The sequence below is a fragment of the Lepus europaeus genome, chromosome X (assembly GCF_033115175.1).
Source record: "Lepus europaeus isolate LE1 chromosome X, mLepTim1.pri, whole genome shotgun sequence".
NCBI classification, from domain to species: domain Eukaryota; kingdom Metazoa; phylum Chordata; class Mammalia; order Lagomorpha; family Leporidae; genus Lepus; species Lepus europaeus.
The window spans coordinates 13,031,483-13,103,571 of record NC_084850.1 but is presented as its reverse complement, the minus strand read 5'-3'; the positions used below and the strand labels follow the sequence as shown (position 1 = coordinate 13,103,571).

The window sequence follows — 72,089 nt, the reverse complement described above, 5'->3', positions numbered from 1 at the left end:
GATGTGGAGAGAGAGAGAGAGAGAGAGAGAGAGAGAGAGACAGACCTAATTCTATGTGCAGATTCACTCCTCAAATGCCCACAACAGCCAGGGTTAGGCAAGGCTGAAGTCAGGAACCCTGATTCAGTCTGCGTCTCCCACATGAGTGGCAGGGGCCCAAATACTAAACACATCACCTGCTGCTGCCTCACATGGTAGCATTAGCAGGAAGCTGGGATGGGAAGCAGAGCTGGGAACTGGATAGCCAGGCACTCCAATATAGGATGCAGATGTCCTAAGTGCCAATAACCAATAGGCCGAAAGCCCACTCCAGAAATTGACTTTTAAAAATTTAATTGTTGCCTCGGTTTCAATCCAATATTCTCATGAATGATATTTCCTTTGCTGTCATAGAAAATCAGAGACTGAACAACAAAAGTCACTGGTGTTATAAATTTCTGTGTATTAAATAAATTCAAAATGCAATTGCTTAGAACAGTATGGTATTGTGTGCTATAGTCCAAGAATTAGGAATCTGGATGTGTTTGTGCATTCTTGCTTCTGGCATAAAGTCTCTCGTGAGGTTGCAGTCAAGTTGTATACTGGGATGCAATCCCATCCAAAGTTTCATATGGGAGGCAGGATTCCCTTCCATACTCATACTCATGTAGTTTTTGCCAGCCCTTGGTCCCTTCCATGTGGGCCTCCTCAAAGGATTGCCTCATGGCATAGCAGCTGCCATCCACTCTGCCAAGTGATGTAAGCCAAAGTGAAAGAGTACATTCAGGGTGTAAGTTGCAGTCATTTTAGAACCGAATTTCAGGAGTCACATCGCATCATTTCTATAATCCGTCTGTCAGATATTAGTCCATAATTCCAGACCACATCACGCAACAGAAGGAGGAGCTGTTGGTTGTGAATCACACAATGACATGAATATCAAGTTTCAAGGATAACTGGAGACCTTCCTTGTGGTAGCCTAGAAGGCTTTATTTCTCTTCAGGATCACACTTGATATAAATATGCCTATATTGAAGATCATATTTCATTTGAATATGCCTTTTCTTTTCACATATTGTGTTCTTCCTCCATAAACTATAATAGAATTAAATGATATAATACACAAAAGTTGACAATAACAATTCTATGACTTATATGCAATCTCAGTAACAATAGGAAGCATTTTAAATTTAGAGTAAGTGTAACAGAAACATTTCTGATGAAATAAGGACTTGTGGCCGGCACCGCAGCTCACTAGGCTAATCCTCCGCCTGCGGCACCGGCACCCCAGGTTCTAGTCCCAGTTAGGGCGACAGATTCTGTCCTGGTTGCTCCTCTTCCAGTCCAGCTCTCTGCTGTGGCCCGGGAGTACAATGGAGGATGGCCCAAGTGCTTGGGCCCTGCACCCGCATGGGAGACCAGCAGGAAGCACCTGGCTCCTGGCTTCGGATCCGCGTATCTCTGGCTGTAGTGGCCATTTGGGGGGTGAACCAACAGAAGGAAGACCTTTCTCTCTGCCTCTATCTCTCACTGTCTAACTCTGCCTGTCAAAAAAAAAGAAAAAAAGAAACAAAGAAAGAAAGAAATAAGGACTTATGCAAATTGAGTCTTCCTTAAAAGTAGGGAGAACAATGGCAACATATGCCAAAAAAATACCTTTTTTTTTAGATCTCTGAAAATTAACCATAATCTTGCAAATTTCTGAAGAACACTTATTTAAGAGAAACCACTGGATCACGGTAATAACAGGGTGCCTTATGGAACTTTTACTTTTCCGATTCCAATGCTCATTTCCTTTTCTCCGTCCTAAAACCAACAGCCTCATGAGTATGGGAGCTGTGAAAATCAGAAACATACCTTCCATTGAAAAGGAGGAATCAAGCTAGAGTGCCTCTGAAACCAAATCTACAGAACAGTGTCAGAATTGGACCTGACAGCTCCCTGATAACCTTCATTGTTAGAATTTGTCTTTATTTGAGCTGATTCACAGTTGTCTCTGTACAAACAGCCATACTCCTAGGCTGTTGAAAATAATCAATAAGAATTGTTTAAAATTGCAGATGTCTAAAGTTGCTATACTAGCTGGAAAAAGCAAGAGACTCAAACATACATATAAGGAAAAATCGGATTATTAAACTTCATAGGATGGTATAAATCACTTTAACAGATTCCTAGGAATCTGGAAAACCATGAGCAAATTGTAATGATTTATGAATTACAAAGGATGGTTGGCATGTCTGAGAATGACCCAAGAGGGCTCTCACTTCTGTGCCCTGAAAGTTCTGTGTAAGCAGGAAGTAGAAGATAAAATAGAGTTACTTTTGAACTATCTGGATAAATATTGAAGGCATGCCCCCAAATGCAAACAGAACCCCTCAACAAAGGCTGAAGGTATTTTTGATTCCAGACAGGGAAATCCTTGTTCTACTTTTGACTGACCACTAAGCTAACTGAAGGAGACTTCAGTGGGCACACGTGACAAAGAATAAAGACTTTAAAGAATTAGTCCAGAAAAATCATTCAACTAAACAAATAAACAGTAATGATAACAATTAATAAAAGCAATAAACTCTGCAAAGGTGGTTAGAGAGAGGAAGGAAGAAGGAAAATCTGATTTCTAGAGTTGTTATACTATTTAAACTTTCTAGTTTGTCACAAAAAATTCTGACACACAATGAAACAAGAAATCATGAACCATATACAATAAAAGCAATCAATAGATATGAATAGAGGGGCTGGCACTGTGGCAGAGCAGGTTAACATCCTGTCTTGAAGTGCCAGCATCCCATATGGGTGCCGGTTCTAGTCCCAGCTGCTCCACTTCCGATTCGGTTCTCTACTATGTCCTGGGAAAGCAGTAGAAGATGAGCCAAGTCCTTGGGCCCCTGCACCCACATGGGAGACCCAGAGGAAGCTCCTGGCTCCTGCCTTTGGATCAGTGCAGCTCCGGCCGTAGCAGCCAATTGGGGAGTGAACCATTGAATGGAAGACCTCTCTCTCTCTCTCTGCCTCTCCTCTCTCTATATAACTCTGACTTCAAAATAAATGAATCTTTTAAAAAATAGATATGAATAGTGAGGATGCTGAGATATTAGAATTATTAGAAAAGACTTTAAGTCACCTACAATAGCAAAATAACACATTTTCTCTCAAATTAAAAAGCATATATATATATATATATGTGTGTGTGTATGTATATATGTAGAGAGAGAGAGACAGTAATATGCATATAGATAGATAGATAATAGAATATATGTGAATGCTGTACTATTTAGTATATAGATATTATAAATGGTGCCTTTAGTGAATTATATCCCTTACACAAAAATATACATTTATCTTATTATTTTATACTACTGTCATGGATTCCACATTATGTGATATTAATATATCCATCATGTTTTGATAATAGTATGTATGTAAAAAATATATTTACATATGAAGTGAATATGACACAATACTAAAATTGTTAAAATATATGTGCTGACTGAGCTTTTCTTAATATTTTCTGTATTTAAATATTCAAAAATAGAATATCAAAAGTACACCACCTGTGATGGTCAATATTTGGTTCAACAATTTAAGGGACACTTAGAAGATAAAGCTTCAAGAAGTTTATGGAAAATGGAATTAAAAGTAATGTGAATTTCTGTGTTTGACGTTCCCTAGTATAGCTGATAAAATGTTATTTCTGGGAGTGTCCATGGGTTTTATAATGGGTGATTGACATATTACATATTCAAAGGAGCGGGAAAGATCTGCCCTCAGCATGGACAAGCATCATCCAATCAGGCATCATTAAATTCTAGATGGAGCACAAAGGCAGAGGAAAGGCAAGTTCTCCCTCTCTTCTTCCTCCCTGCCCCTCTTTCGTGGAGCTGGCACAGTTCTTGTGGTACATCTCACCTTCCACAGTTCCTCCAACCACTACCTTCTTTTTTTCTTTCTTTTTTTTTTTTTTTTTTTGACAGGCAGAGTGGATAGAGAGAGAGACAGAGAGAAAGGTCTTCCTTTTTGCCGTTGGTTCACCCTCCAATGGCCGCTGCGACTGGCGCATCTCGCTGATCTGAAGCCAGGAGCCAGGTGCTTCTCCTGCTCTCCCATGCGAGTGCAGGGCCCAAGGACCTGGGCCATCCTCCACTGCCTTCCCGGGCCATAGCAGAGAGCTGGCTTGGAAGAGGGGCAACCGGGATAGAATCCGGCGCCCCAACCAGGACTAGAACCCGGTGTGCTGGCGCCTCAAGGTGGAGGATTAGCCTGTTAAGCCAAGGCGCTGGCCAACCACTACCTTCTTATCTATCTATCTATCTATCTACCTACGTAGGTGCCTATTTACTTGCCTGCATATACCCTATTGATTCTGGATTTCTAGAGAAACCTAATATATCATATACTTCAACCATGTTTAAAGAAGTAAAAACCCCACATTTTTCTTCTTTTTATTAACAAACTACTGAAAAAGACTCAATGTTTAACAGCACAGTGGGGTGACTATAGCTCATGATGATGTAAAATATTCCGCATAAAGAACTGAAATAGAGGAGTTAGCAGGCTCCAAACACAAAGAAAAGATAAAGAAACGGAAAGGCTGATTGATTGGTATGCTTAGTTTAAACTATGTATATGTGTGGAAAGTTGCTGTGTAGCCCCTACAAATATGCAGATGCTACACATTAATCCAGAATTAAAGAATTGTTGAAAAAATAATTTTATAAAAAAATAAAAAACAGAGAACATCATAAAAACAAAAGAATTGAAACATTAGAAGTTTCCCCACAAAGGAAAGGTCAGGTACAGATGGCTTCCCTACTGAATTTTCTGAAACATTTAATGAAAACTTAATACCAGTCCTTTTAAAATATTCTGTAAAAACAAAGAAACTTCCAAACTCATTCTATTAGTCAAGCATTACCCTGATTCCAAAAACCAGTATCTCTCATGAATATAGATGCAAAATTCCCAACACAATACTAGCAATAGGATTTCAGTAGCATATAAAAAGTATAGGATATCTACCATGACCAAATGACATTTATCTCAAGATGCAAATGTGGTGCAACATATGAAAATTATTGAATATAATCTGCCATGTTAATAGAAACACGTAATTAAAAATGTATCTTAAGAGCACAGATAACATATTAACACAAACTTAATGACAAAAAAAGGTTAACACACGAAGATGAGAAGTCATTGCCTCAATCTCTGAAGGTCATCTATAAAAAATAGAGAACTAATATCACTGTGGTCAAAGACTGTATGATTTTACCCTAAAAGCATAAACAAGACACCATTATTTGCTCTGCTCTCATTACAGCTATTTAATGTTTTACTTGAAGCTCAGCATATAAGCTGTAACCTTAAAATAGGCAGTGATTTTTTATAACAGCAAAAAAAAAAAAAGAAAGAAAAAGAAAAACAAGGAACCAAAGAAAAATAGATAAATTTCATGCCTTCAAAATTTTAAAATTTATGTTTCAAAATGCCATCAAGAAAATGAAAAGATAGGCACAGGTTTGACTCAGCAGTAAGATGCTGTTTCGGATGTTTATATCCCATATCACAGTGGTGGGTTCAAGGCTCGGCTTCGCTTCCAATTCCATCTTCCTGCTTCCCTGGTAAGCAGTAGTTAATGACTCAAGTACTTCGGTCCATGCCACCCATGTGGAAGATATAGACTGAGTTCCTCCTGGTTCTTGGCTGCAGCTTGGCCCAGGACTGGCTGTTATGAGCATTTGGGGAGTCAACTAGAGATCTCTGTCTCTCTTTCTGCCTTTCAAATAAATAAAATAAATATACAAAAGAAAGTGGAAAAACAACCCACAGAATGTGAGGAAGTATTTGGAATTTGCAGATCTGGTAAGGGTTTTATATCCAAATTATATAAAGATTTCTTATAAATTGAGGACTAAAAGACAATAATCCCAAATAAAAACAAAGGAATTGAATACATATTGCTCCAAAGAAAATATACATATAAGTAACAAACACAGGAAACATTCTTAACACCATCATCAGTCATTAGGTCATCAAAACTACAATAAAATACTACTCCAGACTTATATGAATGGCTAGTATATTATAAAAAGAGAGAGAACAATAACCAGTGTTGTTGAGGATGTGGATAAATTGTTGGTGGGAATGTAAAATGAAGTTCCCATTGTGGAAAACATTTTGTTATTTCTTCAAAAAGTTAACCATAGAGTTATCATTTGACCCAGGAATCCTACTTCTAGGTAAATACCCAAGGTAACTGGGGGGTACATGTCCACAGAAAATATTATATACTCATACAGTAATTATTTATGACAGTGAAAAATGAGAACAATAGAATGTTCATCACTTGATTATTGAATATGTTGAATACTGGTACAATGAGATTGTTTTAAAGGCTTATTTATTTATTTGAAAGTCATAATTACAGAGAGGGAGAGACAGAAATCTTCTATCTGCTGGTTCAATTCCCAAGTGGCCAGAGTGGCCAGAGCTGAGTCAGGTTGAAGCCAGGAGCCAGGAGTTTCATTCAGGTCTCCCACGTGAGTGGCAGGGGCCTAGACACCTGGTCTATCCTCCATTGCTTTCCCTTAGGCCATTAGCAGGGAGCTGGATAGAAAGTAGAGCAGTAGGCATATGAGCAGGAGTGTCCATACAGGATGCCAGTGTTGCAGGTGGTGGCTTTACTGCTATGCTACAATGCTGGTCCCTGCACAGTGAGATATTATACAGCCACACAAATAACTGAAGTATAGATTAATGCTTTATGATTAAATAGAAAACATAATTGAAAGAAATCAGACATAAGTGCAGGTACAAAGGACTGCATATTGTAAAATTTATTGGATATTCAGTATTTAGGCAAATGCATTGAAACAGAAAATGAATTAGTAGCTGTCAGAGAATGGAGAAGGAGAAAACAGGGGTTTCTTTTGGGGTGATGAATATATTCTGGATTTATATAGCAGTGGTTGCAGAACTTCATAAATATAATAAAACTCGCTGAGTTGTATGGCCTAAAAAGGTGGACTTTTAGGGTTTGTGAATTATAACTCGATAGAGTTTTTAAAAATGAAATTGTAAGTCCAAAGGAATTAAGTATTATATTCATAGTCAGGGGACAGAGAAGAATAAAATACATCAAGTTGCTTCATTTTCCCTAAGTGGTAACTGGGGCTTAAAGAAAAGTTCATGTTTCAAGTACAGGATACTGATGAGCAGTATTGAAGAGATACTGTTAAAAGCAGGATTTTTCTGGTTCACTTTGGATAAGCAAGGCACCTTCCTTATGTTTACTGATGGAAATACTTGTAAAGCTGTAGTGGTTTTAAGTTGAATGTGAATTTTTTTTAACTTTTATTTAATGAATATAAATTTCCAAAGTACAGCTTATGGATTACAATGGCTTCCCCCTCCCATAACTTCCCTCCCACCCGCAAACCTCCCATCTCCCACTCTCTCTCCCCTTCCATTTGCATCAAGATTCATTTTCAATTCTCTTTATACATAGAAGATCAATTTAGTATATATTAAGTAAAGACTTCAACAGTTTGCACCCACATAGAAACACAAAGTGAAAAATACTGTTGGAGTACTAGTTATAGCACTAAATCAAAATGTACAGCACATTAAGGACAGAGAGCCCACATGAGGAGCAAGTGCACAGTGACTCCTGTTGTTGACCCAACAAATTGACACTCTAGTTTATGGCACCAGTAACCACCCTAGGCTCTCGTCATGAGTTGCCAAGGCTATGGAAGCCTTCCAAGTTTGCCGACTCTGATCATATTTAGACAAGGTCATAAAAGACAGGGTGAGGATAGTAACCAATGATCCTAAGAGTGGCATTTACCAGGTTTGAACAATTATACCGCATGAAGTGGGGAAGAGGACCATCAGTACACACAGGTTGGGAGTAGAGCCATTGGTGGTAGAGTAGAGGTTATGATTACAAAGGAATGAGGCCCAAGTGTGCTAGACAGGGTCTAGAACAAAGGACAGAGTCATTATTAGAGGAGCTAAGAAAGGTGCTGTCTAAGCTACAATTAAGTTTTCTGATTGAGAAGCAAATAGAACCTGACAGAAGGGGCTTGATAATAATCTGTTGGGCTTTAGGCCTTGTAAGTTGAGAGGCCTAGACCTATCTATCTCTTTACATGGGGTACATCCTATGGGAGGTGTGAACCTCCTAGGGGAAGGCACTCCGTTGACTTTCATTACTTGGCTGGCCTGGGAGGAGAGCTGGCCAGGTAAAGGCAGGGGGCATCTCTAACAAGAAATTTACAGTTCTGCCTTCAATGTTGCTGACCATGGTTGGCCGTGCCCTAGCTGCAGTGGTCACTTTGGAAGTTGGGCTGAGTGAAGGGCTTTTCAGCTTAGAGCCAATAAGATCTGTGGCTCTGACCTGGGCATCCTTCCACTCTAGGGCAGGTCCATTTCCAATGATCTAACTCTCTATTAGAAATCTAAAAAATATTGTAGGGAATCTACAGGATACTATTAAAAAAATCTAACTTTCGGGTTCTAGGAGTTCCTGAAGGCATGGAGACGGAGAAAGGATTAGAAGGCCTTTTTACTGAGATACTAGCAGACAATTTCCCAGGTTTGGAGAAGGACAGAGATATCTTAGTATAGGAAGCTTATAGAACCCCTAAGAAACATGACCAAAAGAGATCCTCACCACGACACGTTGTAATCAAACTCACCACAGTGAAACATAAAGAAAAGATTCTAAAATGTGCAAGAGAGAAACGTCAGATTACTCTCAGAGGATCTCCAATTAGACTCACAGCAGACTTCTCATCAGAAACCCTACAAGCCAGAAGGGAATGGCGAGATATAGCCCAGGTACTAAGAGAGAAAAACTGCGAGCCCAGAATATTATATCCTGCAAAGCTCTCATTTGTGAATGAAGGTGGAAGAAAGACTTTTCATAGCAAACAGAAATTGAAAGAATTTGTTGCCACTCATCCTGCCCTGCAAAAGATGCTTAAAGATGTGTTACACACAGAAACACAGAAACATGGTCATCAATATGAAAGAAGGTAAAGGAAGGAAACCTCACAGCAAAAGATCACAGGAAGCTCAATTTCTCTTTGACATAGAATTAAAATCTGATTCTCTGTTAAATCAATGTGTTAAAGTAATCTATTATGTTCTCTTGATGTCTGTTAAATTCTAATTGTTCAAAAACAGCTGAATTTTTATTAAGAGCTAAGGGTTATTTAAATGTGCTTATTTTCAAAGATTTGAATAATCACCTTGTAACAATGATCAAATTTGGTCTATATTATGTCATGATTTTAAGGAATCTTATTTCAACCAGATATTTTGGATTTTAAGTCTTCTTGGCATTCTTGATAGGCATTCAAAAAATCAAAGTTCCAAACAATCTGGTCTCTAAAATTTCCAGTAAATCCTGGACTTTGGTTTTTCCAGTTTGGGCCCAACTGAAAAAATCGAAGGACCTATGTCTCTCATCTTATAGAGACACCAACTAATCAGGCTCTTTGGATTATATTAGAAGTACTGTCAAGATGTGACGTGGTTCCAAATTTTAAGTTTCCATAATGGAAAATGCTATTAAAACAAATGTTTGAGAATTAAAAAGTCTAATGATCTTGTGTTACTAGACATGATAGTTATCTTAAGTAGAAAGCCCCAGAGGCCTAAAGGGTTAAATAATTGTAAAATCCTACAGGTGCTTTCAAAAATACTGTGAAGTAAGCAAGTGCCTCTTGTTGGTTGATGAGTTTATAATTGTAAACATGGCATCTTAAAGTCTTTTGTCATCCACAGTTAGATATGATTTGCTGCTCATAAAACTAAAGTGTTGTTTGTTCTGTGTTTAGCTGTCCTCCTACAGGTTCCTATGGACTTTTTCCAGCCACTTCTATTGTATTCAGTACTTTGGGATGGCTCTGTAAACAGATGAAGTCAATAATGTATTAACAGTACCAACTGAGAGAAAGTATGGTTAACTGAGGTTACTAAAAACAAAAAGCAATTCAAATCAATTGGCAACCTACAAAAAGAGTTAAAGATTTTAAAAGCTATTATTAAAATTGCTATATTGGTCTATTATGTTATGTTATATGTGTGTACATATTGTATGTCCACATGGGAAAGTTTTATTAAGAATTTTATTTTAATTGGCTTATAGATAAGATTGTCTATAAATTTAAGCTGCTAAAATTAATCAAAGATACATTTTAATTCGTGTGACCTGAATCTCTGCATCATGTTTTATACTTGTTGGTAGAAAGAAACTAAAAACATTTTATATGGTTGTGCTTAAGTTTACTGGCTAAACAAACTACACCACGTTAGATATTTAAGAGGTGTTTCCAAATACATGATTCTTAAAATTTATAGAAGGCATTGGACCTTCTGGTAAATGTTTTCTTAAGTTGTTATCTAATGGTTGAAACGGTTTGCTAAGTATTCATGTGATATTGCTATTGTCAGCAAGCGATCTAGGACTTGCTCCCTCATTTCTCTATTCTAAGCCCAACTTGTTCTTTCATTTCTCTATTCTCTTCAAGGTAGGAAACTAATTCTATTATGAAGGAATCTGTAGGACACACAATTTAATCTTTAGACCTTATAAAAGAGATGGCTAACAATTTTCTGTAATAGCATAGCCAAAATAAGAGCTTAAATTATAATCTCATAGCTAGATTCACTTCGCCATCAGCGAAGTATATAGTAAGTAGAAAAAACCTCCCTTTCAGACCAAAGGGAAAGAAAGTTTTAAAGTGAGAATATAATTTTCCTCATGGGCATTGTCTACCTTAGGAAAACTACTACAGAACATGCCTGTGACTATAGACTTGTAGTTCAGGCCACCGTAGTTTAGAGATGGGACTTGGGCACTCCCTTGACTTGCATCCTCTGGTCTGCTTTAACACAAACCAGGAGGAAAAGAAAGCTAGGCATCAGAAGTAGTGGGTGGCAGGCCTATTAATGGCTGATCTGTACAGTGATCTGCCCTCAAGGAGACCCAACAGGCCAGTCCACTGCAGTGGCTTTCAATGGGGTAAGCCTGGGCTTCAGCAGAAGTCAACTTGTGAAGAGCCCTGGCAGCTCTGCCAAGAGTTGGATCACTGAATGTGAATTTTAAAAAGTCCTATTAAAACCAGGAAACACACACACAGGCACATGAACTACCATGAATACAAATGCAATTATACAGACTCCAAAAGCCTATTTCTATTTTTACTGAAACGAAGTTTGGTTGGCATAGTTTCTGGCCCATAGAAAATTCCGGAGTTTTATTTATAGAAAACCATAAAGAGAATTCTTCAAGATTTGAAAATAAAACCAGGTTTTAGATTCAATTCTAGGAGGTGAATTATTACGTTTGCTTCTGAAAAACTAATGGAAATCAGCTCTCACACCCTTCCTGCTTCTGGTTGTATTTAATGTACTGCTTCTTATTTAATGTACTCGTATGTGATTACGTGGCAGACCTAGAGATAACAAAGATTCATTTTCCTGAACTTTGTATTAAATTTCTGAGAAAAATCATTGCTGGCTCTTCTCCGGAATAGTTTTTTGTTCATATTAAAAATAAAACAAGCAAACACAAACCGACTGGTTCTGTACTCTTGGCCATCTCCATGAGTTGCGTTTTGCAAACATGATTCTTAGCCCTTAAGCTCTCATGTTTGGCAGACATGCCTAATATGGCATTATGGTTTCTATTAATTTGTTCAGTGTTCACTGCATTTGTCCAGAATACCTTATTTTAATCCAAGTCTTTATATTAAGTAGTGTTATGACTGGCAGAAATGTTGCGGGTTCTTTTTTAATGATTTGTTGGTATAATATAGGAGAATATAAGGGGAAACTATCTGTTTACTCTTTCAGAGAAGTGTGATCCAACCTGCCAAAACGTCATTTTACTGATAGAAACCCAAGAGTCGGTCAGGTGTGCTCGGTGTAAACCTTCTTGGGCATTGAAGAAAATTTCCAGCTGAATAGAATTTGACATTTTAATAAAACGCAGAGTGGCATTATGCTGCAGTCAGCATGCCTCACTCGAAACAGCCAACCATGGGGAGAAGATTATAAAGCTTTTCCTCATGCCCTTTAACTTGAATCCAGCAATCAAAAGATTGATTTAGTTCTCAAACTTAATTTGCAGCTCTAATTTTATTATTTTCCCAAACCAGCTAGATCTTTTTAATCTATTGGATCAACTGCAGCTGTGTCTCTGCTTGCGCCATGGGATGTACCTTGCACCTTTGTTATCCCTAATCATAATGAAGGAAAGAAAAAGGTTGAATCAAATATATCCCTGACTCCTGGAACTGGAATAAACTTTTTTCTCCGGATAGAAGGATATAAAATTTAAGGATTAGTGAAATTTCAATAAATAAGCAATTTATCTTCATGAGTTTAAGGAAAAAATATTTACAGCTGTTTATCTAATGCATACCAGAGTCCAAATGCAAAACAAAAGATTATTGAAGCTCATAAAAAGGATCAATGACCAGGAGTTAACATCACTTTGGAAAGCAAGGTGCTTACCTTCTCTTCTAAATTAAGACAGAGGTATACATTATGGTGTACCAGAAAACCCCATTGTTAGACTGCTGAAGTGCATTGTTAAAACGAAAAGGCACTTATTGTACAGCTGAGCTACCAGGTTTTTTTTTTTTACATAATACAGTTGTGCTATTTTAAAACAAACAAGGTTTTGGGAAAGAACTTCAGTATGCTTGCAAGATACAGTCTTCCACTAAACACATCTTGATTCCTTTGGAGCTATAGTAATAGGGAATGCAGATGCAGACGCCACTCATCCTGGGAAGTAAAGGGAAACTATGTCTCTAAGAAGAAACCGGGGCCTGCAGGAGAGAGGAAGGGCACCTTGAGTGCCTACATTTCTGGGATCTGTCACAGGCAGAGCAGCAGGCCAGAGCTGCCAGCTGAACTCATCACCGCACAGTTTCTTCTTTCCTGCCTCTTGCCTCTCTGCTCACTCATCTCCTTGTTTCTCATTTTATATTTGGTCCTTCCACCTTTCCAGCGAATTTTAAGATACATACACACATGCAGGGTATCAGAGGATTTACAATTTGAAAAAAGTAGATACTTCAGGATTTTCTCACAATCCCTGTCACCATTTTTTTTTTCCATTCCTCTGTCTGTAGCCTTCCAACATCCACATAGTGTAATACATCTCTAGTTATAAGTGTTTGTATTTACATTCTGGTTCTTCTATTTAACATGTCTGTAGAAGCATAACAATTCCTCTCCCCAGAGATTCTTCAACCATTCACAAATTCTACAAACTGTTCTCTAGGGTCTGTCTGGCTCTAAATCATGGGTTTAGCAGTAAGATTTGGCAGCATACTTGGGCAAGGTTTTTCATCTCCATTTCTTCTCATTTCTGAATAAATATCCTGGGAACTCTCATAATTTTACAAATTTTCAAAATTTTTGAATTATTAGGAGAGGAAGAGAGATCCCTTTTGCTGGTTCACTTCTCAAAAGCCTAAACAGGATTGGACTGGAGGCTGAAGCCAGGAGCCAGGAACTCAATCCAGATCTCCCACCTAAGTGACAGGAACCCAATTACTTGAGCCATCACTGCTACCCTCTAGGTTTGGGAAGCTAAAGCCAGGAGCAGGAGCTGGCATTGAACCAGGTACTTTATGGAATGTGAATGTCTTAACTGGGTTCTTAACTGTTGGGCTAAATGCCTGCTCCTTGAATAAATGTTCTTTAGGTTTAAGACTGAATTCAGTTTCTAGAAAGATTAGCTATTCAAGATAGAATAAAGATTAGCAATGAGCATTTTGGTGCAGAAGTTAAGCCACCATTTGATACACTCACATTCAATATTAGAGTGTCTGGCTTGGATTCCTGCCACTGATTCTGATCCAGCTTCCCAGTAATGTGCAGCATGGAAAGTATTAACTGATGGGTCAAGTGCCTGGGTCCATGCCATCAACATGGTAGACTCGGAAGGAGTTCCAGGCTCCTGGCTTTGTCCTGACCCAACCCCAGCTGTTGCATCCATTTAGGGAGTAGACCAGCAGATGGAAGACCTGTCTTTCCCCCTCTCTCTTTTTAAAATAAATAAAGTAATCTTTAAAAATGTAAAAAAGAAACCTACTTAGTCACATCTTGAAAATATTTTGGCTTCAGAATGTAAAGCAGATAATATTATAATATCTTCTCCAGGCAATAAACTTTCATAATACAAATGAAAAACAAGCCCACATATATCTGTCCAGCATGCAGTAAGTTCCAAGGAAGGCTTGTGTTGTATATTCAGCATCTAGATCCTCATTACATGTCATGGAGCATCATTCACACAGGAAAATGTTAGCCATGAAGAGTGGACACAATATTGCTCAGAGCCCTGACCTACATTCTGCTCTCAAGACCCAGGAAACACATATTCCATGGTGTTATTTGCTTAAACGCCTCTAAAATGAGCCCGTTGGGATGGACATTGTTTTCATTGACATTTTCTTGTCCTCTCAGACCCACTCTCCCACATGATAAATTTCTTTGCCTTATTCAGTCCCATTATTTCAGGCCTGAAGTAGTGGTCTTTGCTGTGCCATTTTGTGCTGTGTTCATGAAGTATGGATGTTTTGGCTCATGTCCATTCCTGTTTCTCAGGCTTGTGTTTAGCTGTGCGGTGCTCCTGCACTCAAGCAGAAACGGAATGCAAATTCTCTGGGAGAGCCTATCCTGGAATGCTAATCCTCAGTTTTGAGCACCTGCTTTGAATCCCGAGCAGCCTAGAGAGCTGGCCACGCCTACTCTCAGGAGGGCTGGCCAGATACCCTGGTTTCTGTGGAAAGAGGCTATAGCTAGATTACAGATCAAGGAAGCTTGCATACTGCTTCCCAACTGCAGGCTTACACCAGAGCACTGGAAAAGGAATGAAGCCTTATCACATTTCATGGTTTAAAAAAGCAATACTCTTAGCTTAGATTAAGTGCTTGCTGTTATCTCAGGTCAAAGAAAATGAGGAGATTTTCTAGAGCAGAGTCTGTAGGAGTGCTGTACCCAGTTGTTTTTCCAAGGTGCTGTAAAGACCTTCCTACTTAACTCCCCTCCCCAAGGCATCCCTCACTGCTCTGCCCTTGCTGCCTTGCATGGCATGGGAGTCTCAGCAGCAGACTTTTTGGAATGAAGTAGGGGCAGCATGGGTGTGAAATAAGATGCATTACCATATTCCCCAAATCTCTTAGTAAAATATACATTTTGCAGAGTAACTGTCATTCTCACAGTTGGCTACTGTGATTAAGTATTACTACTTCGGATGGCAAATAGACTCACATTAGAAATACTATTTCATCATAGGCTGTTTTAGGGAAAGGCAGAGCATAATGTAAGAAAGTCTGGGTAGTAAATGTGTCACAAAATCAAAAAGAGAGTGTGGTAGATCTTGGCCACAGTTGGTGGGACACTCAGAACCCACACATAGGGAAAGAGATGCGGGAGTGTGGCTGTACTGCCTAATACATAGAATTATAGCAGAGTGACAGTAAAATGAGTCAGCTACTGAATCACAGCTGCACATATGCTGTATGTTACCAGAAGCCTTTCAAAGACGGAAGAAAAGACAAGAGTAAATACAACTTCAGTTCAAAGGGACAAATAGAGGAAAAGTCTAACCTTGTGAGGTGAAATTTACATTCCTGAACATGTGATTATCCATTCACTTGAAACATGTGCTAAGTGTTGCCGGGTGCAGGGAGGTAGAAGCGGCAAAGTTGTGGCTGTCAAGGAGCTAGCTGAGGCAAACTGAGATGTGTGTTTACGTGGGTAAACATAGATGACTTCAAAAAAGTCACAGAAAGCAGAATTAAAAGGTAAGTTTAGTTGGTGCAGAAAGTCTGTGAAGTCCATACACATGTGGTCTTCAACTGGCTCATGGAAAATGTTACGAAAAAAGAAAAAAACTAATCATAGATTGCATTTTTTGCACCAAAGTAAATTTACCCTTTAATTCCATTTCCCCCAGACAGTTTAAAGTATGCTGAAACAAGTATATATATATATATATATATATATGTGCAAATACACATATTTAAACCACTTGTGTCCCTGACACTTGTTTGCATTGCATTAAAGAGTATTGGCAAATAGGACAGCCTGAGCCTCAGCAGACTCAAATTTTAGTACTCAGCTGTAAAGGCTATGAAAGCAATTCTCTTCTCTGTAGCTATGGCTTGATATATGTGTGGCCACAGATGAAGGCAGTTCCCGGGGGGGGGGGGATCATTTGAATGTTAATTACATTACTTTGCATAAAAATAATTACCCAAAATGCAGAGAATACCCCAGAAGAAACTATACTTAAAAATTTGTCACATTGAAAGCAATGCAAATGATTTAGTACCAAACACCTTATTTTGTTTTTTTGAGTTATTCTAAGTAATCATTTATAATGCAAAGATTTTTTTTTGCAACTTTAGAAATGGTTGAACATTAATTGTTAACAATCTGGTTTCTCCTCATATGAGTTTCTTACAGCTCACACCTTTGTAAGAAGAGATTTGATATACTGTTCAGCCTTAATTATCCAATGATCGCTGACCTTTGAGACCAGATGCACACAGTTCCAGAATCCTGATATGAGTGTTGCTTTCCATGCTAACAGGGGTAGAAGTGCTGCAGAAGTGATGCTTACAGTGTTCTAAAGGACACTTTGCTTTGCTATTAGACATCTCTTAGGTAAAGAAATCTTGGTATGCACATTATAAATGTGATGAGTAAACTGGTGGGGGTTGAATCACTCAACAGTAGACTAGAATGACTTGCTGATGTTGAGATCAGCATCTCTGCACTACTGATCTCCCACTGATTTTCAGAACAAGATTCACAGGACTTCCAGAAATTTAGAATTTCCCCACACCTTGGTTGTACTAGGCAAAAAAGTCCAGCAGTGTAGTATGGTTTATGGCTCTTAGAATTGCGCAGAAGAGAAAATACAGATAATGAACAAACATTGAGAGATGTCACCTTTGCAAACACAACAAGAAAGGGAAAGTAAAGCAGCCATAGAGTAGCATTTTCATCCAATAAATCAGTGATAACAAATAAAAAGAAAGCTGAGATCTACCAACAGTGAAATCATGTTGAAAATGACACACCAAAATAGGGCTCTAAGCAGATATTGGCCCTGTTTATAGGGAAAGGACTACGACAATATGTTGCATAGTCCTGTGAGGCAACAAATGGAAGATCTGTCTCTGTTTCTCTCTGTTGTTCTGTCTTTGTCTCCCCGTCTTTCAAATAACTAAAAAATAAAACAAATTTTTAAAAACATGTTGATATGGTAATAATAACAAAGCGTACATGTAAGTATATGTGTATGTATCTGTATGTGTGTATTTAGCAATTGGTCAACAGTTCTCAGCAAATAACAAATATTCTTTCATCTATTCAATTATTTTAAAAATTATGATATAATTGGCAGATACTGTTACAAGCACCCACAGTGATATGGCAGTGGAACATCACTTGTAGGGAGGGGAAATGGGACAATAAATGTGAAAAGTGGCTTAAGCAATATATTACAAGGCAATAGGTGATATGAACAAAACACAGAGCAAAATAAGGAAAATTGGGATTGCTGGTGGTTGTTTGCAATCTAAAGTAAGATGAACATGGCATGAGATACTGAAAGGGTGACAGTTGAATAAGGACTTAAATGATAATGAGGGGGTGAGCTACGTGGATAACTGTTCCAGGTAGAGGGAGAAAGGACAAAAGCTCTGAGGCAGAAGTATGCTTTAGAAGTTTGAATAACTGCAAGGAGGTCCCCATGGTTTTAGTGGAGTGAGGGAAAAACAAATACCTGGTAAGAAAAGAAGTAAAAGAAGTATAATAGAAAGAAAAATCAATAGGATATTGTTGCCTTTTTTCTTGATTACACAATGGAAGAAATGGGGGTGGTATTTAGATGGGAAATTTAAACAAATGGATGACAGGATCTAATTTACATTTTAATGAAATTATTCTGACTTTTCCATTTAAAAGTTAAACCAGAAAGCCAAGGGTGGGGCCAAGAGAATGTGTGGAAGGCAATCATAATAATTTGAGTGATGGGTGATCTGGCTTACGCTGAAATGGTGACAGTGAAGGTGATACAAAGAAGCCTCTGGTTATATTTGTTGAAAGACTGAGTAGGTGAATAAAATTGTAACTGGAATAAAGGCATCTTCCCTTCCATTTCTGTATTTTAACTAACAAAAATAACAACTACTGATATTGTGAATTGCCTTCGACTAGTCTTGTGAATAAGAATTTTAGGAGCCTACTGAAAGGAGATGACTTGTAATGGCAGACCTTAGACCCAGCTAAGTAGGATGCCTCAACTCAAATGATGATAAGTGTCATGTCAGGAAACCACCACCTTGGCATTGGTGACAACTAACCGAGCACCAAAAAGGAAACCTGTTAAAGTGAAATGAACACTATGAGAAACGGTGACTTGATCAGCCCTTGCCCTGACTGTTGATGAACAAGATAATACGTTATCCCTCTTAGTATTTTTGTTGTTTGTTCTACTTAATACTTTTGGTTGAATACTGTAAACAATACACAGTTATTATAAGTATTGAAACTTAACTGAAAAGTGATTGCTGTTAAATATAAGAGTGGGAATAAGAGAGGGAAGAGATGTACAATTTAGGACATGTTCAAGCTGACTTGCCCCAAATGGTAGAGTTTGAAACATACCAGGGGATTCCAATTCAATCCCATCAAGGTGGCATGTACCAAGGCCATCTCACTAGTCCAAGGGATCAATTTCTGTTCACAATTGATCATAATGATAGGACTAAGAGCCAAAGGGATCATATAAACAAGACTAGTAGCTGCAAATACTAGCAGATAGAATCAAAAAGGGAGAGAACGATCCAACATGGGAAGCGGGAGACACAGCAGACTCATAGAATGGAAGATGTCCTAAACAGCACTCTGGCCTCAGAATCAGCCCTTAAGGCATATGGATCCAGCTGAAAAGCCCATGAGAGTATTTCAGGCATGGAAAGCCAAGACACTCTGGCAAAAAAAAAAAAAATGACCTAAATGAAAGATCTCTGTGAGTGAGATCCCAGTGGAAAGAACAGGTCATCAAAGAAGGAGGTACCTTTCTCTGAAGGGAGGAGAGAACTTCTACTTTGACTATGACCCTGTTGGAATAAGATCGTAGTCGGCGAACTCTAAAGGCTTCCATAGCCTTGGCAACTCATGACAAGAGCCTAGGGTGATTATTGATGCCATAAACAAGAGTGTCAATTTGTTAACAACAGGAGTCACTGTGCACTTACTCCTCATGTAGGATCTCTGTCCTTAATGTGCTGTACATTGCGATTTAATGCTATTACTAGTACTCCAACAGTATTTTTCACTTTGTGTTGCTATGTGGGTGCAAACTGTTGAAATCTTTACTTAATATATGCTAAACTGATCTTCTTTATATAAAGAGAATTGAAAATGAATCTTGATGTAAGCGGAAGGGGAGAGGGAGCGGGAAAGGGGAGGGTTATGGGTGGGAGGGAAGTTATAGGGGGGGAAGCCAAGCCATTGTAATCCATAAGCTGTACTTTGGAAATTTATATTCATTAAATAAAAGTTAAAAAATAAAAAGAAACCACCACCTCACTGGCTCTAGATTTCTTCAAGGGACTGTCGTCAGAATAAAGTCTGAAAAATCTAAATATCAGTTCATTGGCCTCATTGTTATTGCTTTCCCCACCCTCTCCCTGCAGCTACCCCTGTCCCTTTAAAAATCTTCTTTGCTGGCTTATTTGGCAGAAAGAGCACATTTTATGTTTTTGTTTGTTTGTTTGTTTGTTTTCCTTTGATACATTTTTCATGATAATGGAATACCAATGCAAAGAGAACAGATTCCACGTAGTTCACAGATGCAATTCTAAGAATATGATGATATTCCTTTCCTCCCTCCCATTCTCCCTGATTCCCTCCCTCTAGAGACCTTTCAGGAAGAACATATTTTGGATCCAGAGATCTCTCTTTCCCCAGGACTGTCAGCCTCTAGAAGTAAACCTTTCCCTCTTAAAAGCTCTCTCTGGTGAATTGGCTGTCCAATCAACAAGCAGTTAAAGCCGGCTTATAAACTGTATTATAAGTTTATATATAATATATTATATATAATATATCATTATTTAATATAATATATAAATTATTATTTAATATAATATCTATTATAATATCAGATGGAAACTAAGTATCTAAGTCAAAGTTTATAATATTCTGAAGTCCTGAATTTTATTAACATCATAGCATACTTTTTTCACATCAGTTTTCTGCCCAAATATTTTCAACACTGCAGAAGAGATGCTTCATGAGAATTGTGTAGCCTCACTGAGCTCTGGATGCTAAGAAGGCAGAGAGATTTGCTCAAGGTCTGCAAACTTATACACAAGAGGCTTCTCAAGGCCATTGCTTTGAAACTTGTGACTTAGTAAAAAAAAAATTACTCAGGGTTTCTCATAAATAACTAAATATTTGTAGTTAAGTCCCTAAGTGATACGTGTGTATCACCCAAGCTTTCGGCATTTAGAATTTTCTTGATCCTTTGTAAACACTCCACTTTGGAGCTCCATGGATGAAGGAATTTGGGGAACCTGGAGAGGTTTCAGAGAACTGCTACCTAGTAAATGAAATCATTGGAGAATAAGCACTGTGAAGAAAGGTTAATGGAATGATTGTTCACCTTGAAAAAGAGAAAGTCAAAGGGGATTTAACAATGGTCTTTAAAAGTGTATAAAGGCTTGTAACAGAAAATTCTCCCAATCTTGTCTCAATCTTCTCTTAGGCTAGAACATGGAGAATGGAGTGAATGATATCTTGACAGATCTAGGCAAAATACTAGTAATTTCGGCCGGCGCTGTGGCTCAACAGGCTAATCCTCCACCTAGCGGTGCCGGCACCCCGGGTTCTAGTACTGGTTGGGGCGCTGGATTCTATCCCGGTTGCTCCTCTTCCAGGCCAGCTCTCTGCTATGGCCCGGGAAGGCAGTGGAGGATGGCCCAAGTGCTTGGGCCTTGCACCCCATGGGAGACCAGGAGAAGCACCTGGCTCCTGCCTTCAGATCAGCGCGGTGTGCCAGCCACAGCGCACCGGCCGCGGCGGCCAGTGGAGGGTGAACCAACAGCAAAAGAAAGACCTGTCTGTCTCTCTCTCACTGTCCACTCTGCCTGTCCAAAAAAAAAAAAAATACTAGGAATTTTCTGACAGAGATTGCTATTAAACATTGAGCTAAGTTGCCAGTTCAGAGTTCATATGACATTATATCTCGAATTGCAAGCATTCTAACTACTAATGTCAATTCAGTGTTTCCTGAGAGCAAGACACTGTGAGTTAAGATATTCTCTATGAAGGACATTATTGAAATTCGTCTATTGGCTTACAAGGAAAAAGTTTAATTTGCCTTGGATGAGTAATGTGTTATAAATTCAAAAACTAAAAGCAGACCAGTGTGATGTGGTGGGATGATAAAGGAAGGTATAGAGTGGAGAGTATTATTATGAGAAAAGGGGTTAAGGTAGACTTTGAGAGCTGGGTGGCTGAACTTGACCAGGAAGACTTATTTTGCTCAAAGACAGCAGTCATGTGATGAGTCTTCTTGCTCCCTTGTTTCAGGTGAGTGGGGTCGGGCAGTGGCAGGGAAGATTGTAATGCAATAGCCACCTGTGTATGCCGGGTGATTATAAAACACTCAAAAGCGATAGGAATTCAGAGCCTTTTCCTCAAGTCTAATTTGAATTTCTAGGCATGATCATTTCTTCTTCCATTATATATTCCTTCCTCTTAGTGGTGAGTTGGAGTTTGATCCAGCTGTTCTCATAGATACTCATTCACCGCAACTGGATTGAGAAAAAGGTTTAGCTAAGAAGGAGCTGAATTTCCATTTGATGTGAAAAATCTAAAGAAAATGCCTGATCCTGACACTCACTCAACCCACTTTCTATAATTTTAGTCCACTTGTTTAATCTGCACTATAACATAGTGGAAGGAATAGGTGTTTTTCTGAGCTTTTATCCTCCTCCCTTAACAACTCTGATATCCTCTATCCTCAATAACTTGTTAACGTTTTCAACCACTTTGGGCTTTACATTTCCTCATCTGTAAAGTGGAAACAGTAATCACCTCAAGGAGTTTCTGTGAGAATTAAAAATGCTTAACAAAGTACTTAGTGTGGAGAAGGCACCCATCTTATGTGGGTTCCTTATACCTCTTCCATGTAATAAGCCTTCAATTTTGGAATGTCATCATTCTATGTCTTTCTCTGATGATCACCTTAAACTCTCTTCACATTTGTCCAAGACCCTCCAGTTAGTTACCTTAACTTTTGTTCATTTCAAAAGATACCTGGGTTTCTCTCCTGAGAATACTAACAAGTACATTAATATCCTCTATAATTAATAAGCTGTTCAGAATGCAAGACGCAATCCTAAATATAATCCCACTTTTACAGAGTATTATGACCTTATTATGCCCTCCTTTGATGTAGAAAATATATTTCTGTTAATATATCTTGAAATTATATTGCTTTCTTGGCAGGCATGTTCTACTTTTGACACAATGCTGAGGAATTTTTAGAAGTTGGGTTTTCCTTGGGGATGCTCTAAATCTGGCTCTGTCTGAAGGTAATGCCATGAAGCAAATGATCAAGGATGGCTATTTCAGGCCCAGTGGGTCTGTGATTCTCAGAGATTATGCAATCTCAAACAAGTAATTTAAAGTCCAAAATATCAGACTGGCTTCCCAAATAACATAACATGTAGCATAACGTAACATAATGTAATGTCACATAACATAGCATGCCATGCGAGTTTCCCTGCTTGTAAGACTAGTGGAGCAACTTATTGCTAATATTTTTGAAAAAGCTGCTTATATTTTCTGCTTTCACTTCATCATCTATTAATTTCTCATCCCAAAGCTATCTGACTTTCCCTGAAACTACTTTCCCAAAGGTCACCAGAGACTTAAATGTTTAACTCCCTGGTTTTTTCTCAATTCTTTTCCTTTAATCATTGTAACATTTGATATTATTGACCATTTGTATCAATAAAATTCTCACACAGAAAAAAGAGAAAGCACATCAACATTTAAAACAAAGACTTCAATGAAGGGAAGTATTTGCAAGGGTAATGGAAGAACTGAGAAGTCAAAGTGTAGACAGGGGGTCACCCAAGGTTGGTGACATCAGAAACCACAGCAGTCCCAAGGCAGGTGGACAAAGAGAAGAAGCAAGGTTATCAGAGGCCAGGAAATGAAATTACCTGACAAAAACTAGAGTTGCAGCCAACATTAAAGCTACTTTTTCATCATAAAATTTGTCATATGTTCCACTAACACTTTGTTCCTTCAGAATTTCACCATCTTCTATTTTCATACCAGAAATAGTCTAATAATTGATCTTCCTCACTTTGGTTTCTCACTTGCATAATTGGAATTTTACACACTTACCAAGCTGAGTACCTGCAATACTGATGTGATCATGCAATTTCCATTGACATTTGCCTCACTTTAAAATGCAGAATTCTTTTTTTTATATTTATTTATTTATTTTAACTTTTATTTAATGAATATAAATTTCCAAAGTACAGTTTATGGATTACAATGGCTTCCCCCCCCCATAACTTCCCTCCCACCCGCAACTCTCCCATCTCCCGTTCCCTCTCCCATTCCATTCACATCGAGATTCATTTTCGATTATCTTTATATACAAAAGATCCATTTAGTATATATTAAGTAAAGATTTAATCAGTTTGCACCCACACAGAACATAAAGTGTAAAATACTGTTTCAGTACTAGTTATAGCATTACTTCACTGTGAACAACACATTAAGGACAGAGATCCTACATGAGGAGTAAGTACACAGTGACCCCTGTTGTTGATTTAACAATTTGACACTCTTGTTTATGGCGTAAGTAATCTCTCTAGGCTCTAGTCATGAGTTGCCAAGGCTATGGAAGCCTTTAGGGTTCGCTGACTTTGATCTTATTCCAATAGGGTCATAGTCAAAGTGGAAGTTCTCTCCTCCCTTCGGAGAAAGGTACCTCCTTCTTTGATGGCCTGTTCTTTCTACTGGGATCTCAATCGCAGAGATCTTTCATTTAGGTCATTTTTTTTTCCAGAGTTTCTTGGCTTTCTATGCCTACAATACTCTCATGGGCTCTTCAGCCAGATCTGAATGCCTTAAGGGCTGATTCTGAGGCATTCTATGAGTCTGCTATGTATCCCACTTCCCATGTTGGATCATTCTCTCCCTTCTTTATTCTATCAGTTAGCATTAGTAGACTAGTGAGAGGGAGAGACAGAGAGAAAGGTCCTCTTGGGGCCAGTGCTGTGGCACAGCAGGTTGAAGCCCTGGCCTGAAGCGCCAGCATCCTATGTGGGCACCGGTTCAAGTCCCATCTGCTCTACTCCCAATTCAGCTCTCTGCTATGGCCTGGGAAAGCAGTAGAAGATGGCTCAAGTCCTTGGGCCCCTGCACCCACATGGGAGATCCAGAAGAAGCTCCTGGCTCCTGGCTTTGGATCGGCGCAGTTCTGGCCTTTGTGACCCATTGGGGAGTGAACCATCGGATGGAAGACCTCTCTCTCTCTCTGCCTCTTCTTTCTTTGTGTAACTCTGATTTTCAAATAAATAAATCTTTAAAAAAAAAAGAAAGAAAAGAAAGGTCCTCTGTCCAATGGTTCACTCCCCAAATGGCCGCAACAGCCGGATTTGCACTGATCCGAAGCCAGGAACCAGGAGCCTCCTCTGGTCTCCCACATGGGTGCAGGGGCCCAAGGACTTGAGCCATTTTCCACTGCTTTCCCAGGCCACAGCAGAGAGCCAGATTGTAAGAGGAACAGCCAGGACTAGAATAGGCACCCACATGGGATGCAGGCACTGTGGTCGGAGGATTAACCCCCTGCGCCACAGCACTAGCCCGAGTTTGACACGTTTTGAGATGACTTTTGTATAAGGTGTAAGGTAGAGGTCTTGTTTCTATCTTCTGCATATGGAAATCCAATTTTCCCAACATCATTGATCATTGAGACTGTCCTTTATCCAAAACTGATTTTAGCACCTTTGCAAAAATAAGTTAGTTTCGACTTGTGGACCTATTTCTGGGGTTTCCATTTTCTTCCATTTGCCTATGTGGTTTTGCCAGCACCATGCTGTTTTGGTTCTATTTACCCTGTAGGATGTCTGGAAACTTGGTAAAACAATCCCTTCAGCTTTGTTGCCATTGTTCCTGTTTGCCTTCACTATTAAAAGTCTTTTGTGTGATCGCTTCTCGGCCTTTTGGCTAAGATCAAGTGTAGTATCTGTTCTTATCAGTTTAATATCTGATACGTCCTCTATCCGAGGACATAAAATAAAAAAAAAAAGTCTTTTGTGTTTACATATGAATTATATAATTTTTCTCTAATTCTGTGAAGAATATCATTGATATTTCAATGGGGAGGGCATTGAATGTGTGAACTACTTTTGGGTAGTGTGGACAAATTAATAATATTAATTCTTCCATGAAAAAAGGATTTCTTTCCATTTTTTGTGTTTGTGGCTTCTTCAATTTCTTTCATTAGTGTTTTATATTTTTTATTGTAGAGATCTTTTACATCTTCGGTTAAATGTATCACAAGGTAATTTTTATTTTTTTTAGCTATCATGAATAATATTGCTCTTACAAGTTCTTTCTCAGAAAGGCGAATGTTGATGTATGAAAATGATTCTTATTTTTGCATGTTATTTAGGCGTCTTGCAAATTTGCTGAATTTACTTATCAGTTCCAATAGTTCTTGGTGGATAATGTGAGAAGATTTGCTGTTGGTTCTTCTTTAAAAGTTTGGTAGTGTTCAGCTGTGAAGCCATCTATCTGGTCCTAGGATTTTCTTTTCTGGCAGACTCTTTTTTACTGACTGAGCACCAGCATTGGTTATTGATCTGTTCAGGTTTGCTATTTCTTTGTTATTCAGTTTTGCTAAATTATGTATTTCCAGAAATAGGTCCATTTCTTCAAGGGTTTCCAATTTGTTAGCAAATGTCTGTACATAATAGTTTATAAGATTGTTTGCATTTCTGTGGTATTGTTTGTAGTATCTTCTTTTTCATATCTGATTTTACTGATTTAAGTTTTTTCTTTATTTCTTGGCTAACATGATTAACAGATTTCCAATTTTATTTACCTTTTCAAAGAACCAATTCTTCATCTCAATATTCTTCTGTATTTTTAAATGTTATCTTTTTATTTCTACTCTAAATCATATTTATTTCCCTCTATTAATTTTTGGTTGTTTTTTTTCTCATTTTTCTATATCCTTGAGATCTATTAGTGTATTATATATTTGAAATTATTCCAATTTTTTTACATAGGCACTCATTTGCTGCAAACTTTCCTCTTATTTCTGCTTTTGCTGCATCCCATAAGTTTTGATAAGTTGTCTTTCCATTTTCACTGTTTCAAGGAATTTTTAATATCCCTTTTGATTTCTTCAATGACACATCAGAAGCATGTTGTTCATTCACAATGTATTTGTATAATTTTTGGAATTTGTTTTGTTAAAGGAATGTATTAATACCTTAGAATACATTAGATTCTTAGGGTAAACTTTCTGTTGTTAATTTCTGGCTTTATTCTATCTTGGTCAAAAAAATACCTAATATGCTTTCAATTATTTTGAGTTTGGTATGACTTATTTTATGGCCTAGTACATGGTTTATCCTAGAGAATATTTCATGAGCTAACAAAAGAATGTGTATTCTGCAGTTGTAGGATGGGATTTTCTGTAAATGTCTATTAGGTCAATTTGGTCTTTTTATTTTTTAAGATTAATTAATTTTTTGAAAGGTAGAGTTATAGAGAGGGAAAGGCAGAGAGAAAGATCTTCCATCCTCTGATTCACTCCCCAAATGGCCCCAATGGCCAGAGTTGGGCTGATCTGAAGCCAGGAGCCAGGAGCTTCTTGTGGGTCTCTACACAGGTGCAGGGGCCCAAGGACTTGGACCATCTTCTACTGCTTTCCCAGGCCATAGCAGAGAGCTGGATTGTAAGTAAAGCATCTGGGACTTGAACCGAGAGCCATGTGGAATGCTGGCACCACAGTCAGCGGCTTTAATTGTGTTACCACAGCACCTGCCCTCCATTTGGTCTTTTTTTTTTCTTTGACAGGCAGAGTTAGACAGTGAGAGAGATAGAGAGAAAGGTCTTCTTCTGTTGGTTCACCCCACCACCACCACCAATGGCTGCTATGGCCGGCGTGCTGCGCGGATCCGAAGCCAGGAGTCAGGTGCTTCCTCCTGGTCTCCCATGCGGGTGCAGGGCCTAAGCACTTGGGCCATCCTCCACTGCCTTCCCTGGCCACATGTGGAGAATCCCACAGGAATCTAAAAAAGAGTCATGGATCACCGCTTACCTGAAAAGGAGGTGAACTGTGGAAACACAGTAAAACACTGAGTTAAGAAGTTACCACTAGCCACAAGATAAAAGTACAGTGGAGTTGTAAGTCAGGAGCTGAGGCAATGCCTAACGGCTGTTAGGGAGATGCTCCTAATCATACCAAGCAGACATCTCTGGTCAGTCAGATAACAGTGTGCTACGGACAATACCCTCCTACCCACGCTGACTGGACTGCTCAAATATAAGCAAGGCAGGAACAGTATTGACTGGACTGTTCAACTGCAAGCAAGGAAGAAACAACATTGATTGGACAACAAGTCGGAGGATGGCAAGCTGGAGGACTGCCAGAAAATGAGGATAAAAACGAAGCCCTTGAACCACTCCCATCCTCTTGGGGATCATGGCCTGGTGTGTGTGAACCTCTGGATCTCCACACATCTGGAGTTGAAGAGGCAGCCCGTTACTCTGCTTGGAGCAGGTAGTGGTACAAGACGACCTGCAGAGCGGTCCCTGAGCTGTAACCCCACTGTCTGTGTGTGAGTGTGTGCGTGTGTGGCCCAGTGCCAGCGAACCTCTGGATCTCCTCGCACTTGGAGCTGAAGCACCAGCTTGCTAGCCCCCTTGCTAAGCGACGCAAGGTGACTATGGGATCAAAAACCCCAGCCGAGATGCTGCCTCACCACCTTGTCTGGACTCCTTATCAGCCTGCTGCCAGACCTGACCACAAAGCCAGACCAGGCCTCCCAGCAGGGGACCTAGCAGCTTCTTGCCTGGCCATCCGCCTGGTAACTTTGAGCCTACTGCCCAGAGTGACAGCCTTCCCACGACTTCCTGCCTGTAAGTGACTGATCCGAGATCCGTCTCTGCCGAGACGTGGAGCTGTGGACCTTGAACACTGACACTCTTTTTCATGACTGTGATACGAGCCTTGAAAACGCAGCTTTTACAAATAATGTTAGTAATGTGTAATATAATATAATTATGTTTTGACCCTATGCAAGGTATCTGTAAATAATGCTGGAGACCTTGACGCACATATACTATTATAATTAGATAGCCCTCAAAATTACTTTAATACTGTATACTGTGATCTGTGGATTAATGAACAAGTTTAAGTAGTATTGTTGATATTGATATTAATGGTGTTGATTCCAGTAGTCCTCTAGTCATTAAGGAAATAGTGTTACTCTGATAGTTAAGTATTATAGTAAGTTAAGTAGATGAGAAGCAGTTATGTTAAGCTAAGTAATTCAGTGTGTTAAGTTAGCTATAAGATATGATAAGTGATATTATTGACATTATTGATAGTGATGTTAGTGATATTAAGTGTGTTAAGTAATTATGTTAAGTTAGGTGATTAGGCCAAGTAGTTAAGCTAAGTAGTTACATTAAGCTAAGTAGTTAAGTCATGATTATGTAGTGTTGTTTATTAAATAGTAAGTGTACTAAATAGTGTAGATTGATAAGTATGTTGGTACTGATAAGTGTATTGACCTCAATGAGCATGCGGATGAGTAGTGTGATAAAAAACCCCTGGTGTGTAAGCAATAAAAATCTCTCATTGGAAAGACAGTCTTGTGTCCTGGTGTTCCTTTCTTCCCCATGACTGACAAGTCGTACGTCGCACTTGCTGCTGTCGAGATGTGTGACAGTAGGCGCTCGCGACACCACAGCAGAGAGCTAGACTGGAAGAGGAGCAACCAGGACAGCATCCTGCCCCCTAACCGGGTCTAGAACCCCGGGCTGCCGGCACCGCAGGCAGAGTATTAGCCTAGTGAGCCATGGCACTAGCCCCCATTTGGTCTTTAATGTAGATTAACTCTTGTTTATTGGTTGATATTTTTTTCTAATTGATGTATCCATTGATAAAAGTACAGTGTTAAAGTTTCCCAGCATGAAGCTTATCTTTCATTTTATATCTATTAATATTTGTTTTATAAAGTTGAGTGTGTATCTGTTTACAATTGTTATATCTTCTTGTCAAATTTATGCCTTAACAATAATATTGCGATCTTTGCCTTTTTTTTTTAACATATTTACTTATTTTGAAAGAGTTACACAGAGAGAGGGAGGGAGGAGAATAGAGAGAGAGAGAGAGACAAAGAGACAGAGAGAAAAAAATCTTCCACCTGCTGGTTAACTCCCCAGGTGGCTGCAATGACCAGTGTGGGCCAGGCTGAAGCCAGGAACCAGGAGATTATTTTTGGTCTCCATCATGGGTGGTAGGGGCCCAAATACCCGAGCCATCTCCCAGTGTTTTTCTCAGGCTATTAGCAAAGAGCTGGATGAGAAATGAAGCAGCCAGGACTTGAACCAGCACCCATATTGTATGCTTGCATCATAGGAGGTGGTTTTACCAGCTAGTCACAGCGCTGACGTGTCTTTGTCTAATATGTTTTGTCTTAAAGTCTGTTTTGTCTGATTTAGGCAATGCTACCCTCTGTTTGCTGTTCATGTTCCCTTGCATGGTTTTTTTTTGTTGTTGTTTTGTTTTTTTCACCTTATTCTCTTTGTGTCTTTACTGATAAAGTATATTTTATTCCTGGTAATTGGGGAATTTCTTCCATTTACAATCAAGGTTATTATTTATAAGTAATGCGTTGGTCATATAATTTTTTTTCTTTGAAATTTCTTGGAGCTGGCACTGTGGCGTAGCAAGTAAAGCCGCCACCTGCCATGCCAGCATTCCATATGGGTGCTGGTTCGAGACCCGGTGGCTCCACTTCCGACGCAACTCTCTGCTAATAGCCTGGGAAAGCAGTCGAAGATGGTCCAAGTCCTTGGGCCCCTGCACCTGCATGGGAAACCTGGAGGAGGCTCATGGCTCCTGGATTCAGATCGGTGCAGCTCAGGCTGTTGCGGCCAATTGGGCAGTAAACCAGTAGATGCAAGACCTCGCTCTCTCTCTCTCTGCCTCTCCTTCTCTCTCTGTGTAACTCTGACTTTCAAATAAATAAATAAATCTTTAAAAAAAAGAAATTTCTTTTATTTTGAATAACATTGTTCTTTCGCTAATAAGCTTCATACTTTCTGTGAATAAGGTAACTTTTCTTTGTTTCTTTATGTGCTACATCCTTAAAAGTCTGATTTGTAAGGCTGGTTGGGTGGTGATGAATTCTTTCAAATTTTACTTGTCTTCAGAATATCTTATTTTACCTTAATTTATGGGAGAAAGTTTTGCTGGGTAAACAATTCTGGATTGGTCATTTTTTTTCTTTAAAAACTTAGACTATATTAACTCCATTCTCTTCTGACCTGTAAGATTTCTATTGAGAAATCTACTCTCAATCTAATGAGAGTTCCTTTCAAATTAATCTGATGACTTTGTTTTGCAAATTTCAGAATTATTTCTTTGTATTATACTTTGGAGAACTTGACCATAATGTGTTGTGATGAAGTTCTTTTCTGGTTCTTTCTATTACTTGGGTCTCATGAGCTTCCTGTATTTGGATGTCCACATCTTTCTCCAAACTGGGATGTTTTCTGATGATTTCCTCCAATAGATTTTCTAAGCCACTCTTTTTGGCCATTCCTCTGGAATTGCCAAAACTCAAATATTGGTTCAATAGATAATACCCCAGAGATCTCAAACATTTTTCTCATTCTTTTAAAATTTGCTTCTGCTCTTTTTTCCAATTGAGATATTTCAAAAGACCTGTCTTCAGGATCAAATATGCTTTCTTCTGTTTGATTTAGTATGCTGTTAGGGGTTTTCACTGTATTTTTTATTTGACTTATTTTTTTTCATTTCCAATATTCCTGTTTGATTCTTTTTCAACATCTTTACCTCTTTATTGAATTTCTGATTCTTATCATGTACTAATTTCCTAATTTCATTGAACTCTTTATCTGTATTCTCTTGTATTTCTGAGTAATCTTACAATAATTCTTTTGAATTCTTTCTCAGGAATTTCATCAGTCTCTCTTTCTTAATATTCTGACATTATTACATTATTGTGTACACTTTGGGGAATTGCATTGTCTTGCTTCTTCATATTTCTTGTGTATCTACATTGGTTTTTGTGCACCTGGGGGATCAGCTTTTTCTGTCACTTTTACAAGAGGATTTTTCTTGACTGAAGGCTTTTTTCCTGGAAATGTGACTCTAGGTATTGGTTTGTAAAGAGTGCTTTATCTTTAGTTCCAGTTAGATTTTGTAGTAGTCTCCCTATGCCTTTGTTTGCTATAGTTTATGGTAGCCATGGTAGGGATATGGAATTCTCTTGTGTCCCAATGGCATTACCGAGATTCCTAGGATGCATGTCATCAGCTGTTGAATGAGGGATGGATTGGAGACAGGGGCTTCTCAGGTGTTGGAAACAGGCACTGCTTATGCTGTGAGGAGTTCTGTGGTAAAGACTCCCAAGCAATTCTCATGTCATGATCTGGAGTTATAAGATGAGAACTGGCTTTGGGAGCATGCTGGGATAACAGAGTCTCAGTTATTGCTCAATTCCAGAGTCTTCTTAAGTGTATGACTAATTCTGGGTGTGGGAGACTGGTATCTCAGATTATATCTCAGCAAGTGGATGGATTTTTAAGAGCGACCTTTATTCTGGAAAAACAGAACAAACAGTTATGTCACTCTCTATAGTACACTTGCTGAGCTGTTTGGGGTATAGGTAGCCCAGGATGGAGATACAAGTGGGTAGTGGAATACTACACTTGGAAGGGCTTAAAAAACTGGTAGCTTCTGTGGGAAGGACTGGAGCACTAAGCCCAATGCTGGACTTGAACCGGGTTCAAGAATTTTTAGAGGGTCAGTTTGAATAAGCACTGGCTTGAAACTGATAGGGACCAGGTGTCAAAATTGTTCTGATGTAATTTTTTTTAAACTTTTATTTAATGAATATAAATTTCCAAAGTACAGCTTATGGGTTACAATGGCTTCCCCCTCCCAAAACTTCCCTCCCACCCACAACCCTCCCCTTTCCTGCTCCCTCTCCCCTTCCATTCACATCATGATTCATTTTCAATTCTCTTTATATAAAGAAGATCAGTTTAGCATATATTAAGTAAAGATTTCAACAGTTTGCACCCACATAGCAACACAAAGTGAAAAATACTGTTGGAGTACTAGTTATAGCATTAAATCACAATGTACAGCACATTAAGGACAGAGATCCTACATGATATTTTTTAAAAATTGATTAATTTTCTATGCAATGTCCAATTTAAAAACCAAGTTTTTTTTTTCATTTTCAATTATCTTCATATACCGAAGATCGATTCAGTATATACTAAGTAAAGATTTCATCAGTTTTCACCCACAGAGAAACACAAAGTGCAAAAATACTGTTTCAGTACTAGTTATAGCATTACTTCACATTGAACAACACATTAAGGACAGATCCCACATGAGAAGTAAGTACACAGTGACTCCTGTTGTTGACTTAACAATTTGACACTCTTGTTTATGGCGTCAGTAATATTCCTAGGCTCTAGTCATGAGTTGCCGAGGCTATGGAAGCCTTTTGGGTTCGCCGACTTCGATCTCATTCCAACAGGGTCATAGTCAAAGTGGAAGTTCTCTCCTCCCTTCAGAGAAAGGTACCTCCTTCTTTGATGGCCCCAATCTTTCCACTGGGATCTCACTCACAGAGATCTTTCATTTAGGTCTTCTTCTTTTTTTCCAGAGTGTCTTTTCTTTCCATGCCTACAATACTCTCATGGGCTCTTGAGCCAGATCCAAATGCCTTAAGGGCTGATTCTGAGGCCAGAGTGCTATTTAGGAGATCTTCCATTCTATGAGTCTGCTGTGTATCCCACTTCCCATGTTGGATCATTCTCTCCCTTTTTGATTCTATCAGTTAGTATTAGCAGACACTAGTCTTGTTTGTGTGATCCCTTTGACTCTTAGACCTATCAGTGTGATCAACTGTGAACTGAAATTGATCACTTGGACTAGTGAGATGGCATTGGTACATGCCACCTTGATGGGATTGTATTGGATTCCCCTGGCACATTTTTAACTCCACCATTTGCGGCAAGTCTGATTGTGCATGTCCCAAATTGTACATCTCCTCCCTCTCTTTTTCCACTCTTAAATTTAACAGGGATCACCTTTCATTAAAAATTTAAACACCTAAGAATAATTGTGTGTTAATTACAGAGTTCAAACAATAATACTAGAACAAAAAAATACTATAATGGATAAAGTATTGCATTGTACATCAACAGTCAGGACAAGAGCTGATCAAGTCACTGTTTCTCATAGTGTCCAATTCACTTCAACAGGTTTCCCCTTTGCTGCTCAGTTAGTTGTCGCCGTTCAGGGAGAACATATGATATTTGTCCCTTTGGGACTGGCTTATTTCACTCAGCATAATGTTTTCTAGATTCCTCCATCTTGTTGCAAATGACCAGATTTCATTGTTTTTGACTGCTGTATAGTATTCTCTAGAGTACAAGTCCCATAATTTCTTTATCCAGTCTACTGTTGATGGGCATTTGGGTTGGTTCCAGGTCTTAGCTATTGTGAATTGAGATATTTAAGAGGTGATATTTTCTTGTCAAATCATTGTAAAACTCACCTGTGACACAAAGTACCATTTTATTGTCATATCAAAGATATGTTCTCCAATCTTTCCCATTTGTTAAAAGAAGATTTATTTATTTGAAAGGCAGAGTTACAGAGAGGCAGAGGCAGAAAGAAAGAGAGAGAAAGTCTTGCATCTGCTGGTTCCAGCTCCAGATGGCCGCAACGGCTGGAACTGCACCAATCCAAAGCCAAAAGTCAGGAGCCAGGAGCTTCCTCCAGCTTTCCCATATGGGTGAGGGGGCCCAAGGACTTGGGCCATCTTCTACTGCTTTCCCAGTCCATAGTAGAGAGCTGGATTGGAAGTAGAGCAGCAGGGATTCAAACCGGAACCCATATGGGATGCTGACATGGAAGGCTGTGGCTTTACCTGCTACACCACAGCACCGCTCCCCCCCCCCCCATTTTATCTAATATAAGGTCAGCTTGTACTATAGTTACTGAAATTCATCATCTGACAAAAGAAGAAATAAAATTAACAAGTCCTTTCTCATTTCTGGTGTGGTTTTTAAGAAGTTAAATTTTACTGATCAGCATCTGAATTTCTAGATGCTCTCTGTGGTAAATATTACACAGTCAGCTTGCCAAACTGCCCAGTAGAGCCAAACACGGATGAACTTTATGTTTTGATGTGACATGAGAGCATTTTCATTTACCTTTTTGTGGTTTCATTTCTAATAGTATTTTTAACCCAGAAACTAATACATCACTAATTTGAATGAGATCTTACTAACAATACAAAAATATTTTATAATATTATTATGAGGATACTTTAGAGGCTATTTTGCTTAATCTTAAAGGTAGCATGGAGGGGCTGGCATTGTGGTGTAGTGGAGTAAAGCCGCTGCCTGCAATCCTGGCATCTCATGTGGGTGCTGGTTCGAGTCCATTGCTCTACTTCCGATCCAACTCTCTGTTATGGCGTGCAAAAACAATGGAGGATGGTGTGAGTGCTTGGGCGATGGGGAACCCAGGGGGGGCTCCTGGCTCCTTAGCTCCTGATAGGTGCAACTCCGGCAGTTGCAGCCATCTAGGGAGTGAGCCAGCAAATAGAGGGCCTCTCTCTCTCTCTCTCTGATTCTCTCTTTGGCTCTGCATCTCTGTAACTCTGCCTTTCAAATAAATAAATAATTTTTAAAAAAGAAGATCCTTGGGCTAGCCCTGTTGCATATCAGGTGAAGCCACTGCCTGCAGTGCAGGCATCCCATATGGGCACTGGTTCAAGTCCCAGCTGCTCCACTTACGATCTAGCTTTCTGCTATGGCCTGGGAAAGCAGTAGAGGATGGCCCAAGGCCTTGGGACCCTGCACCTACATGGGAGACCTGGAGGAAGCTCCTGGCTCCTGGCTTCAGATCAGTGGAGATCCAGGTGTTGTGGCCAACTGGGGAGTGAACCAGGAGATGGAAGACTCTCTCTCTCTCTCTCTGCCTCTCCTTCGCTCTGTGTGTAACTCTGACTTTCAAATAAATAAATTAATTAAAAAAGAAGACCCTGAGTCAGGCACAGCCATTCTCCTCGCTCACCATATAATTGTTCCTTTAAAAAAAAAAAGATAGCATGGAAAAGATAGCAGTATTTATAATTCTTAACCAGAAAAAAAGCAAAGAAAGAAAATCTGAAAACTCTGAGCATCAAACAGAAACACGTTCAAATGAGCAGTACAAAAATTTCCTAACTATGAAGTCATGTAAACATCTTTCATTTTTAAAAGAAATTCTAAATATTAAGGGCTGGACAACATTAGATTTTTCCCCACTGTGGAAATTTAGAATATTCTATTTTGTGAGATCTCTTGTTGAAAAGAAGCAGGCAAAAGTCATGTTTTTAAAAAAAAATCTTTAAAAATGTCTGTTTCTGATAATGATGGTACAACTAGTAAAAGACTGGCTTTCCCAACATAACCAATAAAAAACTGGACAAATTATCTGAGGAAACACTTTTCAAGCAGTGGCTGATAGAAAATTGTGACAGTAAGAGAAAGTAAGCATATAACAGAGGACCAGAAAATCCTCCCTCACTGATTGGGGTGATTTTTCAAACACAGTGCAATGAGCTGTAGTGTAAGCAAAGCATGATAGATCTGTTCAGCCAAGTGTATGGAATCAGAATTTTGGCAGTCAAAATCGCTGGATTCTGCAAATCAGTTAGCAGTAAAGGAGGGTGATGTACCAAGAGAGGTCCCTGAAGTCTGTTGAGAGTGCTCCGTGAGCATTTGGCAGTGTAAAGTGGGAAGCTATAAATAGGGAAGTCTGAAATGCCTGCTGTTAAATAAAAGTAGGAAGTAGGAAGTAGGAAATGTGAAGGGGGATGTGTGAAATATGATGTATGATGTTATAAATTTGATTAGTCTTTAATAAGTTTAGATAACTAGGATTATTCCTATCACAACCAGCAAGGAAAATAAAAGTGGTATATCTAAAAAAGCCAACAGAAGATATGAAATGAAATATAAAATATTCAATTAAAGCAAAAAATGAAAAGAGCAATGAAGGAACAAAAATTCAAAAAAGGAAAACATACAGAATCACAGACTTAAATTCAATCTTTTCAATAATTACATTAAAAATAAATAGGCTAAATAATTAGAAAACAGAGATTTTTAGATTGAATAAAAAGAATGAAGCACTATTTATAGGAAACATAAAAGACATTAATGTACAAACAAGTCAAAAGTAAAATGAAAATATATACTATGCACATAGGAAGAGTAAGAAATCTGGAGAGGCTATGTCAAAACCAAACAAATTCATGGCAGTGAATACTGTAAAGTCTGAGATGCAATGCTAAAATGAGCCATTCATCAGGAGACTGTAAAAGTCTAGAATATGTATATACAAAATAACAGAATATCAAACTCCATAGAGCAAAAGTTGACAAAACTGCATCACTGGAGATTTTTAGACCTTTCTCTCAGAAGTTGGTAGAGATGGAAAAAAAATAATAAGCACATAGAAGATCCAAAGGACATCATAAAAACTTTAATCTAATTAATCTTTACAGAATATTATGTGAAATAAATGTAGAACATTTTCAAATTACAAATTGTATATTCACTAAGATAATCTATATGTTTTTCCATAAAAATAGTTTTTCAAAATATTGACATAACACAGAATGAAAATTTATAATGTCAAAAAATGGCTCTTTATAAAAACTAATAAATTGCTAATCTTGCAAGATTAATCAAGATAAAAGTGAAAAAATGCAAATTACTAAAATGAGAAGTGAAATTGAGTTATCACTAGAGATCCTACATGCACTAAAATAATAATAAGTTGCAGATACCCTGAGTTGAAGGAATTATGTATAAGCAGTCTAGAAAATAAATTCAGCTTCAGAAAACAATGTACCTTTTGAGGGCAGTAACGTCACTCCTCCCAACCTCTTCTTTTTAACATAAGATAACAGACCAGTAGCCTTATCTTGATCTGTGGTACAAAAAAATCTGTCTATAACCCTTTCTGAGTTCCTGGGGCAAGTTTCAGTAATGCAAATCATTATTTCTCATGTCAGTCACTGGAGTTTAGTAAGTATACTGGTTTTTGGTGCTACAATGTCCATTTGCTACCAGGGTTAACAAAAGGATTATATTCTTTATATTTTATTCCATAGTACATTCTGCTATTATCATTGTTTTGAAAATAAACAGAAAGAAAAACATCAAAGTACCTAAACGAATACTCAAGAAGATGAAAACAATGCAAAAGATGACATTAACTCAGAAGTTAATAGCTGTGACATAGGTAGTGCGACCAATATTGCTCCTACTCCTCTTGATATAAAAACTGAAAACAGATATGAAACTTCATCTTCTGTTGCTCAGGAGAGGAGCAATATGGTAAGAGCTCTTGCAGTACTACTGTAGGTAGAAAAGCATCTACAGGAAGTTATGCATTTGAAGAGAAGGAAGTGAAAATAGATCATGGTACTATATCCCCTGCAATAAAACTTTGGAAGACTACTGAAAACAACCATCATTTGTATGAGCTGACCTATGGCAAAGTCATGCCAAGAACATGGTGCAGCAAGAACTAATTTCAGTGATCTCCTGTGAAGGCATGTGTCTCTTCTGTAACCCTCCTGATGGTGAAGACAACATTGGACAGAAAGGTGAGCCAAGACTGTATGTTGTTGGAGTAGTGTATTGACGTTGTAAAAAATAAACAGATCTTGAGGTCAGGCTCTGGTATTGAGAGGGACTTTGGGAAAAGAAAATGAATATGGGTTGTTTGCAAAATCCTACCAATTAAAGGTGAATCAACAACTAGAAACAAGAGTCAGTTGATTAAGAGCCCTGAAGTTGGAACCAGTGCTGTGGTGCAGCGGGTTAAGCTGTGGCCTGCAGTGCTGCCATTCCACATGGGCACTGGCTCTAGTCCCGGTTGTTCCCTGCTAATGCACCTGAGAAAGCAGTGGAAGATGGCACAAATTCCTGGGCTCCTGCCACCCATGTGAGAGACCCGGAAGAAGCTCCTGGCTTCTGGCTTTGGCCTATCCCAGCCCTGGCCTTTGCAGCCATTGGGGGAATGAACCAGTGGATGGAAGATCTCCCTTTCTGTCTCTCCTCTTTCTCTGTAACTCTCTCTTTCAAATAAATCAATAAATAAATCGTTAAAAAATAAAAAGACCTGAATCACATTTCTATATAAGATGTAAATCTGTTCTATCACAGGAAGCCACTGTCCCCAGCAGAGATGTTATCCACCTGAGCCTGAAATTCAATGCCTAGAACCCCCCCAATGATAAGAAAATAAAGTTATATTCATCATAGGGAACCATGAATCCCTTAAGAAATGCCTTTGTTGGTTCCAGTGCTGTGGCAAAGCAGGTAAAGCTGCGGTACTGGCATCCCATATGGGCACTGGTTCGAGTCCCAGCTGCTCCACTTCCGATCCAACTCTTTGCTATGGCCTGGGAAAGCAATGGAAAATGGCCCAAATCCTTGTGGGAGACGTGGAAGAAGCTAATGGCTCCAGGCTTCAGATCAGCTCTGGCTGCTGTGGCCATTTGTGGAGTGAACCCGTGAATGGATGACCTCTTTCTCTCGCTCTCTCTGCCTATGCTTCTGCCTCTCTGTAACTATGTCTTTTAAACAAATAAATACATCTCTAAAAAAAAAAAAAAGAATGAAATGCCTTTGTTGGTACTTGACTGATACTGATACTGTTCAACTGCATTTCTGAAGGGGTCTCCCATAACATGAGGTTGTTCCAAAGGAAAGGACACAGGATAACATTTGAGGAAATGTCTTTAAGTGGTGAAGTGTCATTGCTATACAGCAGTGTATTCACAGACTCCGAAGAATACAGAGGGCTCATAGGAAGGGGTAACAGATATCTGAAAATATTGTATAAGTAAAAAAGGACCATGAAAATTAAATTGGGGAAATTAAAAATGAGAACTTTACAAACTATTCAAAATGAAAAAGACTGTGAAATTCAGTACTCTGCAAGCCCTTACTAACTCCACAAATTGAAATAAAGCAATCTCTTTGTTGAAGAAAAATGCTGCTTTGCACATCTTATTAACGAGGATTCCAAAGTCTTGGAGGTAGAAGAGGAAGTTAGAGAAGATTATGACATGAGGTACAGAAAATAAAATGCCTCCTGCAAGAAATTAGCCCATGGGGCCCTTGACCGTGGCCAAAGTCAGATTTCATTGAGAAGTTGGCTGTAGGGTAATTCTGAAGTTACTTGATAGCTCCCCTCCTCCTCATCTCAACATCTGGTCCTGAGCAACATCCTTGCTCACACCACACTAAGTATCCCTACCACCACCACGCCCATCAGGTTTTGAAAATGAAAGTGCTGTAGACATTGTCCCATGTCCCCCTGACAAAGCAAAATTGATCCTAATTGAGAACCAGTGCTCTGAAATTATAGTAATCAGAATAGTCTGGTGTCAACATAAAGAAAATCATACATTCTAATGGAATAATCTATGCTTCAAGTGACTTCTATGAGAGAAAGTTAATGTTAATATTCTAGATGTCATGTAATACATTAGGATGTGTCAAAAAGTTCATGGGAAATACAATTAAATATAAATTTGCTTTGGTGAAGGAAAGTTTGGAAATTAATTCATAGGTTTCTTCATAACATACGTTTTTCTGAACTTTTTGAAGAGTCCTCATACCAACGTTTATTCTATGGCAATTTATTTAATTTATTTTAAATACAGAGAGAGAGACAGAGACAGAGATGCATCTTTCATCTACTAGCCTACTTCCCCAATTGTCCCCAACAGCAGGTGCTGAATCAGGCCAAACACAGGTGTCAGGAATTCAATGAAGTTCTCACAGTGCATGGCAGACTCTCCTACTTGAGCCATCATCTGCTGCCCCCTTGGGTGTATATTACTTGGAAGCTAGAATTGGGAATAGAGCTGGAACTCAAACCCACGCTCTCCCATGTGGAGTTTGGCTATCTTAAATGGCATCTGAATCATAAGTCAAATCACCTGCTCTTCCTATATCACTTTATATGATTTTAACTCTGGTTTCTCTGTGGAAGAATTGAGAACCAAGTCACTGAAATAATGTTTTTAAGTTTTCATTTACCTTGCAAAGCTTTGATTGGGATTATTATAATGAAAAGTTCAGAAAGGCATCCACACTTATGTACCCAATTGATTTTTCAAAAGGGCAGCTACATAATTTAATAGGGAAAGAGTTTTTCAACAAATGGTTTTGGGCTTATAGCCATGTAAAATTGAACGTTTATCCCTTATTCTTGCTGGACACACACACACACACACACTTTAATTCCTTATGGATGATAGACCTAAACACAAATCCTAAAACTATAACTCCTCTAGAAGAAATCACCTAGGGAAGTATTTTATTGGAGTAGACAAAGATTGTCTCAACATGACATGAAAAGTATGAACTCCCTATAACAGATGACCAGACTCTCTAAGATGGCTCCCATCAATGCCAACTCCTGGTATTCACATTTCCATGCAGTGCATTTGTTTAAGTGTTGATAGGATTTGTGACTCTTTTGTAGCCCAAAATATGGCAAAGATGTTGAAACATCATTCCCTTGATTATATTATGTTAAACTTCATCTTGTAACAGACTTGTATCAGAAGTCCTACTTGTATCCGGATAGAGTTAGTGGCCATATTAGGAGAGCTCATGTGGAACTAGGAACTATTGGCAACCTCTAGAAACTGAAGGAAGGTTTTGTATGGCAGTCACAAATAAGCCAGGATGCTTTATCTTACAACAACAACAACAACAACAAAAATGTTTCTAACAACCTGCGTGAGTTAGCAGAATGTTCCTCAGTTGAGACTCCAAACCATACTCTGCCTGACTTCTTCATTATAACTTTAAGGCTCTAAGCAGAAAGCTCAAGTAAGCTGTGTTCAGACTGCTGACTCACAGAATCTGAGAAAATAAATGTGTGCTATTTAAAGTCACTAAGCTTGTGACAATTTGTTATGCAGCAATCAAAAACTAATAAAGTATGAATTAAAATAAAAACATAAAAATGGCAAAAACTTTAACTTCATCAAAATTGGAGCCTGTTCTTCAAAATACTGTCAAAAATAAAAATCAACTTACAGAAGTTATCTTTGACTTGTATCCAGAATATACTTATATAAAGAACTTATAATTAAATAATAAGAGGTCAAACAAAATGATATTTTAAGTGGACAAAATATTTGAATATATGTTTTGCACAAAGAGATACAGATATTACAATACATAAAATATTATAGTACATAAAAAGATTATAAACATCATTATTTGTTTTTGAAATATTAAAGCCACACATAGACAATCATTACATATTCTCTAGGATGATTAAAACTCAAAAGACTGATAACATCAAGAGCTGTTGAGGGACACAAACTGGGACATTATTTCTTTGCTGATAGTAGTTAAAATGTTTCGCAAAACCTTGGAAAGCAATTTGACAGCAGATTCACTCCAAAGTATTTTTTTTTTTTTGACAGGCAGAGTGGATAGTGAGAGAGAGAGAGAGAGAGAAAGGTCTTCATTTTTGCCGTTGGTTCACCCTCCAATGGCCGCCGCAGTAGCGCGCTGCGGCCGGCGCACCGCGCTGTTCCGATGGCAGGAGCCAGGTGCTTCTCCTGGTCTCCCATGGGGTGCAGGGCCCAAGGACTTGGGCCATCCTCCACTGCACTCCCTAGCCACAGCAGAGAGCTGGCCTGGAAGAGGGGCAACCGGGACAGGATCAGTGCCCCGACCGGGACTAGAACCCGGTGTGCCGGCGCCGCAAGGTGGAGGATTAGCCTAGTGAGCCGCGGCGCCGGCCCAAAGTATTTTTTGTCACGAAACAAGTCATATATTTGCACAGAAATTTGTGAAAGAGTACTTATAGCAGCTTTTTACATGATGCCCCCAAATTGCAAATTATTCTAATGTGTATCCATTGGTGTGCGAATGAAACAATTGTGATATACAATGTGACATTAGTTAATTTTGTAAAATACTTGGACTACTTATCTCACAATGACATTGAAGAATTTTTCAAAAATGGATGATAAGAAATATAGACATGAAAACTTGTATGATTTTATGTCAAGTTATAGCACCAACAAAAATAATCTATAGATACAGAATCCAAATCAGTGCTCTCATGTGGTGAGGGTAGGTAATTATATATAATGAGGCATGAAGAAAATTTCTGAGGTGATGCAATATTCAATTATTTGAATGAGATGTTGGTTACCCAGTGGCATTTGTCAAAATTCATTAAACTGTAAACATAGAATGTGTATATTTTATTTTATTTAGACATCAGTAAAGCTGATAGTTGTTTGTTCAATATATAGCACCATTGTTATTTCTCAGTTTCTCATCTGTAAATGGAGAGTCCCTCTACTCATGCTAATAATCTAGGGGCAAAATACACAGAAAAAAAAGTGTGATTCTTTAAATCAGAGGATACTGGACTCAAAATGTGAGTGCTGAGATTCCTACCAGTGTATCTTATCTTGCTGCTTCCAGGTCCAGTTACATAACCTTTAAAATAGTGTAAATAGGTGCCTCATAGGAGTGTTAGATGGAATAAATGACACGGTTCAGAGCTACTGTGAAAATTTTAACACTCTGCTTAAAATGACACAATTGTGGCTAATATTGTACTAAAGGGAAAATACACAGAAATACATTTTTGAAGGTAGTTGAATTGTCAAGGTGAAGAAATACCACAAAGGATAGAAAGTTTTGATCATTCAGAAGAGATTTTTGACACACAAGAAATTTTTAATGTAGTGGGATCTGATGCTAAATTCCATCATGAAAATATACATTGATGCAGAATTTAAAAAATAAATAAATTCAGAAAATTCATTTGAATTATCTTGACTTTTGTGTTCTTAACCCAAATTGAGCACAGAAAAGAGATTTTTTTTTAAGATTCATCTATTTGTTCCTTTGCTTGTTTGAATAACAGTGACAGAGACAGCTAGATCTTCCATCCACTTGTTTACTCCTCGAAAGACCACAAAGGCCAAGGTTGGGTCAAGCTAAAGCCAGGAGCAAAGAACTCCATCCAGGTCTCAGACATGGGTGACAGGGGCTCAACTGCATGGACCATTGTACACTGCTTTCCCAGGCACATTAACAAAAGGAAGCTGGATTGAATGTGTAAGAGCTGAAAGTTGAACCAGCACTCTGATATGGGATACTACAACATGGCACCAGTCCTGGGGTTCTTATTTTTTATATTTTATTTTTGATAAAAGATTTTTAATAATTGCTCCCAATAGTTGTATGTCACATTATTCTGTATTACCTAATTTCATAGCTGCAGTATACAATGGATCCTCAAAAAATTCATGGAAAATTTGTGTTTTGCAAAAATTCAGTTTGAACTTAAATTTTTTTCTGTATCAAAATAAACATCTTTTAATTCCATTTTTCCATGAACTTTTTTATGCCCCCTAGTACATGCTCTGGCTTTACCTGTAGCATGTTCATTAGCAAGGCCATTGACATGTATTTCTCCTATCTTTCACTACTTGGGGTCATACAGCCTGGAAACAATGGACCACAGATATTTGTTATTCTCCTGCCTCCATTTCTGGTCTCCATTTGATTTTGTCCTCTGTTGTTTCTTCTCCTGGTCTAACTGCATTATCTACATCATCCTGGATCTTCTCAAAATTAAATAACCCAAATTCAGAGTTGAGGACAAAATTCACTGCTCAACCATCATTGGTTAACTCTGAAAATCATTCCATTCTGTATAGGAGTTAGGAATCTTTTGGTTAAAATTTAGAGGCCACCTCCAGTGAAATTTGGTTACCTTCTATATTTTGAGGATACCGACCCTTTCTCTTACCATCTAATTCAGTTAATGTCTGTGACTTATCAACTTTGTTTATAATTAATCTTTGTGCCAGGGTATTACTCACAAACATTTGCCACTAAACAACAGCCAATATTTGACACACAATTGAGCTTTAATCCTGGAGTAAACTGTCCTGGTTCTTTTTCCCTCAATCCCCACATTCCCTACCCTTAAAATTCTTGCTTCATCCCCAGTCTTGATAGAGGTTAGCTTCATCACAAATGGAACTATGAACTCCCCACCACCATTACCAGGAGCATAATTTTTACTTAAGTGGACCATCAGTCTAGACTGGAACTCACAGAGAATGATTGCGTATTTCATCTTTCATCTTCCCATCTCTAATCTCTATTTGGAACAGGTGAAATTTTACCTTGGTTCAACAAAGGAACCTTAGATCTCTATGACTAGGTACAAAGTTTATTTTCAAATATCCAAAGTCTTTGTGAGTTAAAATGATTCTTTAGGAATTTTTTTATGAAACATCTCCATGATATAATTTGGTAGAGTCCACCATCCTTTAGTTAAATCTTCAGATGTTAACCACTTAGTTTGAAACAGCAAGAAAATAAAGCAATTGGAGAACTGTGCAGTATAGTATATTCACTGCTTATACCCACAAGACACCATGCTCTTTCTGAATGCATCTCATTAGCATGACACCTCTAGTAGCAGAGGTGATGACTGGCGCTGTCTTCCATGAGCCTTGTGGGCATGAGTCACGTCACCTAATAGCTTCTCCAGTGTAATAGGTTGTGACAATTTATAATACAGTTTACATTATATTATTATTTTATTTTTGTGATAACATATTTTAATCCATATTATAGACAAAGGTTTAATGCTCCACCAAATAAAGGGCTCAACAAACAAAAAGTAAAAAGACTTTACTTCAGCAGGAATGTATACAAGGGCTATAAACAATAATCAAATAAAAAGATGTCTATTCCACACACATACAATAAATTTTAAGAGTAACAGCTCATTAGACCTACAGTAGTATACCATTCTTAACCATTTGAGAAAGATTTAAAGGAACTCTGATAAAACACTATATTTGCAGCAAAACTGATACACACAGGCATTTCTTTTTTGTATGCTTTTGTTTTTCTGATTTAAAAAAAATTAGCCCCTACATATAAGGGAGAAGATGCTATATTTGTATTTGTATGTCTAGCTTATTGCACTCAACATGATGTCCTCCAGTTGCAATTATTCTGATACAAATGAAAGAATTTTATTTTTAATAATTGAATAATGTGCTGCATTTTAAAATTAATGTATTCATTTAATGAATTTATTTTAATTAATTTATGCATCTGATGATGGACACCTTGGCTGATTCCATATTCTGGCTATTGTGTACAGTATTTCTATAGTATGGTAGTGCAGGTATCTCTTTGATACTATGTGTTCATGTCTTTTTGGTATATACCCAATAGTAGGATTGATGGATCACATGACATTTCCATTTCTAGGTTTCTTTTTTCTTTTTTTTTTTTTGACAGGCAGAGTGGATAGTGAGAGAGAGAGAGAGACAGAGAGAAAGGTCTTCCTTTTTGTCGTTGGTTCACCCTCCAATGGCCGCTGCGGCCAGTGCATCTCACTGATCTGAAGCCAGGAGCCAGGTGCTTCTCCTGGTCTCCCATGGAGTGCAAGGCCCAAGCACTTGGGCCATCCTCCACTGCCTTCCCGGGCCATAGCAGAGAGCTAGCCTGGAAGAGAGGCAACCAGGATAGAATCCGGCGCCCCAACCAGGAATAGAACCCGGTGTGCCGGGGCCGCAAGGCGGAGGATTAGCCTGTTAAGCCACGGCACCAGCCCATTTCTAGGTTTCTAAGAACTATCCATACTGCTTCCCACAGTGGCTACAATAATTAACACTTCCAACAACATTGCATAGAGTTCCCCTTTCTCCACAGCCTTATCAGCATTTGTTATTCCCAGTCTTTTGGATTTTGACTATTTTGACAGGAGTAAGGTGATATCTCACTGTGGTTTTGATTTGCATTTCCCTGATAGATATTGATGCTGAGTATTTTTTTAAATAAATTTGTTGACCATTTGTGTTTCATTTGTCCATTTCTTAACAGGGTTGCTTGTTTCTGTTGTTGAGTTTTTTGGAATTTCTGATATTTTCTGGATATTAATCCTTTGTCAGAGAAGTAGCTTGCAAATATTTTCCCCATTCTATTTGATTCACTCTGCCAATTATTTCCCTTGCAGTGCTGAAGGCTCTGTGTTTGATATAATCCCATTTGTTGAGTTTTGTTTTTGTTGCCTGTGCTTCAGGGGTCTTATCCAAGAAGTCATCACCTACAGCAATGTCTTGAATTGTTTCTCCTATCTTGTCTTTCAGCAAATTCATAGTCTCAGACCTTAAATTTAGGTCTTTGATCCATCTTGAGTTGATTTTTGAATACAGTGAGAGGTAGGGATCTAATTTCATTTTGTATACATATCATCCAGCTTTGCCAGCATCATTATTGGAAGAGATTATCCTTTCTCCATTGTATGGTCTGGGCATTTTTGTCAAAAAGCAGTTGTTTAAAACTGCATGGATTAATTTCTGAGCTCTCTTCTGATCCATTTTGTGTCAGTTTTCACGCCAATAACAGACTGCTTTAATTACAATAGCTTTGCAGAGTGCTTTGAAGTCAGGTATTGCAATGACTCCAGCTTGGTTTTTTTCCCACTCAGGATCTGAATGTGATCAACAATGAGCTATAGCCAGGCAGGTTGATGACTCAAAATTGCCAAACTACCTTCATTACCTGTCCCATTTATCAGCTACTTAATGCACACAAGTTCCTCTGAATTTAAATAATGTTGCTTCCTGATTGGATTTTTATGCTACTGTAATTCATTCTAGGTCTTCTAACTATTGTTATAATATACTAGGCTAAACCTTCTTCCATTTAGAAAGTGAATCCAAAACTGCCACTCTTTTAATGCATACAATTCACATCATGTCTTCTAGTTTGACTGATATGATAAACACTGTAGCCATCACTTATGTGTATGAAACAATTATATGCCATAAAACACAGCCATACATTGTTATCTGTCCTGAATTATTGAGGTGAAAGCAAAGTCCTTAAGGTTTTATTTGAAATCTACCTGCTTCTGAATCACTTTAAAATTGCTTTGTATGAATTCATCATAATGTCAAATTTTTCCATACATTTGCATTGCTGATATTACTCCCATTTGTGTTAATAGCACTATTTGAGTGTCTTATACAGATATATTGGTATATATGTATACTAATATGAGGTGCAGTAATTCATTCAAGGCAATGCCAGCTTTCTCAATGAATAGATAATGACTAAAAAAAATACCTATGTCAAGCTTCTCATCTTTCAAGTCTAAAACATCGTTAGAAAACCATCAATGGAAAAGTTTTGCTTAAATGTCAACTCCGGATAAAATTTTGCAGTCATTTTTTTTTTTAAAGAATGTTTAATGCCTAACAGCACTTCATTGAAAGTTAACCGAAAAGTTTTTAATCCTTCTTATTTCTAAGTTGCCAAAGAACTTTAAAAATTATTACCTCAAGAAGTGGCAAGAATTGTTATGTCACCTACATTTAATCTGCTCCAGGAAGCATCTTCCTTTTGGTTAGGGGTTGGGAAGTATTAACGCAAGGTTTGACTTGTGAGCTTTGAGTTACAAGGCAAGTGTGATAAGATAAAGAGGAGATAGAAGCATTCTGACGGTCTGACCTCTCTGAGCAAACGAAAGATTATCCAAAATGACTTATACAAAAAATGCTTTCCTGTTAAACTAAATGGAATGCAGACCTTATCTTCTGAAATATATTATGCTGTGTTAATAATGTGCATAGCTAGCAGGTTCAATTCACTCTGATAGATTTATTGAGTTACCTGGAAATCTATGTATGTTTACACACACACACACACACACATAAAAGTCACAAACATTGTATCATACTACGTAAACATAAATAGAAGTATTATAAAGCCACATCAGCAATATTAACCAGCATTTTTACACAGCCACTAGAAAGCAGCTCCATAGAGATTTGCAGTAGGATAATTTTTGATAGTCACAATGTAATACTACTTTTAATTCTGTTTCTGAAATGTCACCTTGGAACTACATGATCCTGGGATGCCAATAGCACAGTAGAATATGTTGTCTAAAACAGGCTGTGAAGGTGAAGATGAATGTAGAGGGGCTTAATCATCTGACAACTTGTGTGAACTCATTGTGCCTTTCAAAGTAAAATTCTATGAATGTTCAGGTATATTTTGTTTTAGACATAAGATTATAACACAATCTCCAGTTATCATGTGTTACAGAATAGTCTAGAGTCAGATTCTCCATCCTTGTTCCTGTTTATCAAAGTACTGACCAATTATTTTAGTTCTTTACAACACCCTCCTACTGAACAAAGAATGATTATCTGCATTGGTTTGAGTTCAGAAAACTAAGACTCAGAAAATTCAAGTAACTTGTCCACACTCACAAAGGAAGTAAAAAGCAGCAAAAGGAATCAAATACATATCTGTATGATCACGAAGTAATAATTCTTTTTATACCATACTTTCATGACATGATAGTCAATGTAAAGAATGATAGAATTTCTGTTAACAAAAGATTTAAGATGTTGTCTGGTATATCAGTTCTCCCTCTGTCATCTTGTTTTTGATCCCTACAGAACATCCACAGTAAAATACAACACCCTTTCATGATGAAAACTCTAAGCAAAATGGGTTTAAAAACAATGTTCCTCAGCAAAATCAAGGCAATTTATGACAAACCCATGGCTAGCATCCTATTGAATGGCGAAAAATTAGAAGCATTCTCACTGAGATCCGGAACCAGACAAGGATGGCCACTTTCACCATTGCTTTTCAATATTGTCCAGGAAGTTTTAGTCAGAGCCATTAGGCAAGAAAAAGAAATCAAAGGTATTTGAATCAGGAAAGAGGAAGTCAAACTACCCCTATTTGCAGATGACATGATTCTATATATAGGGGATCCAAAAGACACTACCAAGAGACTATGGAACTACTAAACTCAAGAGTTTAGTAAGGTAGCAGGGTATAAAATCAATACACAAAAAACAAGTCTTTGTATACACAGATAATGCCATGGCTGTGAAAGAACTTCTAAGATCAAACCAATGCACAATAGCTACGAAAAAAAATCAAACACCATGGGATAAATTGAACCAAGGATGTCAAAAATCTCTATGATGAGAATTACAGAACATTAAAGAAAAAAATAGAAGAAGATACAAAAAATGGAAAAAACATCCAAGTTCATGGATTGGAAGAATCAATATCATCAAAATGTCCATTCTTCCAAAAGCAATTTACAGATTCAATGCAATACCAATCCAAATACAAAAGACATTCTCAGATCTAGAAAAAATGACTCTGATATTCATATGGAAACACAGGAGACCTCAAATAGCAAAAGCAATATTATACAACAAAAACAAAGCTGGAGGCATCACCATACCAGATTCCAAAACATACTACAAGGCAGTTATAATCAAAACAGCCTGGTACTGATACAAAAACAGATGGATGGAGGCCAGTGCTGTGGCGCAGCTGGTTAAAGCACCGGCATCCCATATGGGCACTGGTTCTAGTCCTGGCTGCTCCACTTCTGATCCAGCTCTCTGCTACAGCCTGGGAGAGCAGTAGAAGATGGCCCAAGTCCTTGGGCCCCTGCACCCACATGGGAAACCTGGAAGAATCTCCTGGCTCCTGGCTTTGGATCGGCACAGCTCCGGCCATTGCAACCAATTGGGGAGTGAACCATCGGATGGAAGACCTCTCTCTCTCTCTGCCTCTCCTCTCTCTGTGTAACTCTGACTTTCAAATAAATAAAATAAATCTTTTTTTAAAAAAGAGAGACCAATGAAACAGAAGAGAAGTGCCAGAAATGAATCCGAGCATCTACAACCAACGTAAATTCAACCAAGGAAATAAGACCAATCCCTGGCTGAAGCAAGGACTGTCTTCAACAAATGGTGCTAGGAAAACTGGATTTCCACATGCAGAGGTATGAAGCAGGACCTTATACCTTACACAAAAATCCATTCAATATGGATTAAAGACCTAAATCTATGACCTTTTACCATCAAATTATTAGAGAGCATTAAGGAAACCCTGTAAGACATTGGCACAGACAAAGAGTTCTTGAAAAAGACCCCAGAGGCACAGGCAATCAAAGATAAAATTCACAAATGGGATTACATCAAATTAAGAAGTTTCTGTACTGCAAAGTAACAGTCAGGAAAGTGAAGAGGCAACTGACAGAATGGGAGAAATTATTTGCAAACTATGCAACTAATAAATGATTAATAACCAGAATATATGAAGAGATCAAGAAACCCCAAAACAGCAAAACAAACAACCTAGTTAAGAAATGGGAAAAGAACTTAAAAAGGCATTTTTCAAAAGAGAAAATCCAAATGACCAACAGACAAATGAAAAAATATTCGGGATCACTAGCCTTCAAGGAAATGCAAATCAAAAGCACAATGAGGTTTCACCTCACCCCAGTTAGAGTGGCTTTGATACAGAAATCAACAAACAACAAATTCTGAGGATGTGGGGGAAAAGGTACCCTAATCCACTGTTGGTGGGAATGTGAACTGGTAAAACTAGTATGGAAGACAGTGTGGAGATATCTCAGAAATCTGAATATATACCTGCCATGTAACCCAACCATATGTCCACCCTGATCTGTGATAACTAACACAGCATCAAAAGGGAAACCTGTAGAAGTGAAATTGACACTTTGAAAAGCAATGACTCGAGCAGACCTCGTCTTGACTGTTGAGGAACATTTTTTTTTCTTTTAATACCAATGGGTGAACTCTTTACTTAACATAGAACTAATCATATGTGTATAAAGTCAATTGAAAATAGATCTCAGTAGAAAATAAGAGTGGGAATAAGAGAAAGAGGAGGAAGTTTGTAACTGTAAATCTGCATAGTTCCACATACATTCCTATGGACTTACTTCTAAAGGTACAGCTAAAAATTTACCATGGGGCCCCAAAACCCATTAAGCTGGGTAGTAATAATGCCATCTTAAAAGTTAAAGTGATCATATTAAGTGTTAAATTGATCATATAGATAGGATTAAATGTTAAGGGGGTCATATAAGTAATATCAAGTGTCTAATAATAATGATAGAATTAAAAAAGAGAGAATGTTCCAACATAGGAAGCAGTCCACACTGCAGACTCATAAAATGACAATTTCTCTAAGTATCACTCTGACCTCAGAATAAGCCCTTAAAGCATTCTGGTCTGGCTGAAAAGCCCATGAGAGCATTTCAGGCATGAAAAGCCAACAAAAAGTGCCCTACATGAAGGATCTCAGTGAATGAGACCCCAACGGAAAGAAGTGGCCATCAAGAAAGGATCCACTTTTCTCTGAAGGGAGGAGAGAACTTCCAATTTGCTTATGGCCTTGTCTAAATACTGACGGAGATAGTGGACTAAAGAAGTTTCCATAGCCTAGGCAGCTCATGTCAAGAGCCTTGGATGATCACTGACATTGTACATAAGAATGTTAATTGTTAAATTAACAAGAGTCAGTGTGCACTTACTTCCCATGCAGGACCTTTGTCCTCAATGAGTTGTACTGTGAGAATTAACTAAACTTGTTCTGCTTTTTATGCTTTTTGTGTGTATGCAAATTGTTGAAATCTTTACTTAGTATAGAGCTATCTTCTGCATATAAAGTTAATTGAAAATGAATCTTAATGGAGAGTGGGACTGGGAGAGGGAGGAGGAGGAGGGGGAGGGGGAGTAGAGGTGGGAGAGCGGGTATGGTGGGAAGGATCACTATATTCCTAAAATTGTACTTATTAAATTTGTACTCATTAAATAAAAGGTTTCTTTGGAAAAAAATAAACACACACACAGCAAAATAATTGGGGGGGCTGGGACTCTGGTGTAAAGGGTAAATCTGATGCCTGTGGTACCCACATCCCGTATGTGTGCCGGTTTGGGTCCTGGCTGTTCCTCTCATGATTCAGCTCTCTGCTATGGTCTAGGAAAGCAGTGGAGGATGGCCCAGGTCCTTGGGCCCCTGCACCTGCATGGGATCCCAGAGGAAGCCTCTGCCTCCTGGCTTTGGATTGGCCCAGTTCCAGCCATTGTGGCCATTTGGATAGTGAACCCACAGATGCAAGATTTTCTCTCTCTCTCTCTCTCTCTCTCTCTCTCTGCCTCTGTCTCTGCCTCTCAGTAACCCTGCCTTTCAAATAAATAAATAGATCATTAAAATTTTTTTAAATAAATAGGTAGAAGTTGGCATAGAAGTTGAGACACCACTGGTATGCTTCATTCCATATTGAAGTATCTGGGTTTAAGTCACAGCTCTACTTCCAACTCTAACTTCTTGTTAACATGCACCTTTGGTGACAGTGGTTGTAGAGGGTAGAGGGGTTAGCTCTGATGGCTCTACAGTTGGTTCCCTGCCACCCACATGGTTGACCTGGCTGGAGTTCCTGGCTCCTGGCTTCCATCTGGCCTAACCTTGGCTGTTGTGGGCATTACGGGAGTGAATCAATGGATGGAAGCTCTGTCCCTGTGTCTGTCTCACCGCTTTTCAAGGAAATTTTAGAAGTAATAAAGTAAAGTAAACATAAAAAAGAAAGTACAAAAAAAAAGTACAACCATGGTTGGTTGCCTCCAATTCATATATTTGGAATTTTAGGCAGAATAATTCAGTTGTCCATGTCAGAGCTGACTACAACATTCAGGGCCTCAGTTCATATGTTTTAAATCACCTTTTAGTACATTCTATGATGGATGGATTATCTCCAAGAGAGAATCTATTCAAATTAAGTAATGCAAGATAGCCTTTCTATGTATCCTATGCTAGGATCTAGATGATTCTTTCTGTATTCATAGTATAGATTATTGTTTAAGAGTTGGAAAGGGGGCAGTATTGTGGCACAATAGTTAAGCCACTGTCTGCAATGCTGGCATCCCATTGGAAAGCTAGTTTGAGTTCTGGCTGTTCCTTTCACATCCAGCTTCATGTTAACGCACCTGGGAAGGCAGTAGAATATAGCCCAAGTATTTGGAATCCTGCCACCCATATGGGATAGCTAGATGAAGCACCCTGCTCCTGGCTTCGGCCTGGTCAAGAATTTATTCAATTCATTTTGAAAGTTCCCCAGTTTGTTCTAGGAAGATGCTAAGTATATTGGTACTACCTTTCATGAGTTAGTCTGGAAGCAGTGATGAGCTGAGGCGACCAATTTTAAGGAGTCATGTGGAGAATACGAGTTCACATTTTAAGGACCTTCTACTTCCTGATAGCCCAGTCTTATAAACATATCAGAAATAATTTGCACTTACCATAAAATAATTGAAATTCTCTTCTTGAGAGTGCATGACAACAGGTATACGAATGCAATTTTTAAAAACTATTCTTTTGGGGTCAGCACTGTGGCATAACAGGTAAAGCCAACTCCTGCAGTGCCAGCATCCCATATGGGCTCCGATTTATGTTGCAGCTTCTTCTCTTCCAATCCAGCTCTCTTTCTATGGCCTGAGAAAGCAGTAGAAGATGGTCCAAGTCCTTGGGCCCCTGCACCTGTGTGGGAGAACCAGAAAAACGCCTGGCTCCTGGCTTCAGATCAGCTCAACTCCAGTCATTGCAGCCATCTGGGGAGTGAACCAACAGATGGAAGACCTTTCTCTCTGTCTCTCTGCCTCTGCCTCTCTGTAGCTCTGCCTTCTAAATAAATAAATAAATCTTTTTTAAAAAATTCTCTTTGATCAACTTATTCTATGTGTCAATTTTGCTTCCCTTTGGACATTACAGGCCCTGGAACTTCTGTTGTTTCAAAAGAAGTGACAGTCCCTTGAAAAATAGGAAATTAGCATAAGGTGTTGGTATAAATCTGTTTTTACTGTTAAAGAAAATGATGGAATTTTCTGCTGGTAATCTTTGAAATCACACTATGGCATGAGAGTAATTGCTTGGGTATTTGGCAAGCAATAATTTAAATAGATAGGTTATCATATTTCAACTAAATCTTACCATGTGGGATGATAGATCAAATGTTATATTCACCATTTCTCCTTTTATTTAGTTAGTTTTGTACTTTATCCTATTACCTGGAATTCAGTGTAGTAGTTGTCAATATTAGTATGTCCTCAAGATACCCTGAGTAACAAGTGCAGCTTTTTTTTTTCATTTATTAAACTTTTATTTAATGAATATAAATTTCCAAAGTACAGCTTATGGGTTACAATGGCTTCCCCCCTCCCATCACTTCCCTCCCACCCACAACCCTCCCCTTTCCCACTCCCTCTCCACTTCCATTCACATCAAGATTAATTTTCAATTCTCTTTATATACAGAAGATCAGTTTAGTATATATTAGGTAAAGATTTCAACAGTTTGCCCCCATATAGCAACACAAAGTGAAAAAAATACTGTTGGAGTACTAGTTATAGCATTAAATAACAGTGTACAGCACATTAAAGACAGAGATCCTACATAACATTTTTTTAATTAATTAATTTTCTATGCTATTTCCAATTTAACACCAGGTTTTTTTTTTTCATTTCCAATTATCTTTATATACAGAAGATCACTTCAGTATATAATTAGTAAAGATTTCATCAGTTTGTACCCACACAGAAACACAAAGTGCAAAAATACTGTTTCAGTACTAGTTATAGCATCACTGCACATTAGACAACACATTAAGGACAGATCCCACATGGGATGTAAGTACACAGTGACTCCTGTTGTTGACTTAACAATTTGACCCTCTTGTTTATGGCGTCAGTAATCTCCTAGGCTCTAGTCATGAGTTGACAGGGCTATGGAAGCCTTTAGAGTTCGCTGACTTTGATCTTATTCTGATAGGGTCATAGTCAAAGTGGAAGTTCTCTCCTCCCTTTAGAGAAAGGTACCTCCTTCTTTGATGGCCCTGTTCTTTCCACTGGGATCTCACTCACAGAGATCTTTCATTTAGGTCTTCTTCTTTTTTTTCTTTTCCATGATATCTTGGCTTTCCATGCCTACAATACTCTCATGGGCTCTTCAGCCAGATCCGAATGCCTTAAGGGCTGATTCTGAGGCCAGAGTGTTGTTTAGGACGTCTGCCATTCTATGAGTCTGCTGTGTATCCCACTGTGCAGCTTTTTAAATCACTATCACATTCATTATGCTACACTGTGAAATTATGTGAGACAATTTTGACTTCCTACATTTGCTCCCATGCTGATTGTTCAAAATTCTATGTATACAAGAAACTATCATTGCATTTACTCTTTCAGTATTTATGTTTTTGATCAAAATATTGGTGACTCTAAAACACCTAGTGAAGAAAGCATATCTCTCTCTCTCTCTCATTTTTTTTTAATTCCTGCACTTTGTTTTTTTTTTTTTCTTCATTGAAATGATAAACACCTCTGTAGTTTTCAGAGCTCTTCAAGTGTGGTGGGTTCTGTGGCAAAGCCAGTTAAAGCATTGCTTTGGAAAAGATGTCCCATTATCAGATTATCAGGTTCAAGTCCCTGCCACTAAGTGCTTCTAATCTGCTTTGTGCTAATGCATCCTGGGAAGCAGCAGATGATGGCTCAAGTGGGTTCCTGCCACCAGTGTGGGAGACCTGGATGGAGTTCCTGGCTCCTAGCTTTGGTCTGGGTGAACTATGGCTGTAGCAATATAGCAGACCTTCAAGAAGTGAACCAGTGGGTGGAAGATATTCTCTCTCTCTCTGCCTTTCAAATAAATAATAACATCTTTAAAAATGCCCTACAGGTGATTATGAGGCTCACACACCACTTACAACCCATAGACTAATCTTTTAACTGAATTTGTGGACATGTATGCTCTTCTAATCAAATATTTAATTATTTGTACATTTGATTGAACACTGTTAAAATGCATTCCAATAAGAGTGATACACCCTCATATTTGTATTCAATTTTTTGTGTATCTACTATTTTTTTTCAACATTACCATGCTCTTCTCCATATACTAATTAATGTGAATGTGGTTAATGTCATAGTGTGAATTTTTAAATATTTTTCTTTTTTTATTTATTGTATTTATTTTTGAAAGACAGAGAGCGAGAAAAGAAAGAGTGAGAGAGACATCTCCCAACTTAAAAATCACTCTCCAAATGCCCACAATACCTGGGACTTGGACAGGCCAAATCCTGGAGACAGAAGCTCAATCTAGATCTTTTATGTGGGTAGCAGCATCCAAGTACTTGTGCCATCACCAGCTGCCTCTCAGGGTGCACAATAGCAGGAAGCCAGAATGGAGAATGGAGCTTAGAGTTGAACTCAGGCACTACAATATGGGATGCAGGCATCTCAGGTCATGGCATAAAAGCTGTGCACTAATGCCTACCTCCTGATCTGGATTTTGATTTAACAAATTTCATTTACTCTTCTATATAAATGTGACTCTGGACTCCTGTGTTCCTACCCCTTTTCCCTAGTTGTTTCTGATTCCAGTGTGCTAACCTGAACGAGATTCTCATTTTCTCTCTTGACTTGACACTTGATTGATTTTCTTTGCCATACACTAGATATTGACTCCCATTAAGCCTACCACTGCAGGTGTAAATTTTGGATTTAAGGTCTGGAGACTTGCAAACAGTAACATGATTTTAGGAGCTATCCATATAATACAAATTGTGTATAAGAATTTACAATGCACCAACATGCATATATGTTATCTTATTTGACATTCTGTAAAAGTCGTTTTGTCGGTGAAGAAGCCAAGATTTACAGAAGTTAAATGACCTTCTGAACATCACAGGACCAATAAATGACAGCACCTGATGTTGAGCCAATTCTATTTGCTTTTTTAACACTACAGTGCAATCTTGCAGTGAAACTCACAACCCAGGAGAAGGGATTTCTGGGGGAGTGCGGGAGGCAGGTAGCAAAGCTCTGAAATCTCAGTCCTCTGCATTTTATTCCTTCTGACAGACTATGGAATGCAATTGGAAAATTCTGCCTTTTCTAGAACAAGCAGTTTCTCAAAGCATAGTCCTCAAAATTAGTGAATATGTGGGTCTCCTGGGGATACTGCTGCTATGTAAATTATGGCTCAATATGTCTGAGTCATCACCTGAGATTTCTAAATAGCTCCCAAGTGAGTTCCATGTTGTTGATGTGTGGACCCTACATTGAGTAGTGAGGCTTGGGCTTACTTGGTGATAGTGCTGCTACAGAACAGGATTTATATTAAGTTTTCCCTTTTCCTTCCTTCAGTGGTAACTTCTTTGATGACTAAGGAAGAGCTGCTGGGAGCATAACTAAGATCTCTATTTCTCTGAGTTGCAGAGTGCTACTAATTGTCATGTGCAGCCTAGACTAATATCCCAGTTGCAGTTCTTTGTCTTCTCCCAAAAAAGAAGAGGGATCCATCCCTTGCTCTTACTTGTTCTTGCTTTTCTGATATTGTATATGACAACAAATGCATAAGTAATTCTTTGTAATTATATCTGTGTCTCCCCAAACCTTGGTGATTTAAAATAAATACACCACTGAAATTTTATGTTCTGCAACATTAACAAACAAGATTTCCACTGAGCCAGGAATGAAGCATCTACCTTGTCTCAAGGTCAGAAAAATGTGTCTTGAAAATTTGCCTAGCTCTTTAAATTCTCCAGGACTAAGGACAAGATTGGACTTAGGATCAGAGATAGGACCAAGTGTAAACATGGTATCAAAAGGCTCTTGATGTGTAGAAAAAGAAGCTGCAAGAGCAGAGATCTAGGCAGAGAGTTATAGGATCTAGAGAGATTATCTTCTTTTATTGCCCTTGAAATGAAATTTCAAGATTATTTAAAATGTAGATTCTTAGGTCTAAGTATCAGGAAGTCAGAAATAATAGATACAATGTGGGACCCAAGAATATGCATTTTTAATAAACATAAATATATTTCTATGTAAAGTGTAGAGCCTAAATTTAGAGAAACATTGGTCTTCATACAACATCCAAAGACCAGATTTTTGAACACTAGAAATAAATATTTAGCAGCTATAGAATAGATGTATATATAGCATGACTGTAAATATAAAACATCCTCTTCCATAAGAAAAGAGTACTTTGACTCACTGTTAAAGAAAACAGATATATTCAAACACTAGTAGACATATGTCTTAGTCCATTTTCAGTTTCTGTAACAGAGCACTTGAAACTGTATGATTAATAAAGAAATGAGTATGATAGCAGCATCATGTGGCCTCTGGTAAGGGATTCATGGTTGTTCTAGTCATTGTGGCAAGTTGAAGAGCATGTGACCAAACGCGGAAGAGAGGTCCAGGAATGAGAGATGGAGAGGAGGTGACAAGTTTGATTCAGCAATCCACGCTCAAGAAAACCAACTTACTTTCAAGGGAACTACATTATTCATGAAGGTGGAATCCCATGCTATAATTACCTCTGAGAGACCTTACAACCCTCAACACCATTATACGAGCAATTAAATTTCAACATGAGTTATGGTAGGGACAAAATTCATCAAAACCAAGGAAATGTATTTTTCAGAGAAAGGTGACTAGTTTTGTCAAAAAAATACTGTATCTTTGACTGGAGCCAGTCATCTCCCACTCTAAAAGAAATGAAAACTTTCCAAAGGATAGACTTTCTAGAAGTCTTAAAGTAGCAGGTATTTGACCTCCTAGCTAAGATCCTATTTGGGATATCTGCATTCTCTATCAGAGTGCCTGAATTCGAGTTCCAACTCCAGTCATAATTGCAGATTCTTATTACTGAATAACCTGAGAGGTAACAGCGATTGTTCAAGTAGTTGAGTCACTGCCACCGATGTGGGGGGATCCAGATTTATTTCTGTGTTCCCAGTTTTGGCCTGGCCCAACTCTTCAGTATTGTTAAGGCTCACTTTTTCCTAGTGGTATACGAATGCCTCTGAAAAGCTAAAGAATAAAACATAGACTGAAGGGAAAACAGTGAATCATACACAGTAGTCCCCCTTTTAAGGATGATTTTGAGATGTTCACACAATTTTTTACTTGTATCTCAACTGGAAAGATCTTGGTCATGTTGTCATCCCAGCTGCAAAAGGCACAGGAAATGATATATTTAACATGTAAATATTGGTGCCTTGAAAAAATATTTGAATTCTATTACTGAGAAAGAAGTGCAAAACTGATATTGGCTAGTTAAATAGTGGTTTGGCATACTGTCATATTGTTGCGTGACATTTTGTAACAAGAAAACAAACCAAAAAAATTAAAAATGAAAAGTTTGGCTTGGGTTTTAGTTTTTGAATGTAGACCAAGTAGCTAAGCAGATAAATATACTTGAAAAATTCTCCATAAACTATATGTAGCTATACACGGAAGCTATCATCATGGAAATAGTAATAGTACTATTACATTATTATTCATATGTTTCTGTGATCTTTGTAAAGCCAACAGAAGACAAAAATCTATGCCCTTCAGAATTTTTTTAATATTAGGGAATAATTATATTTATAATACACTAATTAGAGTGTGAAATAAAAACAAAGTTGAACAAATAAAACCATCACAAATAATCCTATATTCTATTCCTTTATTTTTAACAACATATGTAGAGATAGTTGTTCAAAATACCACTTGAAGACCAGAGAAAAGCCAGCTTTAAGGCCAGGTTGTTAATTATGTCAAACCAGACCTGTTCTGGTCTTTGAATATCTCTCAGAAGGAAAATCTATTTTAAATATTTTGAGGATGCCTTTATGCAGTCCCAAGAATAAATTAATCATAGTTTGTTTATAAAACTTTTTGCCTTTTTTAATTAATAGGTTTTATTTTTAGAGCAATTTCAAGATTACAGGAAAAAGCAGCAGGAAGCAGAGTATCCATATGGCTTTCTCTTCTGGCCCACAGTTTTGCCTACATAATTGTGCATTTGTTAGAAATGGAGAACCAATAGTGATACATTATGTTTAACTAAAATTTATAGTTGATATTAAGGTTCATTCTTTGTTTTGTACAGTACTATGGTTTTTGGCAAGTGCTTAATGTCATGTAGCCAGCATTAGCATGTCAAACAAAACAGCTTTACTATTCTAAAAATCCCCTGTGCTTCAACTATTCATCCTTCTCACAGCTTTTCTCTTGTTTTGTTTTGATATAGCTTTTATCATTTCACATTATAGAGACTGACTTATAAAAGCTAAGGAGACACTGACGATGAACTTGAGGTTGCTTTGAAATTTGTAGCATTTAGCTTGACGTAATTTTTTAAGAGTGTCGTTTATGTTTATTTTTTGATCGTTGCTTATTTGAAAGGCAGAGAGACACAGAAAGAGTACCAGACAAACTGACAGACAGATATTTCCCATCCAGTTGCTTTATTCCCTAAATGCCTACAAAAACTAGGGCTGAATCAGACTGAAGCCAGAAAGCAGCAATTCAATTAAGGTCTCCCACATGGCTGGCAGGTACCAAACTCCTTGAGCCACCACCTGCTGCATCTCAGGGTATGCATTAGTAAAAAGCTGGAATTGAGAGTGAAGCCAGGACTTGGATACAGGCACTGCAGTATGGGATGCATGCTTTCCAACCAGCATCTTAACTACTGAGCTAGAAGCATGGGCTCTATAACTTAGGCTTGACGTGCCCATAAAGGTTTCCAAGTAATACCCATAAAAATGAAAACATAATAAGCATTCCATGAATATTGTTATTATTATTGTTACATAGTACTCAGTATCAAGTAAAATATCTTTTTTAATATAGAGAGAACAAATTTCATGTGTTTCATAGATGCTATTCTAAGAACATAATGATGCTTCACTCCTCCTTCTCTTTTTTAAATCTTAATTTTTGGAATAACATACTTTTAATTTACTTTATAATAACAGGCTTAATGTTTTACTAAATATACTGTTCAACAAGCAAAAAGTAGAAAGTCCAGTTGTCCACAGGAATTGAGACAAGGGCTATAAACAATAACCAAATCATAATTTGCCAACTTCACTTTCGTATATTCAGTTCTTTGAACCGGTGCTTTGAAGTTCTTAGTAGACTGAAGCATGCATGTGAGTAAAAAAGATATACCATAGGTATGCTGTTGTCCCTCACTGTCCTCTTCCCATTCAGCTTCTGCCATATCCTCCATGTGCTTTTCAGAACAGCTAGCCTTGTACTTAAGCTTTGTGCTTGGTTTAATACTCTGTCCTCTTGAAATTCTTAATAATTTTATCTGTGAATTTGTTTTGTGCAGAAATTCCAGTGGCATAATGGAGCATGTTGCAGGACCAGAAGTGATGTCCAGTGTTTGTCTGTGGCTATACCTTGCCTCCCCTCCTGCATATAGTATTTGTGAACCCCATGAGTACAGGATTCCTATTGACTCACAATGTGTGGGAGATCAGTAAAACTCAATGTGAGTACAAGAAATGCACGCTATGTACATGAGTAACTCAGGTGCTGATATCCCTGAACCATTATGTTTTCCTTTCCTCATTTCCCATGCAGAAAGAAAGCAATGACATTCTTTTTTTTTTTTTTTTTTTTCTTTTTGACCGGCAGAGTGGATAGTGAGAGAGAGAAAGACAGAGAGAAAGGTCTTCCTTTGCCGTTGGTTCACCCTCCAATGGCCGCCGCGGCCAGCGCGCTGTGGCCGGCCCACAGCGCTGATCCGATGGCAGGAGCTAGGTGCTTCTCCTGGTCTCCCATGGGGTGCAGGGCCCAAGCATTTGGGCCATCCTCCACTGCACTCTGGGGCCACAACAGAGAGCTGGCCTGGAAAAGGGGCAACCGGGACAGAATCCGGTGCCCCGACCAGGACTAGAACCCTGTGTGCTGGCGCCGAAAGGTGGAGGATTAGTCTGTTGAGCCGCAGCGCTGGCCAGCAATGACATTCTAAGAAGCACAAACAACCGATGAACCTCAGCTTGTCTTCTTACTCTTGTCACATCCCTGCATTAACCAATCATTTATACTGAAAATGATGACACGGACAGAAAGAAAAAAGTAGGGCAGCCCCTACTTCCTTTTTCTCTGTATCCTTTCCTGATTAGCAAGTCAAAGGTAGAGATTGTTGGTACAAAGTGTATGCATCAAGAAATTAAAGTAGTCGAGCTTGCTTTATGAAGTGTTTCTTCTGTTCTGGTGAGAACAAAATACATTTACATGTATGAGCTTTACAGTAAAACATGTATTATTTTTGATGATCCCACACAAAGTTAAATGCACTTAATTTATTTTTTTGTTTTTTTTTTAATTAAACTTTTATTTAATGAGTATAAATTTCCAAAGTACAGCTTATGGGTTACAATGGCTTCCCAATCCCAAAACTTCCCTCCCACCCACAACCCTCCCCTTTCCCGCTCCCTCTCCCCTTCCATTCACATCAAGATTCATTTTCAATTCTCTTTATATACAGAAGATCAGTTTACTATATATTAGGTAACGATTTCAACAGTTTGCTGCCATATAGCAACACATATTGAAAAAAAAAATACTGTTGGAGTACTAGTTATAGCATCAAATAAGAGTGTACAGCCCATTAAAGACAGAGATCCTACATAATATTTTTTTTAAAAATTAATTAATTTTCTATGCCATTTCCAATTTAACACCAGGGTTTTTTTTTTTTTAATTTCCAATTATCTTTATATACTGAAGATCGATTCAGTATATAATTAGTAAAGATCACATCAGTTTGTACCCACACAGAAACACAAAGTGTAAAAATACTGTTTCAGTACTAGTTATAGCATCACTGCACATTAGATAACACATTAAGGACAGATCCCACATGGGATGTAAGTACACAGTGACTCCTGTTGCTGACTTAACAATTTGACACTCCTGTTCATGGCGTCAGTAATCTCCCTAGGCTCTAGTCATGAGTTGACAGGGCTATGGAAGCCTTTAGAGTTCGCTGACTTTGATCTTATTCTGATAGGGTCATAGTCAAAGTGGAAGTTCTCTCCTCCCTTCAGAGAAAGGTACTTCCTTCTTTGATGGCACCATTCAAAAGAAACAGTCAGGAAAGTGAAGAGGCAACCGACAGAATGGGAAAAAATATTTGCAAACTATACTACAGATAAAGGGTTGATAACTAGAATCTACAAAGAAATCAAGAAAATCCACAACAACAGAACAAACAACCCACTTAAGAGATGGGCCAAGGACCTCAATAGACATTTTTCGAAAGAGGAAATCCAAATGGCCAACAGACACATGAAAAAATGTTCAAGATCACTAGCCATCAGGGAAATGCAAATCAAAACCACAATGAGGTTTCACCTCACCCCGGTGAGAATGGCTCATATTCAGAAATATCCCAACAATAGATGCTGGAGAGGATGTGGGGAAAAAGGGACACTAACCCACTGTTGGTGGGAATGCAAACTGGTTAAGCCACTATGGAAGTCAGTCTGGAGATTCCTCAGAAACCTGAACATAACCCTACCATACAACCCAGCCATCCCACTCCTTGGAATTTACCCAAAGGAAATTAATTTGGCTAATAAAAAAGCCATCTGCACATTAATGTTTATTGCAGCTCAATTCACAATAGCTAAGACCTGGAACCAACCCAAATGCCCATCAACAGTAGACTGGATAAAGAAATTATGGGACATGTACTCTATAGAGTACTATACAGCAGTAAGAAACAACGAAACCCAGTCATTTGCAACAAGATGGAGGAATCTGGAAAACATCATGCTGAGTGAATTAAGCCAGTCCCAAAGAGACAAATATCATGTGTTCTCCCTGATCGGTGACAACTGAGCACCAAAGGGGAAACCTGTGGAAGTGAAATGGACACTATAAGAAACTATGACATGATCAGCTCTTGTCCTGGCTCTAGATGTACAATGTAATACTTTATCCTTTTTAGTATTTGTTGTTGTTGTTGTTCTAGTACTAGTGGTTGAACTCTGTAATTAACACACAATTATTCTTAGGTGTTTAAATTTTAACTGAAAAGTGATCCCTGTTAAATTTAAGAGTGGAAAAAGAGAGGGAGGAGATGTACAATTTGGGACATGCACAATCTGACTTGCCACAAATGATGGAGTTAGAAATGTACCAGGGGATTCCAATACAATCCCATCAAGGTGGCATGTACCAAGGCCATCTCACTAGTCCTAGTGATCAATTTCAGTTCACAACCGATGGCTCTGATAGGTCTAAGAATCAAAGGGATCACACAAACAAGACAAGTGTCTGCTAATACTAACTGATAGAATCAAAAAGGGAGAGAAAGATCCAACATGGGAAATGGGATACACAGCAGACTCATAGAATGGCAGGCGTCCTAAACAACACTCTGGCCTCAGAATCAGCCCTTAAGGCAGTCGGATCTGGCTGAAGAGCCCATGAGAGTATTGTAGGCATGGAAAGCCAAGACACCATGGAAAAGAAAAAAAAAAAGAAGACCTAAATGAAAGATCTCTGTGAGTGAGATCCCAGTGGAAATGCACTTAATTTAAAACTAACATTGCAGCATATAAAATGAGTGGTAATGATTTTAACTTTATTTTTTCAGTATTTGAAATGACAAGAAGCACAAAAATACCATGATAAATCCAAGAAGACATGACAGAAAAAAAGATAGCTCTAATTTAGCACCTTTCATAACACTTTTTTACTGGGCATCCTTTATTTATAAATGATATACAAATTATGTATACAAATTATATAGTCTCTTCTGGGTAGAGAGTCAATTCATACTGTGTCTTCCAGACATCTTCCAAATGCTAAGACTCAAATTGTCAACTAGAGATCCACAGTCCTCTCATTTCATGCTACAGAGAGAATGTGATCATGTCTATAAGGAATGCTAACACTAAGGTTAATAGAGGATACCACTTGTGGACAGAGAACTCCTCAGTTCTGTACTAATAGCCCTCTAGACCAAGGGAATTTTGTATGAGAGCTTCAGTATATTACCTGAGTAGTTTTACCTCAAGACTTCATTATAGAAATGCACTAATATCCCATTCTTCTTTATATCCATGCACTCTTTTTGGATCTACTACTCATAAAATTTACTTAGTCATTGTTAAACAACAATGATAATAAAGGAAAAAAATACAAAATGCATATATATATATATATTCTGTATCAAATATGTTACTCAATACTTCAAATACATGAACTAATGTATTATTATCCTTGCTTTACATTAAGCTGAATTATATAAAATTAGAGACATTTGACTAATTGAGGCCTACAAAAACTCATATATTTCAACTGAAGTGATAAGGAGACTAATGGACAAAGAAATCAAAGTACATAGTTCAAGATTACTCAGTAAATAAATAAATACCAGAGCCAAGATTTTAGACACTTACAGTACATCTCTGAGAACTGGGCTTTTAGTCACCCATGTGACTTCTCGAAAAGAATTAGATTGCATATGGTATTGAAGATGTTGATTGAGAACATGGTGGCATTTAATTAGGACTACAATTTTTATTCTTTTTTAAACATTTACTTTACTTGTTTTAAAGGCAGAGGGAGAGGGAGAGACAGAGTGTGAAAGAGAGAGAGGAAAAGAGGGGGAGAGATTTTCCACCCACTGGCTCACTCTGCAAATGACTGCAAACACCAGGACTAAACCATTCAGAAGCCAGGAACCAGGAGCTTCATCCAAGTCTCCCACATGGGTACAGAGGACCAAGCACTTGAGCCATCTTCCTCTGCTTTACCAGGTACATTAGCAGAGAGCTATATCAGAAGATCAAACTGGAGCCCACATCAATGCTACTACTTCAGGAGGCAAACCAACCTGCTATGCCACATTGCCAGGCCTAGGACTGCAAATTTTAATATTATCAATCATTTGATCCGTACAATGGGAAATCCCAAAATTTGTAAAAAATGGAATTAATTTTTGGTGCAAAAAGTTGAAATTATACATCATTTTTTTCATGATATTTCCATGATTTTTTGAGTGTATCCCATAGTTATTGATTACTTATGCTGTGCTTTGATAGCACAGTGGACCAAATAAAATTTTACCTTCGTATAACTAATAGTCCTAACAAAGGATACAAATATAAAATAGGTCAAGTGGGTAATAGTGTCAAGAAAACGTATTTTTAGGTTTTAAGTGAGATCTGAAGAAGATTATGGAGGAGGAGAGAAAGTAGGAACTATAAATAAGGAAAATAGGCAGAAATGAACATGTTGGAGATGCTCAGATTGAAGTAGGTTCATGCCATATACTCTTTTGGAATAACAAGTAAGAAGGGGATGGGCATTTCATATGAATAAATAAATAAATATTTTTAAAAAGAAGAAAAAATTATCAGAACAGAAAAACTTTGAAATGCTGAACATTGAAGGTGAAGAATCTAAGTCCTAGTAGCATGAGTTTTCTCAGACAAATATTAATGTGTAATTGAATTAGCACACAAGTGACACCTTTGAAGGATAGAAAAATAAAATGTAATCTAGGAAATATAGCAGTTGCAGTTACACTGCATGCTTCTGAAAAAAGGAAAGGCAATCTAAATGAATTATATGTGTTATACACACATGCATTATGTGTGAATGATTATTTTGAGTCATACCCAATAAAAACTTATTCTGCTTCATTTTATTGGTGATCAATCTCAATATATTATTTAATTTTGGAAAATGCATTTTAGCAATATTTTCAGAATTGCACAGTCTCATTTGTTTTCATTCATTCAAGAAGCGTTTCATGCACAATTCATCCTCAAGCTTACTGCATTTCTTCGTTCTAATTATTACTTTTCCACCATTGTAGAGAAAATCTGATTCTTTGAAGGTCACATCATCCATATAAATTATTTTTCTTCCTCCAAGAAATCATCTACAGACCACCTGGTCATTTCCCTTGTTTGATCTAAGATATTAGTGTATTGATATCTACCACAAACCTTGAGATTAACCAGAGCGATCACAACATGTATTTGGAAAATTTGTCCTTTCCTCTAGACTGTCAGTTAATAATCCTCTTACTGTAGTTGTCTCCAATCAATCTCAGTTATTCACATCCAGTAATTCATTGCCATTTATACCTGAAGTACATCTAGAATTGGTAGTTGAAGCATCCCAGTTTCTGGCTGCAATCACCTCTCGTAGAAAAACAATGCAGCTACTCTCTTTAAGATCATTATTTCACCAGATTAGGACTTCTATCATTGAGTCTTTTACCTTCTCCCAACTTATCTGTCTTTTCTTTTTATTTACATATGCTAATTTGCATGATATATCACTTTGAAAAACCTCTCATCAATATATTAATCTCTCTGGCACTTGTGTGTTTTGTTTTAGAATAAACCTCTAAACACAACATTTGTAATTGAACAAATTTTAAATGGATCCCTGACCTGTGTGCTAATAACATTTTTTTTTCTTTCTTGTCGTCACACCTGGCACAGAAGAATACTGTTCCAGAAACGTTCCCATTCTCCTTAATACCCTTGTGACCACCTTCCATCCACTGTATACACCATTCCCTATGATCTCAGCAGAAAACTACTTTCCTTAACTCACTGAAAATGCAGAAGTATCTGATAGGAAGACTGAACATTCAAACCTTCAATGACCTTCTTCCTTTGTGTCCTAGTATAAGAATGGAGTTTTGGAGCAGGCAAGTAACCTAGATGTTAAGACGCCTGCAAGTAGCAACCGGGTTCAATTCTTGGCTCTGGCTCTTAAATCCAGCCTCCTGAAGACCTTGGGAGGTAATGGTAGTGGCTCAAGTAATCGAAATTCTGCCACTCACATTGGAAACTGGATTGTGTCATTGGTTCCTGGCCTCAGTCCTGGCCCTGTCTTAGCCGTTGTGGTCATTTGAAGGGTGAATTAGCGTATAGAGATTTTGTCTGTCTGCCACCCAGTTAAAGTAAAAAGAATGCAGTTTTCCCTGTTAACCGTAACTTGGCTATCAATATTTAATTTTATCTATTTCTCCAATAAAAATAAGTGTTTTCCTTAAACCCTACATTCTCTCTAGACTACCAATCCATCTCTCTTCTTATCATCAGAGTCAAAGATCTTGGATTAATTGTCTGTACTCCCTGTCCTTTTTCCCTCCCCTCCCAACCTGCCTTCTGTCACTATCACTTCACAGAACAGCTCTTATTTACAGCAGCCAGTGACCCATAGGTCAGAGAGCTTCTTGGACTGTTTTCATTCCTCATCTCTCCTTGGGGGAAATTGATTCTCTTGATCATTCTGCCTACTTCTTTAAAGTAAATTTTTTTTCTTCTTGTGTCTGTGACACATTTCTCTGCTTGGATTCCTCTTACTTCTCTAGCTACTCTTTTTTACCCTCTTTTATTATCTTCTCTCCTTTAAATGCTTCTTGGATGAAAACACTATCCTATTCTCTATGAACACATTTTGTCCTGGAAGATCTCATACTTTACTATGCATATGAATATGTATATTATTTATAAATCAATCTTTCTAGTATATATGCTTCCCTTCATGTAGACAGTTTTGTCAATACAACTGACTTCTGAATATTCAGTTGGAATGTTACATATTCCCCAAAACAGATATTTGCAAAACTGAGCTCCTTATGTCAACTCCCTAAATCCTTCAGTTTTTACCTTTGCGGTAGCGATCAAACTAGCTTTCTCTTGGTTTTCCAAACCAGAACTCAATATATAATCCCTTTGAAGATCAATTTATCTTCAGTTTTTATTACTGTAACTCCAAAATATCCCGTAATGTTACACATTCACCCATCACATGTATAGCTTCTTACAGAGTAGGGACCACCATCATCACTTTTCTGGCCGGGGCTCTTAGATAAAGTGAGATTTTCAGATTAAACATTTACTATGTTACTAGTAAAAGCCTCATGGTTTTGATCTTAAATATGCACTGAACTTCTTTAGGCTTCTCTTCCCTTTTTTTTTAGATGTGAAAAAGTAATCAGTGTAATAAAATTAGTTGTGTGCATTACAAGTAAAACTTTTATAATGTATCACTTTTTCCCTTACCTATAAATCTGTTCTCTGTGACATGCATTTATACATAAGAAACTCTCTTTTAGACAAATTGACAAATTGCAGTGCAGTTGTGGGTATAGTTTCATAATAATTTATCCAGAAAGGAGATATGACAAGGACGATAATCTAAGTTGGATGATCCATGTTCTCTAGTTGCTATGCAGTGTTTTAAACTATCACACGTTTTCTAGATAGAGTACTTTGGATCATGAAACTTCTTAATCACAAGTAAGCTGACACATATATTCATGTGTGTGTGTGTGTGTGAGAGAGAGAGAGAGAGAGAGTGAGAGAGAGATCTGAAATCTTAGAAGATGTATTCCTAGATTAATACCACAAAGACTGGAAAAATGGCCCAGGAGACAAACAAGCAGAGTTAGGTGTAGGTGAGGGAGACATCTGATAAGTGATAGCAGTACACAAGTGGGCAACGTAAAGGTATTATTAGATCTTAGTCTTAAAAGATCAGTAAGAGTTAACAAAATTGACACAGGTACTATCAAACTGAAAGTCTATAAAAGTCTATTTTGATTTGGAATGCATATGGTGCAAGTACTTATGCAAGAGAAATTGTAAGAGTGTATGGAGAAAGGGAAGACTGTGAGTAAGCAGTCAAGCCATAGAAGAACATTTCAGAGCTTGTTTCGTTTGGACAGCTAGGAATATTTGAAAGCTTTTAAGCAGAGGAGGACACAGTTAAAAAAACCCAAACCTCTCTGGTGACAGAGACAGAAATTATGAGCCTGTGTAAGAAGGCAAATGAGTCAATGACAGTATCAGACATGCAATCTCTTATGTGTAACTAACTATGAAAGGGTTGTTTAGCTGTTACAGTCTTATGAAATTCTGAAATGTTCCAGTAGAGCTAATGCACAACTTGCGTAGTGTTTCCCTTGAGATAATAATTGTAAGAAAAGTGTCCAGTGGGAATGTGGAGGTCAACAAAGATTTACTTACACAGTTTAGAAACGTTTTAGTGTGATCCAAATGAAACCTCAGTCCAAAGCCTTTTTTTAGTTTGTGCACTAACTGGTTCTTTGAAGGAAACCATTTGGTGTCTAAGTCATCCCTATAATCCTCTTACTAAAACAGTGGACTGCTAGAGTTGGCATGATCCTTAAATGCTATTTGGCTCAAACATTTTTATTTCATACAAAAAGAAACTGAAAGTTATAAAGGGAGATAAAGGTCCCAAGAGGAGATACCTTTCCTATATAACAGTTTCAAGGGAAAGACTATAACGTAGCCCTCGCTTGTTGTAGAGGCAATATTCTCAGGGATGATTGGCACATCATGTTTGAAGAAATGAGTCATAGTAATTTATATACTATTATCTCTCTTATGATCTATGGCCTGCCTAGGATCTCAGATTTTCACCTACTTTGTAGATCTTGCAATTTCTTTCAGCCTCAACAAATGAGACAATATGGGTCTCAAGATAGGCTTAAAGGTCAAGTACTATAAAGGTTTGGTTATTAATAATCAATATCCAGGGCCAGTGGTGTGGTGCAGCAGGTTAACGCCCTGGCCTAAAGCACCGGCATCCCATATGGGCACCGGTTCTAGTCCCTGCTGCTCCAATTCCAAGCCAGCTCTCTGCTGTGGCCTAGGAAAGCAGTGGAGGATGGCCCAAGCCCTTGGGCCCCTGCACCCACGTGGGAGACCCGGAAGAAGCTCCTGGCTCTTGGCTTCAGATCAGTGCAGCTACAACCTTTGAGGCCAGCTGGGGAGTGAACCATTGGATGGAAGATCTCTCTCTCTCTCTCTGCCTCTCCTCTCATTATGTATATCTCTGACTTTCAAATAATAAATAAATAAATCTTAAAAAAATCAATATCGCTGTCTTCTTTTCCATCCACATACTCTTCCATCACCATAACAGTGTTAGAGGCTGAATTATGTTCCTCAAAATTTGTATGTTAAAGTCCTAACATCCAGTATCACAGAATATGATGGTATTTGATGATAAGGTCTTTAAACAGGTAATTCAAATTAAACTAAAGCATTAAGATGTATCATAATCTGATATGACTGGTGTCCTTATAAAAAGAGGGAATTAGGACACAGGAATTATTAACATAGGGTTAAGACCATGTGAAGACTTGCTGTGTTCAAGTCATAAAATGAAACTTCAGAAGAAGCCAATCTTGTTGACACCTTGATCTTAAAACTTCTAGCCTCCAAAGTTTTGAGAAAATAAAATTCTATTATTTAAGCAATTCAGTATTTCTGAGGGCACCCCAGAAAACTAATACATAAATCACTGCAAAGCAAGCATTGAGTACGGATGTTGTCACTGCTATTGTCATACAAGGCTTACCCTCAACTCAAAGAGATTAGTCTATAGTGCCCCCATTATATTATATTCCATTTTGTTTTGTAGTATATGGAATAAAATGTGCAAAAGAAATGCCATCAAATAGACCTGGTCCATGGACCTCTGCCTGCATTAAGTATTGATTACTCTATCTGATCTTAGTATCCTCTTTTTTGAGCTTACTAGATATAGCAGCTATCATTCATCCTCTCCTGGCTACATTTATAACAGAACTGCTACATAATTTCACTTCATGCATTATTTTCTTCAATACACCTAATAATCCTGTGAGTTAGATATATTTTCACAACTTACAGATGAGGAAACTAGAATTCCAAAAGTTTGCATAATTTGCACAATGTGACCCAGATAGTAACTGAAAAATCCAAGATTCAAAACCTGGTCTATTAAATGTCAAAAGCAAGCTTTTTCCACTGTACTGCCTCAGTATTGGAGTTCTCTTTTTCCTTTTCACAGACTCAGAGACAGTAGTCATTAGCTCAATCTGCGCTGTTCCACCAAATAGTTTCAATCCTCTTCTCAGGCCCACTTCTA

General features: G+C 38.0%; 1 non-coding gene across 1 annotated transcript; it reads left to right on the top strand.

Moving 5' to 3' along the window:
* The first annotated feature begins 25,270 nt into the window (after positions 1-25,270).
* Positions 25,271-25,456, top strand: LOC133753935 (U2 spliceosomal RNA). Its single transcript, XR_009865162.1, has one exon. It is a non-coding gene; the product is annotated as a U2 spliceosomal RNA (small nuclear RNA).
* Positions 25,457-72,089: the final 46,633 nt, after the last annotated feature.